Source organism: Heloderma suspectum, chromosome 6 (assembly GCF_057233095.1).
Source record: "Heloderma suspectum isolate Gila_16-S chromosome 6, 16-S_ref, whole genome shotgun sequence".
Classification (NCBI taxonomy): Eukaryota; Metazoa; Chordata; class Lepidosauria; order Squamata; family Helodermatidae; genus Heloderma; species Heloderma suspectum.
In genome coordinates, this window is record NC_139463.1 from 114586413 (window position 1) to 114658501 (window position 72089).

A 72089-nucleotide genomic window follows, 5' to 3' on the forward strand; every position below is an offset into this window, starting at 1 on the left:
AGGCAGGAATTCAACAGGTTATGCTTCTTTTGTTTTCTGCAAGAGCCTGGAGATCCACCAGCTAGAGCCAATCATAAAATGGTGGCTTGAGAGCACAGCCAGACACAACATTTGCTTATGTTGATTTATGTGTATTACTAGAAGAGGCAAGGCAATTTGTTCCAATAAATCACATCACCTCTTAGTTCACTTTAAATTAATTTATTCCCCCACATATTATATCCAGTTGTCCAGCTCACTCATCCAACTCCTACATCCTACCACAGATCAGTCCTCCTTCAATAACCCCTTACTCTACTAAAAACATAGGAAGCTGCCTTATACTGAGTCAGACTATGGGTCCATCTAGCCTAGCATTGTCGACACTGAGGGCTTCATCACACAGAGAGTTTTATCCTGCGGTTGCGATGGCTCCTTCACAGAAGTTTGTGGGCTCTTTACATGATGCCGTGACTCTGCCGTGACCCTCCTGTACTAAATGCCCTTTGTTCCCTTTTTAAATAAATCACAGATAATGCACTATCAAATTACCCTGTTGTGTTCCACTTCAGTTTCCTCCGTGAGAAGATTTAAAGCGGAAAGAAGAGGAGCGAGATCATTGAAAGATATGAAGACTCAGATATGGGGAGAAGGGGAGGGGGGAAGAAGCACATGTAAAGGGAGTCAGTGGTGATCCTGCATTTAAAACAGAAGCAGAAAGCCCCGTTTTGCATGAAGGATTTTAGTAGGGGTGTACGGATCCCCTACCTTTCCAGTTTGGGTGGGGGCGATCCATCCCTCCCCCCCTGAATCTGTCCAGGCCAGCTCTGCTCCACGGGGATCGTGCGGAGCCAGCCGCCTGGTCCGCATCACTGGTGATACGGCCGGCCGCCATTGCCATGCCATATCGCTTCACTGGGCTAACTCCAGACACAAATGGCATCCACTACACCATTTGCAGCCGTAAAGATGGTAAATTAGCCTAAATGCAGCAGTAAATGGCTGCATTTAGGCTAATCTACCAGCTTTATGGCTGTAAATGACGTAGCGGACGCCATTTGCGTCCAGAGTTAGTTAGCCCAGTGAAGCGATACGGCACGGCAATGGCAGGCGGCCATATCGCCAGCGATGCGGACCTGGTGGCCAGCTCCTCAGGATCGACGCACGGAGGGGAGCCAGGCTGGCCGGATTCTAGGGCAGGCGGAGGTGAGTGCTCCGTTCTGCCACGGGCCCCAAAGGGGCCGGATTCTTGGAATCTGGCCTCATTGGGTTCCATGGTGGAATTCTCTGCCATTCCGAGATTTCAGGCTGGTGTAGAAATGCCCTGACCAGCAGTGTCTCTCTAGGTTTTCAGGTAGGAGCTTTTTCTTGCCCTACCTGGAGAAGCCAGGGATCAGACCTGAGACCTTCTGCAGGCAAAGCAGGGGCTCTACTACCACTGAGCTATGGTCCCAGGGGCCATACTCATTTCCTTTGTGCCCCCAGCTTCAAAGGAAAGGGGGAGACCCAATGTTTATCTCATTTGCCCCTACCAAAAAGTGCAGCATGGCCACCCACCCACACAGTCCATACAAACTCTGAGAAGAAAAAGAAGACTTGGAGGCAGTGAAAGCACTTTCCACTCACGCAGCTGAACACAGGAGTAAGAATTCGCCAGTACACACACAAGCGCATGCACACACACACACACAAGCATACACATGCACACCATATCAGTAGAGACTGATAAATGGACATAAAGGAAACATGATTGTGGGGATAGGATAGGATAGGATAGGATAGGATAGGATAGGATAGGATAGGATGGGGTCTCCAACCTTTTTGGACCCATGAGCACATTTGACATTTTGATAGGGATGGCGGAGAATTCCACCACAGACTCCAATGAGGCCAGATTCTTAGAATCTGCCCCCCCCCATATCTACCAATCAAGTGCAGTGGATCACAGATCCTTCCATCTCCATCAGAGCCAGTCAGCACTAGGGGTGTACGAAACCCCCTTACCTGGAGTCCGCTGGGGATTCTGTGGGGGGGAGGTGATCCAGTCCTCCCCCCCCCAAGAATCCTCCCTGGCTGGCTCCGCTCTGTGGCAACTTTCCGGAGCCACCGACCACGGCCAGCAGCAGCCAGACTTCCAGCCATGGCCAGTCTTCGAACATAAATGGCGTCCTGCCTCATGGAAGACATTTGCATCCCTTCCCGTGATACACTACATAAATCTTTGCGTAGCCTATCATGGTAAAGACCAGGGATGCAAATGCCATGCACTACGCCACTTGCATCCCTCCCCCTTCCCGTGATAGGCTACATAAAGATTTACGTAGCCTATCACGGGAAGGAAAAGGGATGCGAATGGCGTTCGCTAGGCAGGATGCCATTCACATCCAAAGACCGGCCGTGGATGGACCCAGCCGGACCCGGACCCGGCGGTGCCAGGTAGGAACCGGCCAGGTCAGACTCTGTGGGGTGGCAGTGTGGGGTGGTCGATTCCACCACGGACTCCAGGGGGGTGGATTCTAAGAATCTGCCCGCCCCCCCTGCAGTCCGTGGCGGAATTCTTCACCATTCCTAGTCAGCACAGTGAGACTAAGGTTCCTGTGGTCTCCATTCAAGCCATACCAAGGGGAGAGGAAACAGAAAGTATACAAAAGTATCCCAGATAAGAAGAGACAAGTCGTAATAGCAGGTGAAATGGCCCTTGTATGTGTCCAGACCATGTTTTCATATTGATCAAAGACAGAAGCAGATCCCAAACCACATATTTTACCTCAGAGATGGTGACAACTTTTGGGCACAAAGGCTGAATTAATTCCAGGCAAAGACATCAGAGGCCATCCTCATTAGTGGGATGGCATCTCATATCCATTACTTTTCCACCCTTGTTTTATACATCAGACATCCTTCTCAGGAGAGGATTCACTTTCCATTGCAAAGAATTCTCCCCCAACCCAACCCCAAAATGATCTTCTTCTTTTTTAGTGATTCTTTATATTTGCACAACTGACAGCAAAGTACGTATGGTCTTGGTAAATAACTAGAGTAGATCTTTGTAGAGAAAGTCACTGTGGAACATCCTGAATGAACCTACTTATGTGAACTACACACACACACACACACACGAAGTACTGCAGATTTCCTGCATTGCATGGGCTGGACTAGAGGACCTTTGAGGTCGCCTTCCAGCTCTATGATTCTACCTGCTATTCCTTCCTTGACATTCGAGAGCAGCAGAATGGAGCAGGGAGATCAGACAAACATGTTTGTTTCAGCACATCTGCTACGGATGGTGCATCACGGAGTCCAAAAACATTGCAGAAGTGTTGATCTGCCCTGTAATTATCAAAATTGCTATAATTGATTTACCTGCTCAAAGAGCTTTCTGGAGGGAAAAAAGCATCAAGCAAGTCTGAAATATTTATACGTCCCCCAGTGGGCCACGGACTGCTAAAAATCATGAAAAGAGAGAACCAGGGCTCCGTCATTTCGATCCCGTTCCCTCTTCCATTGTGCACCTCAACCTTCAGATGGTGACTCTCAGTTGGCACCCAAGGCTTGCATCTGTTACCCTGTTGAGCTTACAGATACAGAGGACACCTGTCTCTTCTCTAAGTTGCCTTTTCAGCATCAGCTGCCATGCACCTTGTTCAGGTCAGACTGGTGACGGTAATGATGTTGATGTAGAGAGAGACACAGGAGACCGGACATGTACCAGAGAATTTGCCTTGAGGATGGTGCTGCTTCTGCTGTTGCCAAATGCGGTGTGGAAAGTGCATGCTGTTGAGTGCAGAAGAGATGAGCCTCCAGATATTCCACACGAGTGGTACCAGCCAGGTGACCTCCTCATTGGTGGGATGGCATCTCATATCCATTACATTCCCCCGGACGTTTTATTCATCAGTCATCCTTCTCAGGAGCAGATTAACATGCCCATGTAAGGAATTCGCCCCCCACACCCACCCCAAAATGATATTTAGTGTTATTTTAGTGATGCTCTATATTTGTATGACTGACCGCAAAGTACTTACAGTCTTGGTAAATGAGGACAGTTGATCTTTTTAAAGAAATGGAAGGATGGGGCGGCGTTGGATGGGCTGCCTCCTCCACAGGGTGATGTGACAAGTTGAAACCTGCATCATTCCTTCCTAAATGAAATGAAGGAATGTGAAAATAGGTCCGCGGGATGGGACTTTATGAAATTTGATGTTCACAGTGGTGGAGCAAGGAAATTTTACACCCTGGGCCTAATGATCTTATGGGGGAGCCCTAGAGATGTTCACCTGTACTACTTCCCTTGTGAAGAACATAAATAACATTTCTCTGCTTTCCAGATGGGTGGCCGGGTGAGTCTGCTGCAGCAAAAAAAGAAACATGCGATTCTTGTAGCACCTTCAAACTGAACATATTTATTTTGGCATTAGCCAAAAAAAGAAACATGAGATTCTTGTAGCACCTTCAAACTGAACATATTTATTTTGGCATTAGCCAAAAAAAGAAACATGAGATTCTTGTAGCACCTTCAAACTGAACATATTTATTTTGGCATTAGCTTTCATGGACACTGTCCACTTTATCACATCCATGGAGGGTTAACCCCAAATTGGCAAATCTATATACACATGTGGGGGCAGGGGGTGAGATGTGAGCTGTGTTGTCAGACAGAACTGTGTTGCAAAACAGGACAGTCATGATTTCCTGAACAGGTACCATTCAAAAAAAGTTATTGGGTCATAAAACAGGCATCATTGCAATCACTGCCATATGTCTATCAACCAACTGTCTATTTTCCTCCCTATGGTCAGTCATCCATGTGTTTCAGGCTATGCAAAGATAGTTGCTGGAGGCTCAAACAGATCTTGTCGTGTGTGAAGGAGATGCAGTTTCAAGAGCACTCAGAAAGTGGCAATATAGCAAAATGCTGAAGCACAGTGGATGTTAGGAGCTGAAAATGTATAATAAAGAACAAAATGGATAGAAATATTGAAGGTGAATACAGTGAAATACAAGAAAATGTTTGATCTATTCTACATTGATGTGTCCATAAAAGATGTGCTAGTTATGCTATCTTCTTATGCTCAGACAGCTGAATCTTTCAGATGTAGAGTGGACCAGTGCTGTGATAAAATCACTTCCTGCACTGTTCAACTCTCCCATGAGACAGCATGTCACTTCTTTTTCAGAGTGGCAACAAAGTTCTACCAGCACGTCCTGGCTTTGGTGTTTGCCATTGATGAGATCAATGAGAATCCCAACCTCTTGCCCAATGTCACTCTTGGGTTCCACATCTATGACAGCTACACTGATTCAAAGATGATCTACCTCACCACATTGGACTTGTTCTTTAATTCACATCAGTTTCTCCCCAACTATAAATGTGGCTTTCAGCAAAATGTCATAGGAGTCATCGGTGGACTTGGCTCTGATACCTCCTCACGCATGGCAGACATCTTAAGTCTTTACAAGGTTCCACAGGTAGGATCAGTACATGATGATTCCCCCAACCTCCCCTGTAATACACTCTTCTTCTGTCTTTCCAGTAGCGGTCTGATGATTTGTCAGGGGATGGAGTGGTACAGAGGGACGGGGGAAGACAGGGAGTTGAAATATGTGAAGTTGCATTTGGAATACCCCTTGGCTATCCAGATCTTTGTTTGAGAAGTCGGAGGTTCTAACCCTTATGGGTTTGATCTAGATTTCGTCATGCCTGGAGCAAACCCATTGATTTCAGTGGGCCTCCTTCGACTAAATCTCAACTGACACTGTGTGTTTAATATGTGTAGAGAAGGATTGTTCCAGTGGTGACAGGACTGAATATCTAGAGGAATCATTGACCAAGTGTGCATCTCTGTGTCTGTTTGGATGTGTAAAATGTGGAGGATGTGCTTCTACAAAGAAGTAAGCTGGGGATGGGCATAAGAGACAAAATACACACCTTAATATTTCAAACACGCACACTACCACGGGAGGACAAGGGCAGGAAAATGCCAAACAAGAAGATGGTCTTCCAGCCTTCCCCAGTCTTAGCTGGAAGAGGACCATGGCAGGGAGAAATTCACATCCATTCTGTTTCTTTTAGCTATTGGCTAGAACTCCTCATTAATAGAGGGATGTCCTCCTCAACTTTCAGTGCAAGTTTGACACCCCTTATTCACCTTTTCTACTTTTTCCTGTTTGCCCACCACTAACTCCCTTTATTTCTCTGAACTGGAATATCTTGTGTTCAGAGTTTCCTTCTGTCTCCACTTGCTTTGAGAGATATTCAAGGAGAGTGCCCTTTTTTGTTGCTTATACAAAAATTCATGGGAAAAACCCACGGACTTTCATTTTTAGAAACACCTAGAGGGTACTGTCATGGGCCCAAATCTTCATCCTCCCAATCTGGATTTGGGACTGAAAGATCCAGGAAAAGTGTGGGTGCATGGAGGGTGAGTTGTAAACAAGCACAATTTGTGACATTGCACAACATCATGACTGATCACGGGACACGTCAGATAAGGCATCAGCCTTAGCTTCCAATTTCCTGGCTTCGTGGAGTTTGGACCAGTGTGTCCAGGGAGGGAAAATTAATTCAGGTAGAAAGTGAAGACAGTGTTTTAAACTGAAAAGTGTTCTGAAGCCCATGCTTCACCAGTGAGCGAAACAAAATAGCAGGCAAAAAGTACACCAGTCTGCTCAGGCACCAGGTGCCTGGCTCAGAGAAACTGGCTTGGGGAAAGATAGCACAAAATAGTCTCCAAGCCAAGGGAAAACATGTTCAAAAAGCTTGTGAGGATTGCTTGTCTGAATACAGACACACAAAGGTCCCAGAAACTCAGTGAGCTGCTTCTTCTTTTTTCTTCACACGGCAGTTATTCCACACACACACCCCTCAAGTGCTGCCTTATGAAATCTCATAGGGATTTATTATACCAATAAAAATTATTTTAAAAAATAAGTAAATTGATTTTTTTTAAAGAAATTAAATCCCACCAACTACAATAGAAAGGGAATAGGAAAGCATATGGTTTTCATAAATAGCCCCCAGCCCCTTGGCATATGATGGGCACAAATGGTTGCCAAGACATGTTTTCAGTGCCAACACTGTATGACCAAGTTTTTATTTTTTCTGTTAACTACCCTTTTTCTCTCTCAGTCTTTAACCAAACTTCCCACATGTGATTTTCAGGAAGATTGGTAAAACGCTTTCGACTTTATTAAGGTTACAATAACCCACCCCCCTGATTTTCATTTTACATGGCGGAACCCTTTTTTGACCGATCACTTTATCTACTGGAGGCACAGCTGTGCCTCGAATAATAACCATAACTGTGTCATACAACTTGGTTTTCTTTCTTTTTTCTTGAATCATTTTATTCTACTTTTATCTTTATAAATGAAATAAAGAACACCAACAACATAATCATCTTCTACAGTTTCCAACATCAGAATATACTTAAGAGGAGCCATCAATAATAAAATAGAGAAAAAGAGAGAGAGAGAGAGAGAGAGAGAGAAGGAAAAGAGAGAGCAAGGAAGCCTTCTTTTCTCTAATAGCTTCCTTGACCCTGCTCATGAGCTCTGTCAAATGTTCCAACATATACGGACTGCAGAAGCAATTGTAACCCATGGAATGGTTCTTCGAGGGGGAAGAGAATTGTTAGCTGTATTGTGTCATAGATTACCTAATACACGTAGCCATCTAAAGGGGGGTGGGATAAGACCATTTCATTCAGGGTCTACAATGATCTACCTGCACCACTGCATTTATTTATGGTTCCAATTTATATACCATTTTCCACAAAAGTATCAAAGCAGTGAACATAAAATACAATGGAATAAAAGCTACAATAAATATTTTTGCTTTTATTCCAGGGAGGTAGTGGGCTCTCTGGAGGTGGTGGGCTCTCCCACACTGGAGGCATTCAAGACGAGCCTGGACAGCCATCTGTCGGGGAATGCTCTGACTTGGATTCCTGCATTGAGCAGGGGGTTGGACTCGATGGCCTTGTAGGCCCATTCCAACGCTACTATTCTATGATTCTATGATATAACAATAAAACACAATACAATTAATCAGCAATCAAACCACACACTCTGCTGTGTGCTACAAACCATAACTGGCTAGATCACACTTCAGAAAAGCCTGTGTGAAGGGATGAATTTTACACAGACGTCTAACTGTCATAACCATGGGGTTGTCCTGCTTTGACTGGACCACACTCTAACTATAGTGAAGTCAGCAACCCTTCATGCCCACAGGTGGTTATCCAATGGGGCTCAGGCTACAACAGTGGTGGTCGAAATCCAGGCAGAGGTCAGACAAAGAGGATCAGGCAAAAGCAGAAGTGGTCCAAATAACAAGCAAGAGGTGAAACACAGTCAATCAGTCAGGTACATTACACTAGGGGTGTACGAACCCCACTCACCAGTCAGCCTGGGGGTCCACAGCGGTGGGGGAGGTGATCTGTTCAAGCCCCCGGAATTCTCCCCGGCTGGCTCCACTACGCGCTGAGTCCACAGAGCTGCCGGCCAGGTCCGTCCACAGCTGGACGTCCGCCTGCTGCTGGTCTGCGGACACAAATGGCATCCGGCGTAGCGGACGCCATTTGCATCCCTGATCTTTTTGTGACAGGCTACGTGAACCTTGTGATGTCACATTCCATAATAAAAGGGAATCGGCCTTGTACGGAGAAGCCTTGTCTAAGAGAATTCCTCTCAAAAGCCTGGTGAACTTGCAGCATTCTAGCTTCAGAGTAAAACTGATCATCTCCAGCATAATTTTGCCAGTAGTTACTGCTAGAGGCTTTCATGGGGCAAACAAACCTTAGTAAGTTTAACCCACTGCTCAGAACTTCACCAAACCAATGAAAGACACACCTACTTAACAAGCTTTAATACCATACACCAGTAGTTTTCACCAAAGTTTGAAAGGAAGAAATTACATGCCACGCTTAGGGATGGCGGAGAAATCTGCTGTGGACCCCAATGAGGCCGGATTCTTTGGAACAGTGGAATGGAGCGCTTACCTCCGCCTCCCATGGGAATCTGCGTGATCCAGCTCCTCTCCGCAACGATTCTGCGGAGCCACACGCTGGCTCCGTATAGCTGGAGATATGGTAATGGTGGCCACCATTACTGTTTTGCTGGAATGTATACAACCAAAAAAGGACACCATTTGCGGCCATAAAGCCCTTAGTTTAACCTAATTGCAGCTAGTGATGATAGAGAAATCCCCCGTGGATTCAAATGAGGCTGGATTCTTTGGAATCTGGCCTCAAGAATCAGTGGCGGATTGGTCCCACTTAACTCCTTTCTTGGAGGATTCCGTGCAGGACAGCATGGCTGCTTGTTGCACTGGGAGCCCTTTGCCTCCAGGCCAATCGCCATTAAAAAAAAAAAAAGGCAATCGGCATGATGTCCCCTAGACTTATATGCAAAATAGACCCATGAATCTTGTGTATAAGTCTATGTGCCCATAGACTTATGTGCAAGATTCATGGCTCTATTTTGCGTATAAGGCTATGGGGACATCCTGGCAATCTCCTTTTAAAAAAAAAAAAGGGCAATCACCCTGGAGGCGAAGGGCTTCGGTTGATTCAAGTAAGCAGCCCTGAGCTCTGCGGAATCCTTGCAGAATGGAGGCACTCCACGAGGATTTCGGGGGGGGGAGGAACAGATCGCCTCCCCCGCGTGGATTCCCACCCGGAATGGATGGTGGGGAATCCATGCACCCCTAATTGCAGCCATTTACGGCTACAATTAGGTTAAAATAAGGGCTTTACAGCTGCAAATGGCATCTGCTACACCATTTGCAGCTGTATACATTAAAGCAATAGGGAGCCAGTGTGTAGCTCCGCGGAATCGCCACAGACCACAGCCAGCTCACGCAGATTTAGGGGTGGACGAAAGTCACTTACCTGTCGTCGAAGCTTGTTCGCGGTGGGGGGGAGGCGCTTTGCTGCTCCCCCCGTGAAGTTCAGGCCGGGGGGGAGGCTTCCCGCCTCTCGCCCCAGCCAAAATTCAGGCCGGGGGGAGGCTCCACCCCTCGCCCCAGCCGAAATTCAGGCTGGGGAGGAGGCTTCCCGCCTCGCCCGGCCGCGAACTCGAAAGTTGTTTAAAAAAAAAAAAACGCCCCCGTGATAGGCTACGTGACAATTAACGTAGCCTATCATGGCTAGATCTGCAAAGTCAGCCGTGATAGGCTACGTAAATCATCACGTAGCCTATCACGGGTGACTTTAAAAAAAAAAAAAGCACGTACGCTAATGGCGGCCCCCATAGGGAGCTGCCATTTGCGTTTCTTATTTGGTCGCTGTAGTCTACGTAAATCTTTACGTAGACTACAGCGACCAAATAAGGAACGGGAATGGCGGCTCCCTATGGGGGCCGCCATTATCCGTACGCGCTTTTTTTTTTTTAAAGTCACCCGTGATAGGCTACGTGACGATTTACGTAGCCTATCACGGCTGACTTTGCAAATCTAGCCGTGATAGGCTACGTTAATCATCACGTAGCCTATCACGGGGGCATTTTTTTTTCTTTTATTGGAATGGCAGCAGCGGCAGCCGGTCGAAAGACCGGCTGCCGCTCCCGCCCCGCACCAACACCCGCCGAACTGCCGGCCGGACCCGCCGCCGGGAGGGACATTCGGCAAAGGTAAGTCCCGTCCCGGGGGGGGTGCGGGGGGGTGTGGAGAATTTCTCCCCGAAACTTGTTCGGGGGGCCGAACACGTTGGCGCTCGGCCCCCGAAGTTTCAGGGAGAAATTCTCCGCCATCGCTACGCAGATTCCACGGGGAGGGACAGATCGCCTCCCCTTGCAGGTGGATTCCCCACAGTCCAGTAGGTAGGGAATCTGCTCATCCCTAGCCAAGCTGTAGCTCGGAGCAAAAAGGTAAAATGTGTTAATTTCTAGTACTTTTGAACTTGCTACTTATTAGATTGCTATCGCACAATTGTACACCTCATCAGCTTGATCATGGATGTCAAGTTTCAAGTTATTAGCTCAATAACAACAAGTGTCATTTTAATAAGCAGTTGTGAGACTCATAATGGCTAAACAGTTTGTTTTGTGACCCACCCACCCTTCACTTTAATGAGTGAAGAGGACATCAAATACTTGTGTTCCCATTCTGAAATGTCTGGCCCTTTTTTCTTTCTTTTTTTAAAGATTTCATATGGATCATTTGAGCTGACAGTGAAGGATGGAACCAATTTCCCTTCCTTTTACTGCATTGTCCCTAATGAAGCCCTTCAGTACCAAGGGCTTGTCCAGTTACTTCTGCATTTCAGATGGAAATGGGTTGGACTTATGGCTATGGATGATGATGGTGGAGATCATTTCTTGAAGACCATGGAGCTTCTGTTTTTGCAGAACGGAATCTGTTCAGAATTCACAGAAAGGGTTGGAAAAAATATGTATATATATGATATACATCAAATGCTCTTTGACAAATTGAGTATGTTGCAAACTTTCGTGGAGAGCAAAGCCAATGCAGTTGTAATACATGGAGAATCTCCCGCCGTTACATGGTTGCAATTTCTTATACTCGGAAGCAGAGTAATTCATCAAATATTTCCTAAGTATAAGGAGAAATTCTCTGCAGCAAAAGTATGGATAACGACAGCCCAAATTGATTTCCTATTAAATATCTTTGGAAAGATTACAGGATTTGATATACAAAGACTCCATGGTGCTATCTCCTTTACAATTCCATCAAAGGAGCCTCAAGACTTCACAGGCTTTCTTCAGCTTGTCAATCCTTCCCAGGCAAATGAGGATGGTTTTATTAATGATTTCTGGGAGCAAGCATTTGGTTGTTCACTTTCAAACTCAATTGTGAGTTTAATAGGTGGACCATGTACCGGGGAGGAGAAGCTAGAGAGCCTTCCTGCATCCCTTTTTGAAATGAGCATGACCGGCCACAGCTACAGTATCTATAATGCAGTCTATGCTGTGGCACATGCCTTACACACCTTGTACTCCGGAAGAATCAAGCACAGAATAATGGAGAGCAGAGGCAGACTGTCTCCTCAGAATGTTGAACCCTGGCAGGTAACCTCTTCTCATGGACAGAAGTCAATTGTCATGACCTAGTTACTGGACAGTGGTGTGACATGCAGTAGTCAGTATCCTAAACTCTAACATAGGTTGTGTTAGTGCTACAGCTAGCATCTATGACTTTCCCTTTTTTATCTTTGTGGTGGGGGTCTTATATATATTGGGACTCCCTTTGCAGGAATGGTATTTTGAATACTTCCCAGGCCATGAGTTTACCAGTCATCTCTATCTGCACCACCCACATCCACACCCACACCACAGCTATGGGACATAGGAAAAAAAGTAATTGTGCCAATGGGGTGTTTTTCTTCCATATTCCATAATAACAAGGGCAGGGAACCTGCAGCTGGAGAGAGAAGTAGTAAACATCTTGCATTGAGCAGGGGGTTGGACTCTGTGGTCTTATAGGCCACTTCCAACCCTACTATTCTATGGTTCTATGGTTCTATGATTCCTTCCCCTTGTGGTGGTTCTAATACGAACAAAATGGACACCCTACCCAGACATATTGTTTGGCTCTACATCTCTGCAAAGCACCCAAAGATTGTCTTGCTCATCTTTTCAATACCCTTCCCCCCATTCCCAAATGTGACTAGCAGACAGGCAGAGGGTTGGATCCAGACTAGAGATATGACATTCCAGAAACAACCCAGAAAAAATGCAGGGTGAAAACAGTTGTTTTTTTTTCCTTCCTGTTGTTGTTTAAAGGGCCATTTTCTTTTCTTTTTTTTCTGAAGAAGTGAACAGGTTTGAATATGGAAAAGAAATCTCTTTGAATGATGAATAAAATCTATAAGACTAAGGGTTTATATTTTGCTACCCAGCCTTTATTCCTTCCCCACCCCTAATTTCTGAAAACTATGTAATACAACTTTTCTCGAAAGACTAGAGAAGTAAAACTTCTGGAAATAAGGAAGCCATCAGGGGGCAGAAATGATTTTTTTAATCCTCTCTGTAAGATGCCCAGCATCGTTAGTTCCTCCATTCCTTATTAAAATTATTGATCTAATGTATCTTTTACTGACACATACATTTTGGGATGCCCCAAGTGATGCTCAGTTTCCCAGCATGTGAGCTGCCTCAGCTATCAAACCTTTAACTGCTGCCACTAAAATAACTCCTCTCTGTCTCAAAGAAACTCAGAAGCTTGATTTCTTTTAACAAGAACAAATGAGAACAGGGTCAGGAGTTTCCATAAAACTACTTACAAACAGGAACAGATGCTGTAATCCTAGACATCGGCATGGGATTGACACCACTAGATAACCTTTCCAAATGAATGAAAAATAATATGGAATAATAATAACGAAATTTATTTACAACTTAAAATAAAATGTCACTCTTCAAATAATAAGTTGAGATTGCTTAAAGGTTCTTAAATGAAATATGATTTCTTATCATTCCTAAAAGATGAGAGAATATTTCCCAACTAAATAGAATCTCAAAAGCTTTTCCTTCATATCCAATTTCTCTAAGTCCACCCAACAAACTAGAACATGTTCAGGAATTTCCATAAACTTACTTACAAACTGGAGCAGATGCTGTAAACCAGACTTCCTCTGCCTCCAGTTCTTCCTGCTGCTTCTATCTTCTAGGATGATTCAGATGTTTCAGGATTTATTTGCTGAAGTTCTCTTTGGTCAGACATAAAATAGGAAGCTGAAATATATTATAAATACCTTGCCTTGCTCATAAAATTATCATGTTCGGTATAATAATTTTTAAAGTATACTGTATTCAGACAACAATTACAAATCTACCGAGTTTACTTTTGAATAGGGATGTACAAAATCCCTACCTGGCTCCGTGCCGGTCAATCCACAGAGGGGCAGAGGCGCTCCGTCCCTCCCCCCAAAATCCTGCCTGGCCAGCTGCGCTCCGCAGCAAGTCCCTGCCTTTTGCCATGATAGGCTATGTACGTTTCGCCGGGGCCAGCTGCAGCCGGAGTTCCAGCCGCTGCCGGGCCCAGGCTGCTGCAGCCGCAAATAGCGGCCGTCATAGCGGCCTCCATTTGCATCCTTGCAGTAAGCAGTGATAGGCTACCTAAGTATTTATGCAGCCTATCACAGCAAAAGGCAGCCACGCAAATGGCGGCCGCTACGCCATTTGCGTGGCTGTCTTGTGCCGTGATAGGCTATGTAAATACTTACGTAGACTATCACAGCTTACTGCAAGGATGCAAATGGCGTAGCAACCACATATTTGCTGCCGCAGCAGCCCAGCAGCAGCCAGGAAACCAGCTGGAGCCGCCGCCGCCACTGGAGCTGCCAGAGCCACAGGATCAGCTGCCAGGTATGTTCCGTCCCGGGGGGATTCCATGGGGTGGCAGGGGAGAGGCCATTCTGCCACGGATTCCAGGGGACTGGATTCTAAAGAATCCGGCCTCACTGGAGTCCGAGGAGGAATTCTCTGTCAACCTTACTTTTGAAATGTTTTAATTTTCATAATAATTGGATGAGCTAACAAAGTTATACATAACATATTTTATGTTCCTAAAGCAGCTTTCCTCCAGACATTTGGGGCTATGCTTCCTAGCATTCCTGACCATTGGCCATAATAACTGGGGCTGATGGGAGCTGACAAGTTCACAAGTTTTGCTACAAAAGAACTTGTCCCCCTCCCCCCATGGCTTCAAAATTTCCAGATATTTTACATCTCTAATCCAAACCTAGTCATACTTGGAGCAGACCCATTGAAATCACAACTAACTTAAGTACCATTAATTTCAATAGATCTCCTCTAAGAATGACAAAACCTGGCTCCAACTGCATTTGTCTATAGTCTTATTTCCTCTTCACAGATATTTTTGGAAGCTCTCTTGCCAACACCTTCACCTGTTGGATATACAGCAATTCATGACTTGCCACTCTTTCCCTATATATGCTACATAAAGGGGGATAGTCCCCTTTTGTGGAAAGCTATTTGAATAATCTTAATGAGAATATTGCAACACTTTATTGACAGTTGGATTCTCCTCCTCTCTCCACCTAGCTCCACTCATGGATTCAGACGATCTCATTCAACAACAGTGCCGGAGATACAATTACATTTAATGAACATGGAGAATTAGAAGGGGGATTTGATATTACAAACTTGGTCACTTTCCCAAATAAGTCCTATGTCAGGGTCAAAGTAGGAAGGATCAGTCCTCGTCCAGGCAAAAGATTCACCATCAATGAGGACAGAATCAAATGGCACAGAAACCTGATCCAGGTGGGGAAACAACTGCATTCTTTAGATGATGCATAATTAATTTGACATTTACTGGAATATTGCATTGAGGAAGAGGAGAAATGATTTTTTGGAAGAAGTAAATGGATATATGGAGGGTGGGTATTCCGGATGAGAAAATCCATAACAAAATGCAACATCGAGAGATGACTTTTTCTGATTAAGATGGACTGGTGGCTAACAGAGGATAGATAATGTTGCCAATCATTACTTCCATGTGAATTCTGAGACAGGTATCTAGTTAATGGTGTTAAATGGGATGCTAAGCTAGTTGTATCATTGATCAGACTAGGAATGGAAATTCTAATCTTCTAGACTTCATCTAATGCTTAGTGCAACAGGCACTCCTCCTACTTTATGTGCCATCTATTCCATATCATTGGCCTTCATGTTTACTAGTGAATTATCTGATGTGAAATGATTTCCTCAAACATTTTCTTAATGCTAAGCTTTTCCAGTATCCTTGAATAGGTGCCACCTCTTTCTCAGTGTACTGACAGCTGCCATCCTGGTTACAGCATGAAAAAGAAGGAGGGGAAGAAATTTTGCTGCTATGACTGTGCTCCATGTCCTGATGGGATGTTCTCCAACCAGAAGGGTAGGACATATTATATCCACAGATGCATTTTCTTTCAGGAAAATGCAAGCAACACTTCTCCAGGTTCTGTGCTCAATTACATTCTGGAATCTTTAAAAAAATCATTTATTTATTATGTATTGCTCTCAATTTTAGTAGATTAACTTTACATATGTATAATTTTGACATTTGCTCTTGGCCATCTTGAGGGAAACGGTTTTAGAAAGCTCTTATTGTGGTTGTTATTATTTATTACATTTCTATACTGCCCCATAGCCAAAGCTCTCTGGGTGGTTTACAGAAGTTAAAACATTAAAATACAATATACAAATTTTAAAAACCATTTACATAAAAACACACAGATGATATACACAAACAGCACAGAATTAAAAACAACTTTGAACAGTCAGTCATAACTAAAGACATATCCAGGAATGATTAAAAGTCTGGGAGAAGAGACAGGTCTTCTCCCAAATGCCTGGGAGAAGAGACAGGTCTTGACCTGGCACCAAAAAGATAACAATGTTGACACCAGGTGGACCTCATCGGGGAACTCATTCCCCATATGGAACATATGGGGGTCTACCACTGAGAAAGCCTTCTTCCTCATTGCCCCCTTCCAAGCTTCCCTCGGAGGAAGCACCTGGAAGAGGACCCTAGATGCTAGGGATGTCCTGAACGGTCATTTCCAGCTTGGTGTTTGACGATTGTCTCCCCGTTCTGCCTCCCGAACTGGAGTTCGCGAACCCTCCCTCACCCACCTCTGCTCTGTTCTAGTCTAAAGTTTTCCTCAAAGCTTCAGGGGCTATGGCAATCCTGTTCGCCAGCCCCCCCCCCCAGCTTTCGGTGATTGTTTGCTCTGCGAACGGCTCCAGCGGCGATTTTGCGCATTTGCCCTTCATTTTTGTGCATTTGCCCCCCCGATGTGCACATCAATAGATGTGCATTTAGGGGGGGATGCACAGCTGCCAGGGGCAGGGCCCTTTTGATTTTGCACATCAATTAATTGAGCATTGAACTGCCACACACCTGTGAATTTAGAGTGCAAAAAGAGTTCTAAAAGAGTTCATTCATAAATCAGATGAGGGCGGTCAATTCATTCATTGTTTTACTGTGTGCTTGGATGTAACTTTTGTGAATGGAAGGAGTCATCATGCTTACAGAAAGAAAAAGGGTCGGATTCATTCACGACATGGAAAGGTCATTATTGAATGGGAAACACGGGACCCTGCCAGCTTTTTCTTTTTGCTGGGTGTGTGCGTGTGTGTCTGTGTCAGAAGGGCAGGCTAAAGCACATGGCAAGAACAGTTCAACAGCCCTCGTGTTCCCTCCTCCCTAAAGTCATCGCAATGCAATGGCCAATGGACGATTGAGCAACACTGAACTGAAATGTTGCGCAGATGTAGTTGGAAGTGTGCATTTTGGGGATTTAAAAGTGTGCAAATTCGAGGCTTTGTGTGTGAATGTGCCCCTGTTTGTGCATATGGGTTCCCAAATGAAAAAAAGCAACAGCGAAGCCACGAACAGTTCAAGGGACGATCGACAGCCATCACCGATCGCTTGCATGCTTCGACGAGAGGGAGGTGAAGCGAACAGCAGGGAGTTCTCACATCCCTATTAGATGCTGACTGTAGAGTACAGGTAGGTTCATTTTTGGAGAGTTGTGCCATCAGGTATTGTGGTCCCAAGCCATATAGGGCTTTATAGGTTAAAACCAGCACCTTGAATTGAGCTCGGAAACCTTCTAGTCCAAGTTATCAGTCTGGCTGTTGCATTTAGCACAAGCTGCAATTTCTGAACCATCTTGAAAGGCAGCCCAACGCAGAGCACAGGGCAGTAATCTAATGTGGAGGTTACCACAGCATGGACAACTGAAGCCAGGTTATCCCTGTCCAGATGGGGCATAGCTGGGCCACCCACCATAGTTGGTAGAAGACAGTCTGTGCCACAGAGACCACCTGAGCCTCAAGTGACAAAGGTGGTTCCAGGAGGACCCCCAAGCTATGGACCTGCTCCTTCAGGGGGACTGCAGCCCCATCCTGACAGGTTCAACACCCTCCATCCAGTCAGCAGAACCACCCACCAACAGCATCTCAGTCTTGTTGGGATTGAGCTTCAGTTTATTAGCCCTCATCCAGTCCATTGTCTCAACCAGGCACTGATTCAGCACATCCACAGCCTCACCTGAAGAAGATGAAAAGGAGAAATAGAGCTGCGTGTCATCAGCATGCTGATGACGGCACACTCTAAAACTCCGAATGACCACACTCAACAGTTTCATGTAGATGTCGTACAACATACGGGACAAAACTGACCCCTGTGGAACCCCATAGGGGAGAATCCACTGGGCCAAGCAAAGTTCCCCAAGCACCACCTTCTGGAGCCAACCCTCCAAGTAGGAATAAAACCATTGCAATGCAGTGTCTCCCGCTCCCAACTCTGAGTGTCATCCCAGAAGGTATCCTGGTGGATGGCATCAAAAGCCACTGAGAGATCAAGGAGATTCAACAGGATCACACTCCCTCTGTCTTTCTCTTGATATAGGTCATCAAAGAGGGTGACCAAGGCTGTTTCTGTGCCAAAATCCAGCCTGAACCCCAACTGAAATGGATCCAGAAATGGTCTCATTCAGGAATATCTGGAGCTCTTCCCAATTGTGGTTGGGGACACCATTTTGCATGATTGTTTGTTATTTCCCATGGGGGCAAAAAGTTTTTCAGGCCTAGCTAAAGTCCCCTTTTCTGATCTGCCCCAATTTGCACATAGATAGCAATGGTAATTTGCTAGCAGCTTAACTATGTTTGGTGCATAATAAAGCTTATTATGAGATTTTATAGGGAAAAAGGCTTAACTTCCCATGTAGGGCCTCATGGATGGAAGTAGACATGTATGAACCCCCCACTGTTTGGTCGGGGGGGGGGTCCACTGTGGGCAGTTTGGCTACTTGGGGCCCCATGGATCCTCCAGAGCCTTGCCACATCCTCTGAAGTTGGCAGAGTGGCTCTCTGGCTTCCTAAAAAACGTGATACGCTAAGGGTGGCTGCCATTATCCTATTGCAGAAAAATTACAGCTCTGAATGGCATGTTTTATGCCATTTGTGGCAGTAAAGCACTTCCTTTTACCTAAATTGCAGCTGTTTGCAGATAGACAGACGCACACAATGTGGATCTACATTGCTGCTAGCTGATGTGTCCCCATATTTAGCTGAGTTGCAGGAAAGTTACAGCTGTAAGTGGCATGTTTTATGCCATTTGTGGCCGTCAAGCACTTACAGCTGCATTTAGGAAAAAGTAAGGGCTTTATGGCCACAATTGCTGTACAATTAGGGATGTCAGAGAATTCCGCGACAGATCTTGGTGAGGCCGAATGCCAGTGCATTTGGCCCCCCGAAATCCATCACGGAATGGCCTGCCCCCCACAGATCCCCTCCAGGACTAGACTTACCTGGGGTGGATGTTCCGGACGGCAGCGGCTCCAGCAGCGGCTTCAGCAGCGGGGGCTGGTCTTCCGAACGGCTGCCGCCACCATTGAGGATTCCGGGGGAAGGGACGGAACGCCTCCCCCCCCCATGAACAGAATCCGTGAAAAGGTAAGTCACTTTCATACATCCCTATGTACAGTACACAATTTACGGCTGTAAATTTCCTGTGATAGGCTAATGGCAGCCGCCATTAGGGATGTACAAAAGTCACTTACCTTTTGCAGATTATGTTGATGGTGGGGGGGGAGGCGCTCCGTCCCTCCCCCCGTAATCCTGGCCTGCCAGCTGTGTTCCGCAGGGATTCTGCAGAGCCTCCAGCCAGCTCCGCCAGCAGCCGGACATCCGGCCACTGGCTAGCAGGGACGCAAATGGCAGCGGCCGTAGCCGCTGCCATTTGCATCCCTGCAGTCAGCCATGATAGGCTACATAAATGTTTACATAGCCTATTACATCTGACTTAAAAAAAAAACAATGCGTATGCACATTTGCGTATGCGTGTTGTTGTTGTTTTTTTTAAGTCAGAAGTGATAGGCCACATAAACATTTACGTAGCCTATGACGGGGTTTTTTTTTTAAACCTAGCCATGATAGGCTACGAAAATGTTTACGTAGCCTATCACGTCTTTTTTTTTTTTAACTAGAAATTGCGGCAGCGGCAGCCAGTTGGAAGACCGGCAGCCACAGCTGCCGCTGCCAAACCACCACCAGACCCGCCGCCGCCAGGAAGATCCACCCCAGGTAAGTCTCATCCCGGGGTGGGGGCTGGGGGGGCAGACCTTTCTGCCACCAATTTCAGGGGGCCAAATGTGCTGGCATTCAGCCTCCCCGAGATCTGTGGCGGAATTCTCTCACATCCCTAGCCGCCATGAATGTATCACATTTCTTAGGAAGCCGGAAATCCACCACACGGGAAATCCTCTGGAGCAGGAGGTAAGTGTTGCCAGTCTGCCTGGACTCCAGAGGCCAGATTCTTTGGAGTCTGGCCTTATTTGAGTTCACAGCAGATTTCCGCAGCATCCCTAGATGGAAGTTACTGTTGCCCTTTAAGGTATAGGCCCGTGGAGTTTTTCTAGTGCATAGGCTATGGTAGATTTTTCTCTCTTTTTTTGAGTGTGAAAATTTGAAAAAAAGGATGAAAAGGTGTGACCAACTGACTGTTGTGTGAAATATGGATGGAAAGCCACTGTGGATGGAGAGCCAGTGTGATGTAGTGGTCACAATAATGGACTGAGCATCGGGAGATTGGGGTTCTAGTCCCCATTTGGCCATGAAGCTCACTGGGTGACTTTGAGCCAGTCACAGACTCTCAGCCCAACCTACCTCACAGGGTTGTTGTTGTAAGGATAAAATGAAGAAGAGGAGGATTATGCTGCCCTGCATTCCTTAAGGAGGGAAAGGGGTGGGATATAAATGTAATAAATAAATAAAATAAAATAAATTTGCCAGGCTGGGAGAGAAGGGGCCAACTAGCAGTGAGGTTGATATCCAGCAAGATCGGTCAAGGATTGGGGGAGATATGAGCTCCCCCCCAAAAAAAGCCTATTTGTTTGTATTGAGGGAAGTCAGCTGGAGGCTTCAGAATGTTTGCGCTGAGCTGTGGCATGTGGCCATAAAAGGATTTAAAGGGGCCTCTGGAGCCCATGGAAGAGAAGCTTGGTCCAAGTCAGTCAATCAAGGTTTAAGGCAGGGGGAGGGAACTAAAGAGGCTGTGTCCTGCTCCTGCAGAAGGGTGGTTGATTCACATTTTTGGTTTACCGAAGTCAGTGCATTTATAAAAAGTCTGCAATGGAAAGCACAGGAGGTGCAGAAGTCAGGGGGCTCATGCCAGTGTGGGGAGTGTGCAGGATGGGCATGGGGGGGTTCATTCCTGGGCCTGCAGGCTGGGGTCTCAGGAGGAGGCGCCTGTGGAGTGGGCACAGGGGTGGGAGTTGTGAATGTGGTGGGATCTTGAGTGTGATGGTGGGGGTCATATTGGGTGTGGATGTCTGGACGTTGGTGTCTGAGCTGGACATTGGAGGTGGAAGTGTGTGCTGGGGGTGAGTGTCTACAGGTGAGGGCTCAGGGTGGGGGCTCCAGGTTGGGGGGGTTGGAGAGCAGTTGGGGGAGCTTGTGCCTGGGTCTGCATGGTGAGCGTTCAGCTGGGTGATGCCTGGGGGCGGGACCCGGGGGTCAGAAGCCAGGCACGCCCCCCACAAAACCCCATGAACTATCACCCTTATACTTCAGCACCTGCCCCATGCCCCCGAGCCCTTCACTATCTCTCTTTTTTAAATCTATTTTTATTTGATCTTTATAAATGAAATAAACACTACCAACAACATAATCAAATCTTCAGTTTTCAACATTACAGTATTCTGAGGAAAACAAAAACAAAAAAGGGAGGATAGCAAAAGAAGGAAAAGAAAAAAAAGAGGATTATATTAAACTTCAATAAGAACAAACCAAATATCTAAATATAAATCCAATTGCAGATTATACCTATACACCATTCTTCCAAACATTGCAAGTATTATTAAATCTTCAATCCACTATGCCACAAACGGTAAACCTTATCTTTCAGGATTATAACCTCAGTCTTATAGCAAAGGAATGGGAGCAAGCAATCCATACCATTCAGTTTACACGTATTAATAAACATTAAAGGGTTAGCCAACAAGAAATAGTAATAATAATAATCCAATAATAATAATAATAATGATAATAATAATAAAGATTAAGAAACAGATAAAAAAGAAAAAAGAAAATCAAATCTTTTCTATATTTTAAGTAATATCATATCTAAAAATATATGTATATGTGTACACACACATACGCACACAAATAGGCATTTTACAATATAACATAAAAAAGGAGGGGGAAAAACCAGAAATATGCAAACATTTACTCTGGCAAACTGCCTGGACATCTTATCAGCTATAGCCCAAACAGCACTTCAAAAGAACAGTAAAGATGGCTACGTTCCAGCTCCAGAGGCTGAGAGTGTTGGTTCCCTTGTTTTAATTTTAATACCAATTAAAAATGATTCTGCAGCATCAGGATCCAAAAATGTTTTCATCTGGCCTTCAAAAAGAATGCACAATGTAGCCAGATATTTAATATGATATTGCAGGTTAATTTGCTTTGCCAAACTTCTCGCCTTGGTGAGTTGCCTTCTTCTGTCAGTAGGGATGGCGGAGAATTTCTCCCCGAAACTTCGGGGGGCCGAGCGCCAACGTGTTCGGCCCCCCGAACAAGTTTCGGGGAGAAATCCTCCGCCCCCCCGCCCCCCGCCCCCCCCGGGACGGGACTTATCTTCCCTGAATGTCCCTCCCGGCGGCGGGTCCGGCTGGCGGTTCGTCCGGTGTTCGAGCGGGGCGGGAGCGGCAGCCGGTCCTTCGACCGGCTGCCGCCCCCGCCATTGCAATGAAAGAAAAAAAAAAAAAACACGTCCCCTGATAGGCTACGTGACGATTCACGTAGCCTATCATGGCTAGATTTGCAAAGTCAGCCATAGGTCACGTAGCCTATCACGGGTGACTTTAAAAAAAAAAAAAAGTGAGTACAGATAATGGCGGCCCCCATAGGGAGACGTCATTCCCCTTCCTTATTTGGTTGCTGTAGTCTACGTCAATGTTTACATAGACTACGGCAAAAATAAGGGCATATTTGCGTTGCCCTTATTTTCGCCGTAGTCTACGTAAACATTGACGTAGACTACAGCAACAAAATAAGGAACACGAATGGTGGCTCCCTATGGGGGCCGCCATTCGCGTACGCGCTTTTTTTTTTTTAAAGTCACCCGTGATAGGCTACGTGACGATTCACGTAGCCTATCATGGCTGACTTTCCAGATCTAGCCGTGATAGGCTACGTGAATCGTCACGTAGCCTATCAGGGGACGTTTTTGTTTTTTTTTGTTACTTTCGTGTTCGCGGCCGGGCGAGGCGGGAAGCCTCCTCCCCGGCCTGAATTTCGGCCGGGCGAGGTGGGAAGCCTCCCCCCCCGGCCTGAATTTCGGCCGGGCGAGGCGGGAAGCCTCCCCCCCCGGCCTGAACTTCGCGGGGGGAGCAGCGAAGCGCTCCCCCCCACCGCAAAAAAGCTGCGAGAAAAGGTAAGTGACTTTCGTTCACCCCTATCTGTCAGCGATTTCTTTAGTGTAATCAGGAAAGAGCATAATCTTGTCATTTGCTTGTCCCCGCCGAACCTCACCTCGTTCTCTTGCCGGACGCATAAGATAATTTTTTGTAGAGACTCATGAAACTTGAACAATAACAGTCCCAAAAGTCCCTTTAGTGCCACGTATTGAACCAGGAACACAATATGCATGCTCAATATCAAGTAATAAATCAGATGGTAAAGCAAATAGCTCATGCAAAAATGTATCCATAAATTCAACCAAACCTATATCAGTAGCCACGTGTTTAATACCAAGGATACATAGATTCACTCTACATGTGAAGGCCTCCAATTGAGATATTCGAGCAAACAAAATATTATGTTACACCTCCATGGCCATTTCATGAACAATAACCTGATCTTTGAGAGCATTAACCTTCGATTTCCATCTTTTGAAAAGAGATATTTATTAAATCCACAGCCCCCTGAAGGGCAATAATGGAGTCCTGAATTTTTTCACGTTCCTTTGACTGCTCTGGTAGCTGAGAAGACATAGTTTTTATCAAAGTGAGCAACTCCTCTTCATCTCTGGCATTGCTAGAAACCTTTGCCAGGGGAGCAATTGGGGGGGTAGGTGACATTCTTAAGCCTTTCTTTTTTTCCTTTGGTACTGCCATCCTCCACTTTCAAAAGCACAACAAGCAAGTATAATTGCAGAAACAAACAAACAAAAACACTTATGCAAGTCCTCAGATATTGCTGGTAGTTTAAATTCAGAAGTACTATTTGGAGCCGTTTGTCCGTATGTCTCCTAATTGCTTAGGAGTTTCAGACAGTGTTCAGTAGATGACACTCCAGCATCTAATCTTAGATTTTAGCCCCTTTGTTTCTCCACAGAAGCAGTTGTTCTTCCAAGATTTCATCTGGATGGTACTGTAAGGTTCCCCCTTTAATTCCAAGGCAAGATAAAAAGGTTTCTCAACCTTTTCAGAGCTGTTTGAGATAAGCAACCTGCAGAGTTCCGCAAGTCACTGCAGGATGCCATGGCTCCAACTGGAGATATCCCCTGAGCCCTTTTCAATATATCACCCCCCCTGGAGGCCCCATCTCAGACATCACCCCCACCTCAAACAACACCCCCCTGAGCCCCCACTGTTAAGATCCAGGCATGAGATCCTAATCCAGAGACCTAGGTACAAAGCCCCCCAAACCATCCCTCCAACTGTCCCCCCCAGCCTGCAGCCCTCAACCAAGCTTCTTTGCAGACCCCCAGACGCAGCACAAGGCTCCACCTATGATATCCCCTCTGACATGAACCCCAACTCCAGGCACCCATCCCTAGCATGAGCCCCACCCAGCAGACTGAGGCATGAGGTCCTCTCCAAACCAATCTCCCTAGCCTGATGCCCTCACCTCCAGACCCCCACCCCAGGCACAAGCCCTCAGCCCAGGCATCCACCCCCAGCATTAACTAGGTCTTCGAGGGGGAATCTACTGTGATTACAGTATACTTCTGAGCAAACCCATTGGTATGAGGCGGGCGGAGGGGCTGGTGTATTCCCATTCATATAATTCTCCCCCTTTAAAAGAAACCTGTCCCTTTTTAAGAAGCCACTGAGGTCAACTTTCAAATTGGGTTGGGTAACAGTGAACAGTAATACTCAGTGTAGCAGCTTCCAAAGATGGAGTTTTGGTGGGGTTGTATGAGGTTAAAGGTCAGATGGATCGTTGGAGCTTGTTTACTGGGTTGACGTATTTTATTCCTTCCTTCCTTCCTTCCTTCCTTCCTTCATTCCATTTCTGCACTGCCCAGTAGCCAAAGTTCTCTGGGAAGTTCACAAAAATTAAAACCATGAAGTACAGCATAATACAATATAAAATATGAAAGCTTAAAAACACAATATAAAAGGACAACCAGAATTAAACCTAGCAGCAATTAGGGATGGAAGAGAATTCCACCACAGATTTCAGTGTGGATGAATGCACTGGACTTTGGCCCCCTTAAACCCATGGCAGAACGGCCACCCACCCCCCGCCACCCCGCAGAATCCCCCCGGGACGAAGCTTACCTGGGGCGGAGGCGGAGGTGGTGGCGGCAGCTCTGGCGGCGGCTCCAGCGGCAGTGGCTGGTGTCTTGGCTGGATGTGGCGGCCGCGAATGGTGGGTGTCATAGCAGCCGCCTTTTGCGTCCTTCCTAAGGATGTACAAAAGTCACTTACCTTTTATGAAATTTGATTCACGGTGAGGGGGAGGCGCTCCATCCCTCCCTCTGAAATTCTGGCCAGGGTGGGAGGCACCCCGTCCCTCCCCCCCCAAAATTCTGGCTGGGGAGGGAGGCACCCCGTCCCTCCCCCCCCCGAAATTCTGGCCGGGGAGGAGGCGCCCCGTCCCTCCCGCCGCGAATCCTGGCCGGCCGGGTCTGAAATGGTGGCGGCCATAGCCACCGCCGTTTGCGTCCCTGCAGTCAGCCGTGATAGGCTACATAAATGTTTACATAGCCTATCACGGCTGGGTAAAAAAAAAAAAAACACCACGCATATGCAAATGGTGGCGCCCATGGGCGCTGCCATTTGCATTCCTTATTTTGGCACGTCTAGTCTATGTAAACATTTACGTAGACTACGGCGAAAATAAGGGGAACGCAAATAGCATAGACGCTATGCTATTTGCGTTCCCCTTATTTTCGCCGTAGTCTACGTAAATGTTTATGTAGACTAGACATGCCAAAATAAGGAACGCAAATGGCAGCGCCCATGGGTGCCGCCATTTGCGTACACACGGGTTTGTTTTTTACTCAGCTGTGATAGGCTACATAAACATTTACGTAGCCTATCTCGGTATTTTTTAAAAATCTAGCCATGATAGGCTACATAAATCTTTACGTAGCCTATCACGTTTTTTTTGTTTTTTAGGGTTTTTTTTACTGAAAATGGCGGCGGCGGCAGCTGGTCGGAAGAACAGCCGCCGCAGCTGCTGCCGCTGAAGTGCCGCCAAACCGCCGCCGCCGCCGCCAGGGAGATGCGCCCAATGTAAGTCCCATCCCGGGGGGGGCAGAGGGGGCAGACCGTTTCGCCACCGATTTTGGGGGATTCGTGGTGAAATCTCTGACATCCCTAGTCCTTCCAGGATTCCGTGATAGGCTATGTAATTATTTACCTACCCTATCACGGCAAAGAGCCGCCGTTTGCGCCCCTGCAAGGGATGGAGGAGTATTTCTACCCGAATCTTTGGGGGGCCGAGCACCAACGCATTCGGCCCCCCGAAATCGGCAGTGAAATTCTCCGCCACCCCCCTCCCGGGATGGGACTTAACTGTGGCAAATGTCCCTCCCGGCGGCGGGTTCCGGCGGCAATTCGACGGCGGTTCAGCACAGGCGGGGGCGGCGGCCAGTGTCCTGACCGGCTGCCGCCGCCGCCATTGCAAAAAAAAAAAACTAAAAAAACACCCGTGATAGGCTACGTAACGATTTACGTAGCCTATCACGGCTAGATTTCCAAAGTCAGCCGTGATAGGCTACGTAAATCGTCACGTAGCCTATCACGGGTGACTTTGGAAAAAAAAAAGCATGTAGGCAAATGGTGGCTCCCATGGGGACCGCCATTTGCGTTCCTTATTTTGGCACGTCTAGTCTACGTAAAGATTTACGTAGACTACGGCGAAAATAAGGGAACGCTATTTGCATTGCCCTTATTTTCGCCGTGGTCTACGTAAATCTTTATGTAGACTAGACGTGCCAAACTAAGGAACGCAAATGGCGGCACCCTATGGGTGCCACCATTTGCGTATGCGCTTTTTTTTTTTCTAAAGTCACCCGTGATAGGCTACGTGACGATTTACGTAGCCTATCACGGCTGACTTTGGAAATCTAGCCATGATAGGCTACGTAAATCGTCACGTAGCCTATCACGGGGTTTTGTTGTTGTTTTTTTTACTTTTTGTTTCGCGGCTGGGGAGATGGGGCGCTTCTCCCCGGCCTGAATTTCAGCCGGGCAAGGCGGGAAGCCTCCCCCCCGCCGGCCTGAATTTCGGCTGAGTGAGGCGGGAAGCCTCCCCCCCTCACCTGAACTTCGGGGGGGAAGCAAAGCGCCTCCCCCCCACCGCAAAGCCAAGCTGCGAAAAGGTAAGTGACTTTCGTACATCCCTAGCCCCTGCTCTTTGCCATGATAGGCTACATAAATACTTACATAGCCTATCATGGCAGCCTGGAAGGACACAAATGGTGGCTGCTGCGAGTGCCGCCCTTTGCGGCCGCAGCCACCTGGCCGCAGCCGGAACTGCAGCTGCAGATGGCCCTGGCTGGCGGCTCCGTGGAGCTTGCCAGGGAGGATTCAGGGGGAGGGACGGAGTGCCTTCCCCCCACCGCAGATCCCCCACTGTGGAGCCAGGTAAGGGATTTGTACATCCCTATCAGCAATGCAAAGATCTAAAATACACATTTAAAACAGCAGAGTGAAAAGTCTAGAAAGAGAAAATGCTAAAATTCCTGGGAGAATAAAAAGGTCTTCACCTGGCACCAAAAGGAGTACAACATAGGCGCCAGGCGAACCTCTCAAGGGAGCTCACTCCACAGCTGGCATTTCCCCACAATATCTGCAACTGCATATGGCCATTTGTATCAGCCAGCATTATTGGGGGACAGACAGACAGTCTGACGGAGGCACACAATGTGGATCTACGTTGCTGCCAGCTGATGTGTCCCCATATTTAGCTGAGTTGCTGTGTCACTTCAGTGCAAGAATGCGTTCCCATAAGCAGCTTTAACAGCAACAAACTGCCTCTTTAGATCCTCTCTCCAAATGGATGGCATTAGGTTCTTGCCATATTAAAATGGATAGGGTTGCCAGATGGGTCAGCAACACTCAGACTGTTGCTTGATGGGTCCCAGAGCCCTGTGGTTCAACAGTCACGTGTGCATCCCAATGGGCTCCTGCCCTTCATCACTATAGCTGGTCCTGTGAGATCAGGAAGACATAGAATCACCTTCCAATAATGGTGTTAATATTCCTGGCCATTTTGAAGAAGGGTTTAAAGAAGGTGTTTGCACCTGCACCCCAAATGAAGAGAGAAGACTCAGTAATTCGGGAGTTTCAGATATGCAACACTTTTTTTCTGGAGCACAGTAGGGATGTTGGAGAATTCTGCCATGGCCTCCAGTGAGGAGTCCATGGTGGAACAGACTACCGCCCTGCCACCCCCCAAAATCCCCCTCGGACTGGACCTACCTGGCAGCGGAGGCTGCTCCAGTGGCGGCCCCAGTGGCAGCTCCAGCAGCAGTTCCGGTGGTGGCTCTTGGTCATCTTCTGGCCACTGCTGGGCTGCAGCCACAAATGGCAGCTGCTATGCCAGCTGCCATTTGCGTTCCTGCCAAGCCGTGATAGGCTACATAAGTATCTACACAGCCTATCACGGCAAAAGGCGGGGACTTGCCACCGAGCGGAGCAAGCAGGGGAGGATTCCGGGGGGGAGGGACGGATCGCCTCCCCCGCCACCACGGACTCCCGGCGGGAACGGGGTAAGTGTTTCACACACCCCTAGAGCACAGCAATGGTATAAAACTAAACATAACAAGAAAATCCCTTCCTCCAATGTTAGTGTTATATCCGACTGAAGTAGTGAAGTTTTGTCCTCCTATTTTTTAAAACTAATTTTATATTGTAAATTTCAACCAAAGCAAAACAAAGAAAAGAAAAGACATTTCTAAAGGTTTGAATATATTATTTCCAATTAATACATATGAAATGTATTAATTACCATAGATAATACAAGAAATTATACATAAACTTCAACAAAGGCAGACCAAATATAGATATCATTCATGAGTGGCACCTATATACCACCCATTTAAATGCTGAAACCATTGTGAGGTCCTCATAGGGATGACAGAGAATTCCGCCACAGATCTCGGTGAGGCCGAATGCCAGTGCATTCGGCCCCCCGAAATCTGTGGTGGAAAGGCCTGCCACCCCCCCACCGCCCCGCGGATCCCCCCCGGGATGAGACATACCTGGGGCAGATCTTCCGGGTGGCAGCGGCTCTGGTGGAGGCTTTGGCAGCGGCAGCTACGGCAGCTGGTCTTCCAACCGGCTGCTGCTGCTGCCATTTGCAGTCTTGTTGGGTTTTGTGTTTTTTTTTTTACAAGACGTGATAGGCTACGTAAAGACTTACATAGCCTATCACGTCTGGCTTAAAAAAAAAAAAACACGTATGCAAATGGCGGTGGCTATGGCTGCCGCCATATGTGTTCCTTATTTTTGGCCGTCTTAGTCTACGTAAATATTTATGTAGACTAAGATGGCCAAAAATAAGGAATGCAAATGGCGGCGGCCGTAGCCACCGCCATTTGCGTACGCACATTTTTGGGGTTTTTTTTAAGTCAGACGTGATAGGCTACCTAAGTCTTTATGTAGGCTATCACAGCTGACTACAGGGACGCAAATGCATCCCTGCTAGCCAGTGGCCAGATGTCCAGCTGCTGGCGGAGTCAGCCGGCGGCTCCGTGGAATCCCGCGAGGATTCCGGGGGGAGGGATGGAGTGCCTCCTCCCCAGCGGAACCCGGCGGAGCCAGGTAAGGGGATTTTCATACATCCCTAGGTCCTCAATCCATCGCATTATAGGGGGTGAGCATTTCTCCTTCCAATGTTGTATTATCAGTCAAAAGAGAATGGAGAATCCATTTACACTGACCATGTGTTAATTTCCAGGAAGCAGGGAGATATTTAAGAGAACATGTACATCAATAAATATTAAAGAGTGTTCCAGTACAAAGTTTGTCAATATAATAAACTCCTCCCCCAAAGATGCAACAATTGGGCATTGCCGAAACATATGATGAAGAGAAGCATTCACAGTATTACACTTCCAGCAATTAGCTAATTCAGACAAACCTTCATTAAAGAGAGGTTGTGGAACCCAGTAGCCACAGAAAAAGAGGCTTTGCTGAATAAGATGTAACCTGAGATTCAAAGATATAGATGCTACAGCGGCAATCCATTGATGAGGAAAATTCAGGCAATCCAGTTGCCTTTTCCAAGGTGGCCGTATGGCTAGCGCGCCAGAGCAGGCCGGCCGGGAGGATCCGGACAGCGAGGATTCCTCCTGGAGGCGCGTGTAGGAGATCTAATCCTCCACTGACTTTGGGGGGCCGGATTCAATAGAATCCAGCCTCACTGGGGTCTGTGTAGGATTTCTCCAACATCCCTACAGAATTGGCTTTTTTTTTTTTAAGCAACTTGGGATGAGATATTCAGAAATGTCCATGGGAAAAGATACTTGGGGAGGTGAACTCCTGCTAAAGCAAGACTTCACTTTGGGAACAATTTTGTTGTTGTTCAAAGTTCTTTCTATGTTTGTTTTTCAGATGTGGAATCTTGTGTCAATTGTCCAGAAGGTCACTATCCAAACAAATGCCAGGATGAATGCAGTCCTAAGATTCCACACTTCTTAGCTTTGGAAGAAACATTGGCCATCATTTCAGTTTCTTCAGTACTTGTATTGTCTCTGATCACAGCTTTGGTGCTTGGCATTTTCATTAGGCACCGGGACACTGCCATAGTCAAAGCAAACAACCGAAGCCTCACCTACATTCTCCTCATCTCCCTCCTCTTGTGTTTCCTCTGTTCCTCCCTATTCATTGGAAAGCCTCATAAGATGACCTGCCTTCTTCGACAAACTGCTTTTGGCATCGTCTTCTCTGTGTCCCTCTCAACCATCTTGGCCAAAACTGTATCTGTGGTGTTGGCATTCATGGCTACCAAACCAGGATCCCAGATGAGGAAATGGGTGGGGAAAAGATTGGCATATTCCATTGTCCTCTCCTGTGCCGGTATTCAAGCAGAGATCTGCATTTTGTGGCTGGCAACATCTCCTCCATTCCCAGATCTTGACATGCATTCAATGACTGAAGAAATTGTCCTGTTTTGCAACGAAGGGTCAGTTTTCATGTTCTCTTGCGTCTTGGGCTACATGGGCCTCTTGGCCGCTGTCAGCTTCACTGTGGCCTTCCTGGCCAGGAAGTTGCCTGACAGTTTTAATGAAGCCAAGTTCATCACCTTCAGCATGCTGGTCTTTTGCAGTGTGTGGGTGTCATTTGTTCCAACCTATGTGAGTACAAGTGGAAAGTATATGGTAGCTGTTGAGATCTTCTCCATCTTGGCCTCTAGTGCTGTGTTACTCTGTTGCATTTTTCTTCCAAAATGCTACATCATTGTGGTGAGACCTGATTTAAACAACAGAGAGCAGCTAATGCGAAGAAAGATATAAATAACAGAAGAGTTTGTGGTTTCATTGTTGTTCTTGGTATATTTTTGGGAAACAGAAAAGTAAGGCAAATGAATGTGACCAAAGTAGCCTATCTAGATTTGTGTCTCTGGGATTTGCCAAATCAATCATTCCCCTTGCTTATGGAAATAAATTAATACTGATCATTCCATAAGGCTGGCAGTTCTGTCAAAACAGAATAGAATCTATATTGGTTTGATGGTTTTTATCCTATGTATTGACAGACGATTGAACTTTTAATCACCTCAAATTTTTTTCCATGTCTGGGGAATATGTCCCTCATGAGCAATGAATGATTCTGGGAATAGGAAACGTTCTAAGAAAACTGCTCCCCTCTTTGGACCCTCACTCTATTCTTTTCAGAAGACAGGCTGCTGTCAGTCTGGTGGATCAGGCCCAGAAACTATACTGTCTTAATTCAGTGGTCTAATCACAGTTCAGATTTGCACCTTTGCAAATCACAGTAAAGAATGACAAGTCTAAAAGACCACGGACACAAGATTTCAACGGAAACAAATGGATTAGTTTATTGATACACCAGGCCTAAAAAGTATATTATTTTCGTATAAAACATCATATTAACTTGCAGACAGATATAATAACATTATTATTGAGAAAGTATTATAAATGCTCAGAGAAGATTATAGTAAAGCACTCAACACACCAACAAAACAATATCAATGGTTTACGAGTAGCATAAGAACAGTACCAGAACGTCATTAACAAATCAGTGAAAGGAAATTGATTGGTTTGATTGCTAGGTGTCGCCTAATCCTAGACCTACATCTACCTCCAGCCCATATGTTGCCTATTATTTGACTAATCCACTATGACAGGCCAAATTCATATCTACCAATCAAGTGCAGTGGATCACAGAGCCTTCCATCTCCATCAGAGCCAGTCAGCACAGTGAGACTACGATTCATGTGGTCTCCATTCAAGTCATACCAAGGGGAGAGGAAACAGAAAGTATCCAAAAGTATCCCAGATCAGAAGAGACAAGTCGTAATAACAGGCGAAATGGCCTTCGTATGTGTCCAGACCATGTTTTCATATTGATCAGAGACAGAAGCAGATCCCAAACCTATGGGTGTACAAAGCCCACATACCATTCCACTGCTGGGCTGCGGCCGCAAATGGCATCCAGCGTAGGGGACGCCATTTGCATCCTTGCCCTTGGCTGCGATTGGCTACGTAAATATTTACATAGCCTATCATGGCAAAGAGCAGGGATGCAAATGGCGTAGCTGGTGCCATTTATGTCCCTGTTCTTTGCTGTAATAGGCTACGTAAATATTTATGTAGCCAATCACGGCCAGGGGCAGGGACGCAAATGTAAGGATGTCAGAGAATTCCGCCATGGATCTCGGTGAGGCTGAATGCCAGTGCATTCAGCCTCCCGAACTCTGTGGCAGAACGGCCTGCCACCACCACCCCCACGCCCCTGCAGATCTCCCCAGGACGAGACTTACCTGGGGTGGATCTTCTGGGCGGCAGCGGCTCTCAGAAGTCCATGGGTTCTGGACTCATATGGCAGGATCGGTGGTGCCTCGGGCAATGGCCAGAGAGTTGGGCTGCTGCTGGGATTTGCCAGGATCTTACTTCCTGGAGTTCTTCCCTATTTATGTAGCTGTGCACATCTGGGCCGACCTCATGGCCAATGCAGTAGCCCTCTTTTGGCGCGACAACATGGCCACCATGCATTAGGGATGTACGAAAGTCACTTACCTTTTCACAGGAGTGATTCGCGGTGGGGGGGAGGCGCTTTGCTTCTCCCCCCGAAGTTCAGGCGAGGGGGGGAGGCGCCCCGCCTCACCTGGCCGAAATTGAGGCCGGGGAGAAGCGCCCCGTCGCCCCGGCCGCGAAAGAAAAAGTGAAAAAAAAAACACAAAACCCAGTGATAGGCTACGTAACGATTAATGTAGCCTATCACGGCTAGATTTCCAAAGTCAGCCATGATAGGCTACGTTAATCGTCACGTAGCCTATCACAGGTGACTTTGGGGGGGAAGAAAAGCGTGTACGCAAATGGCGGCGGCCCATGGGCACCGCCATTTGCGTTCCTTATTTTGGCACGTCTAGTCTACGTAAAGATTTACGTAGACTATGGCGAAAATAAGGGAACACTATTTGCGTTACCCTTATTTTCGCTGTAGTCTACATAAATCTTTACGTAGACTAGATGTGCCAAAATAAGGAACGCAAATGACGGCGCCCATGGGCTGCCGCCATTTGTGTACGCGCTTTTTTTTTTCCAAAGTCACCCGTGATAGGCTACGTGACGATTTACGTTGCCTATCACGGCTGACTTTGGAAATCTAGCCGTGATAGGCTACGTAAATCATCACGTAGCCTATCATGGGTGTGTGTGTTGTTGTTTTTTTAACTTTTTCATTTGGTAATGGGGGTGGCAGCAGCCGGTCAGGAGGCCGGCCGCCGCCCCCGCCGAACCACCACCGAACCGCCGCTGGGACCCGCCGCCGACAGGGACATTCGGCCACTGTAAGTCCCATCCTGGGGGGGCGGGGGTCCGGCGGAGAATTTCCCCAACACTTTCAGGGGGCCGAATGCGTCAGCGCTCGGCCTCCCGAAGATTTGTGGAGAAATTCTCCGCCATCCCTACCATGCATGTGATTAATTCACCATCTTCCAGGAACCGTAGGGTCATGACGCTGGTCAGAGCATTTACGCTCCATTGCCTGCGTCACAATGTTTGGTTCTGAGCCCCCCATGTGCTGGGTTTGAGGAACCCAATTGCCGATGCTTTGTCGCAAAACCAGATCGACCGGTTCCAGGTATTAGCCCCATGGGCGCATCCGTTACCAGACCCCATTCCTCCACGACTATGGGAGATGGACGTTCTGAAGCCGAACATGCCATCCTGAATTCAATAACTCCCAGCACTACAGCTGCCTATGACAGAGCAGGTAGGGATTTCCTTATAGGGATGGACGAAAGTCACTTACCTGGGCCCGCAGCTTGCTTCGTGGTGGGGGGGAGGCGCTCCGTCCCTCCCCCCAAAATTCTGGGCAGGGGGGGAGGTGCAACGTCCCTCCCCGCTGAAATTCTGGCCAGGGGGGAGCACCCCGCCTCTCCGGCCGCGAAAGTTCTTCTCCTGCCGGGACGCAAATGGCGGCGGCCATAGCCACCGCGGTTTGCATCCCTGGCCTGCAGTCAGCCGTGATAGGCTACATAAATCTTTATGTAGCCTATCATGGCTGACTTTGAAGAAAAAAAAAAAGTGCGTACGCAAATGGCGGCGCCCATGGGCGCCGCCATTTGCGTTTCTTATTTTGGCCCGGGTAGTCTACGTAAATATTTACGTAGACTATGGTGAAAATAAGGGCACCGCAAATGGTGTTGCCCTTATTTTCACTGTAATCTACATAAATATTTACGTAGACTACCCGGGCCATAATAAGGAATGCAAATGGCGGCACCCATGGGTGCCACCATTTGTGTATGTGCTTTTTTTTTTTTTCAAAGTCAGCCCGCTGAAACGCTGTCAAAATGCTGCCGGGACCCGCCGCCGAGAGGGATATTCGACAGAGGTAAGTCCCATCCCGAGCGGGTGGCGGGGGGATGGCAGAGAATTTCACCACCAATTTCAGGGGGCCGAATACATTGGCATTCGGCCTCCCAGAGATTCGTGGAGAAATTCTCCGCCATCCCTACTCTTCTTTGAACCATCTCCGCAATAACGGTAGTAATGCTGTTGATATAGAAAGCAACCCAGGAGAAGTGACATGTACAGGAGAATTTGCCATGATGATGGTGCTGCCTCTGCTGCTGCTGCTGCCAAATCTGGTATGGAAAGTGCATGCTATTAAGTGCAGCGGAAATGAGCCTCCAATCATTCCACCTGAGTGGTACCAGCCAGGTGACCTCCTCATTAGTGGGATGGCATCTCATATCCATTACATTTCCCCCCTGGTTTTATTCATCAGACATCCTTCTCAGGAGAGGATTCACTTTCCATTGCAAAGAATTCTCCCCCAACCCAACCCCAAAATGATCTTCATTTTTTTTTTAGTGATTCTTTATTTTTGCACAACTGACAGCAAAGTACGTATGGTCTTGGTAAATAACTAGAGTAGATCTTTGTAGAGAAAGTCACTGTGGAACATCCTGAATGAACCTACGTATGTGAACTACACACACACACACACACACAAAGTACTGCAGATTTCCTGCATTGCATGGGCTGGACTAGAGGACCTTTGAGGTCGCCTTCCAGCTCTATGATTCTACCTGCTATTCCTTCCTTGACATTCGAGAGCAGCAGAATGGAGCAGGGAGATCAGACAAACATGTTTGTTTCAGCACATCTGCTACGGATGGTGCATCACGGAGTCCAAAAACATTGCAGAAGTGTTGATCTGCCCTGTAATTGTCAAAATTGCTATAATTGATTTACCTGCTCAAAGAGCTTTCTGGAGGGAAAAAAGCATCAAGCAAGTCTGAAATATTTATACGTCCCCCAATGGGCCACTGACTGCTAAAAATCATGAAAAGAGAGAACCAGGGCTCCGTCATTTCGATCCCTTTCCCTCTTCCATTGTGCACCTCAACCTTCAGATGGTGACTCTCAGTTGGCACCCAAGGCTTGCATCTGTTACCCTGTTGAGCTTAGAGAAGAGACAGAGGACACCTGTCTCTTCTCTAAGTTGCCTTTTCAGCATCAGCTGCCATGCACCTTGTTCAGGTCAGACTGGTGACGGTAATGATGTTGATGTAGAGAGAGACACAGGAGACCCGACGTGTACCAGAGAATTTGCCATGAGGATGGTGCTGCCGCTGCTGCTGCTGCTACTGCCAAATGCGGTGTGGAAAGTGCATGCTGTTGAGTGCAGTGAAAATGAGCCTCCAGATATTCCACACGAGTGGTACCAGCCGGGTGACCTCCTCATTGGTGGGATGGCATCTCATATCCATTACATTCCCCCAGACGTTTTATTCATCAGTCATCCTTCTCAGGAGCAGATTAACATGCCCATGTAAGGAATTCGCCCCCCACACCCACCCCAAAATGATATTTAGTGTTATTTTAGTGATGCTCTATATTTGTATGACTGACCACAAAGTACTTACAGTCTTGGTAAATGAGGACAGTTGATCTTTTTAAAGAAATGGAAGGATGGGGCGGCGTTGGATGGGCTGCCTCCTCCACAGGGTGATGTGACAAGTTGAAACCTGCATCATTCCTTCCTAAATGAAATGAAGGAATGTGAAAATAGGTCCGCGGGACGGGACTTTATGAAATTTGATGTTCACAGTGCTGGAGCGAGGAAATTTTACACCCTGGACCTAATGATCTTATGGGGGAGCCCTAGAGACGTCCACCTGTATTACTTCCCTTGTGAAGCACATAAATAACATTTCTCTGCTTTCCAGATGGGTGGCCGGGTGAGTCTGCTGCAGCAAAAAAAGAAACATGCGATTCTTGTAGCACCTTCAAACTGAACATATTTATTTTGGCATTAGCTTTCATGGACACTCTCCACTTTATCACATCCATGGAGGGTTAACGTCAAATTGGCAAATCTATATACACATGTGTGGGCAGGGGGTGAGATGTGAGCTGTGTTGTCAGACAGAACTGTGTTGCAAAACAGGACAGTCATGATTTCCTGAACAGGTGCCATTCAAAAAATGTTGCTGGATCATAAAACAGGCATCATTGCAATCACTGCCATATGTCTGTCAACCAACTGCCTAGTTTCCTTCTTATAGTCAGTCATCCATGGGCTTCAAGCTATGCAAAGATAGTTGCTGGAGGCTCAAACAGTTCTTGTCGTGTTTCAAGGAGATGCAGTTTCAAGAGCACTCAGAAAGTGGCAGTGTAGCAAAATGCTGAAGCACAGTGGATGTTAGGAGCTGAAAATGTACAATAAAGAACAAAATGGATAGAAATATTGAAGGTGAATACAGTGAAATACAAGAAAATGCTTGATCTATTCTACATTGATGTGTCCATAAAAGATTTGCTGGTTATGCTATCTTCTTATGCTCAGACAGCTGAATCTTTCAGATGTAGAGTGGACCAGTGCTGTGATAAAATCACTTCCTGCACTGTTCAACTCTCCCATGAGACAGCATGTCACTTCTTTTGCAGGGTGGCGACAAAGTTCTACCAGCACATCCTGGCTTTGGTGTTTGCCATTGATGAGATCAATGAGAATCCCAACCTCTTGCCCAATGTCACTCTCGGGTTCCACATCTATGACAGCTACACTGATTCAAAGATGATCTACCTCACCACATTGGACTTGTTCTTTAATTCACATCAGTTTCTCCCCAACTATAAATGTGGCTTTCAGCAAAATGTCATAGGAGTCATCGGTGGACTTAGCTCTGATTCCTCCTCACGCATGGCAGATATCTTAAGTCTTTACAAGGTTCCACAGGTAGGATCAGCACATGGTGATTCCCCCAACCTCCCCTGTAATACACTCTTCTTCTCTCTTTCCAGTAGTGGTCTGATGATTTGTCAGGGGATGGAGTGGTACAGAGGGACGGGGGAAGACAGGGAGTTGAAAGATGTGTAGTTGCATTTGAAATACCCACAGCTATCCAGATCCTTGTTTGAGAAGTCGGAGGTTCTAACTCTTGTGGGTTTGATCTAGATTTAGTCATGCCTGGAGCAGACCCATTGATTTCAGTGGGTCTCCTTCAACTATATCTCAACTGACACTGTGTGTTTAATATGCGTAGAGAAGGATTGTTCCAGTGGTGATAGGACTGAATATCTAGAGGAATCATTGACCAAGTGTGCATCTCTGTGTCTGTCTGTATGTGTGAAATGTGGGGGATGTGCTTCTACAAAGAAGTAAGCTGGGGATGGGCATAAGAGACAAAATACACACCTTAATATTTCTAACACGCACACTACCACAGGAGACTTAGCTGGAAAAGGACCATGGCAGAGAGAAATTCACATCCATTCTGTTTCTTTTAGCTATTGGCTAGAACTCCTCATTGATAGAGGGATGTCCTCCGCAACTTTCAGTGTAAGTTTGACACTCCTTATTCGCCTTTTCTACTTTTTCCTGTTTTCCCCAACCCTAACTCCCTTTCTTTCTCTGAATTGGAATATCTTGTGTTCAGAGTTTCCTTCTGTCTCCACTTGTTTTGTGATACATTCAAGGAGAGTGCCCTTTCTTGTTGTTTATACAAAAATTCAGAAAAAAATGGACTTTCATTTTTAGAAACACCTAGAGAATACTGTGCGGGTTCATGGAGGGTGAGTTGTAAGCAAGCACAATTTGTGACATTGTACAACATTGTGACTGATCAGGGGGAATGTCATATAAGGCATCAGCCTTTGCTTCCAATTTCCTGACTTCATGGAGTTTGGACCAATGTGAGATAGCCTTATTGTCTGGTCTTTTAAACTGGCAGGTTTTCTGATGACTGAATTTCCTTGGTTTTTGAACAGCAAATATCTCCCCAAGATGTACACACACACACACACATACACACACACACAGAGCGCACCACTCTGTCTGTCTGTCACTCTCTCTCTTTGCATTCAAAGGTATACTCCCTCTGAACACTGAGGTTCTTTCTCTAATATGAACCTATGAAGAGCCATGCTGGATAAGACCAAGGGTCCACCTAGTCCAGCATTCTGTTCACACAGTGACTGACCAGCTGCCCAGCCCATGGGAAACTCACAAGCATGACATGAGTGCAACAGCACCCTCCTGCCCATGTTCCCCAGCAACTGGTGTAAATAGGCAAACTGCTTCTGAGCCTGAAGATAGCTATAGCCATCATGAGTAGTAGCCCTTGATACCTTTATCCTCCTTGAATTTGCTCAATCCCCCTGGCAATCTGCCCTGGCAGAGCCAGGGGGTCAGGAGAGGTGAAGCCAAGGGGATCAGTGGATGAGGAGTCGTCTTTGAATTCCCAGCCTGTACCACAGAATGAGAAAACTGAGGCACAAGACATGCAAAGGGGGGGGTCACATAACCACATAAAAGTACTCCTTTGCACCCACATTCTCCTGTTTCAGCGATAACTTCCATTTCACGGAGAATCAGGTGACTTTAAAATAATGAATGCAGAGAATCCACGCAGCCATAATCACAATGATAATTAAAATAATTAAAATAAGATGTGATCCTCTCAGAACCACAAGTTCTGAAAGCCTCCCAACATCCACGCTTTTGTTCTAAAAGCATCAAAAATCCATCCCAATGCATCCACCACAACAGGCCTACTCGAGCAGCACAGTGCAAAATCCCAGATTATGCATATCTTACTTGTAAGAAGTTAGGACTGGACTGCTCAGGAGAAAGTATAGGCATCCTTTGGCATGTAATGATAAGGATCATTATATCCCTTGGAAGCCAGCAGGAACCCTTTGCAACACCCCCCCCCCACACTTTTCACACACATAAACCGTAACATCAATGATGATGATGATAACTAAAATAACATGTGATATTCTCAGAATCACACAAAAAAGCAGCCTTTGGAATACAGGAACAAGTTCACACCCCTGCCTCACCAATCCATGGCGCACAATACTTTGCCAACCCGGATTAAAAAATAAGTACTTTGAGCATGTATAGTTTTACACTTTAAACTCACTTAAATTATATTGCGACTATGACTGCAGAAATAACATGCTTCTGCTGTCCTGATGCTGAACACATTTACTTCAGAATCAGCACCATTTTCTTGTAGAAAGAAAAGGATCATCTATTTCAAAAATGAAATGTTCATTAAAAAAAAAGTCTATTTGTATAGTTTTGTATGTTTTTATCCTGTGAATTGTACCCTTATAAGGTCAACCCTTAAAGGCAGTCTAAAAATTCCATTTCAGCAGGCTGTGCTGAGGGAGATCAGAGGGAGAAGGAGCGCTATTCCTACTGAAAGGCTAGCTGGGGAACTGGGAGTTGTAGAACTTATTTCTGCCTAAAAGTGCCTAGGGTTGCATCCTATTCCCCCCCCCCATTCTTTTTTTCCTTATGTGTCATGTTTGGTTGTGTGTTTTTTAGATTGCAAGCCTGTAGGCAGGAATTGTCTTCACCTACTGTTTATTTGGGTTCAACATGCATGTGGTTTGTTGGGTTGTAAACTCTACTTGTCCAAAGCCTTTACAGCGTGTTTGATTTGATGATCCTCCTTTTGCACTGTGTTCTTGCATGCACCATGCAATGTGTGATGAGAAGCAGCTATGCCACATGGCTTCTCCATCTTGGCTCTATGTTTCCTCCTCCCTCCCAGTCCCTTTTCCTTTTGTGTTAAGCCTGGGGACAGGGGCTGTTTTATTCCCTATCTTTGTAAGTTACCTTGGGAGACTTTTGAGCTAAAAGGCAAAATAAAATGCAATAAATAAATGAATAGTCTTGCATACAATTTCAATCCATATCTCTCATTCAAAAGTGGTTTTGAAAATGTGACTGGCAGCGTGGAAGCTTCTGTGATAAAAATTAATGAAAAATTCTGAGTGCATGATACGGCATACTTCTGATTCTGTTGTACAAAGACTCCTCTGTACCTGTGAAGTTTGCACTTTTCTTTTTGTTTGAATCTGCAGAGAAATTGCCCTTAGATGTGAAATTACTGTCTTTATACAGTATCTGCCTGACTTGAACCAGGAAGTCATGGATCAGGAGGGGGACGGGGGGCTTCAAGAGTATGTTGAAACATCAGTGCCTTGCAGCATTTTCCCATCCTCTCAGCTAAGTCGATTCCTTTCCTAATTATCCTTTGGAATACATGGAATATGCCTTTATTTCACAGCAGCTGCATACTGGGCTGACATTGTCATCCAACTGTCAACCATAAGCCCAAGAGCTCTGTCTTGGTCAGTTGCAAGCCTACAAGTGAAGCTGGGATTTTCCCCCCCAATATGCATCACTTTGCTTACATAGAACTGCATTTGCCATTTCGATGTCCATTTTTTCTCTATGGAGTGATCCTTTTGGAGCTCTTTGCAACCTCTCTGTGTTTGCCCTAAATAATGTGGTGTAATCAGTAAACTTGGCCACATTGCTGCTTAGCCCTAGTTCTACTACTATTATTACTACTACTACCATTACATTTGTTATTATTACAATTATATCCTGCCCTTTTTCCTCTTGCAAGTATCCCAAGGCAGCTTCCATGGCCATCCTCCTCCTCCATTTCGTCCTCACAACAACCTTGTGAGGTAGGTTAAGCTCAGGGTCCATGAGTGGCCCAAAGGCACCCAGTGAGCTTCATGGCCGAGTGAGGATGAGAACCCAGATCTCCCAGGTTCCAGTCCAACACTCTAACCACTACACCACACTGTCTTTATGAACAACTTGAAAAGCATTGGTCCCAATACAGATCCCTGCAATGTGAAAAGCTATCTAAAAGTTCAGTAGGTTTTAAAATATATTTTAAAACTTAAGCAGGAAAACAGTGAATACCCTTTTAAGTGAGGCGAGTGGCTACTAGGAAGAGGGCTTTTTCTACTGTGGCACCCTGGCTGTGGGATGAGCTCCCTAGGGAGGTTCGCCTGGCACGTACATTGTATTCTTTCCGGTGCCCAGTGAAGACCTTTTTATTTTCCCAGGCATTTTAGCATTTTTGCCCTTTAGACTTTTAGCTTTGCTGTTTTAAATCTCTATTTTAAATCCCTGCACTGCTGCTAGGTTTTATTCTAGTTTTATTCTGGTTGTATTGTTTACTGTGGTTTTAATGTTTTATGTATTTTGTATTGTTTTATAGTGTGCTCTTTGGTTTCAATTTTTGTTAACCGCCCAGAGAGCTTCGGCTATTGGGCAGTATAGAAATGAAATGAAATGAAATAAATAAATAAGTTGTTACACAAATGAAATCATGCCACACGAGAAGTCTTAAGATATGAATGGCTTATAGGGAAAAGTAAATGCAGAAGAACATCACATACAGAAGTAAAATGTGACACATACAATGATTACAAAGAAAATGCCTGTGTACACTGTGCAAAATACACTACAGTTTAACTCTTGCAGGCCTATTGAAAAAAGCAATGTGAGTAGGCCCCAAACAATGTTAATAGGCACAGCAGTAGTTTCAATTGTACTTAGCTGTATTTAAACTTCCACCAGCCTAAACTAGTTAAATGCAGTGCTTGAAGCTTTCAGCTATATAGCAGTATGGTCCAAACTTTTAGAGAAAAGGAAGAGAGTGAAGTGGTGGGGATTAAAAGGAAGGTATAGCTACCTATTCCAAGCAGAGATCTGAAGACCAGCCTTTTGTGGACCCAGAGGAAGGTTGAAAGACCTCTCCTAGAATCAAGATGTGTAGAACTCAGCAAAGTTCAGGGAGGGAAAATTAATCCAGGTAGAAAGTGAATACAATGCTTTAAATGGAAAAGTGTTCTGAAGCCCATGCTTCACCAGTGAGCGAAACAAAATAGCAGGCAAAAATGACACCAATGTGCTCAGGCACCAGGTGCCCGGCTCAGAGAAACCGGCTTGGGGAAAGATAGCCCCAAATAGTCTCAAAGCCATTACTTCATCAATAATTTAGTCGTGCAACTTGGTTTTCCCATTGCCGTTTCTATGGTTCAGAATGGAAGGCAAGGGCTCAAAAGATCCCTGATTTAAGCCATTGCAGAATTCGTTATTGTTGGTCCTGATGTTGTTCACAATATGCTCCTCAAAATTATTTTTTGCATCTCCTAGTGTCTGCTTGGATCTTCTTGGTGCGAGCTTGTACTCCCTTTTCTTGTCCTCATTTGGGCAAGACATATTCTGAAGGAAGCCTTCCTTTCTCTAATAGCTTCCTTGACCCTGCTCATGACCTCTGTCAAATGTTCCACTGTATATGGACTGCAGAAGCAGTTGTAACCCATGGAATGGTTCTTGGAGGGGGAAGAGAATTGTTAGCTGTATTGCATCATAAGTTGCGTAACACACGCAGCCATCTAAAGGGGGGTGCGGATAAGACCATTACATTCAGGGTCTACAATGATCTAGCTGCACCACTGCAATTATTTATTGTTCAAATTTATATAGCATTTTCCACAAAAGTATCAAAACAGTGAACATAAAATACAATGGAATAAAAGCAACAATAAATATTGTTGCTTTTATTCCAGGGAGGTAGTGGGCTGTCTGGAGGTGGTGGGCTCTCCCACACTGGAGGCATTCAAGACAAGGCTGGACAGCCATCTGTCAGGGATGCTCTGACTTGGATTTCTGCATTGAGCAGGAGGTTGTTGGGACTCGATGGCTTGTAGGCCCCTTCCAACCCTACTATTCTATGATTCTATGATATAACAATAAAACACAATACAATTAATCAGCAGTAAAACCACACACTCTCCTGTGTGCTCCAAACCAAAACTGGCTAGATCACACCTCAGAAAAGCCTGTGAAAAGAGATGAATTTTACACAGACATCTAACTGTCATAACCATGGGGGTGTCCTGCTTTGACTGGAGCAAATTTAAACTACAGTGAAGTCAGCCTCAGTGAAGTCAGTCCCTAACTTCACGCCCACAGGGGCTCAGGCTACAACAGAGGTGGTCAAAATCCAGGCAGAGGTCCGACAAAGAGGATCAGGCAACAGCAGAAGTGGTCCATATAACAAGCAAGAGGTGAAGTACAGTCAATCAGTCAGGGACATTACACAGTCCAGAAGCAGGGTCATGAGGCAGTCCCAGAAGGTCAGAAAACAGAACATCAATTACAGAGCACAGTTCAGGAGGGAAGTTGCACAGAAGTTGGAGAGACAATGTTATTGCAATACTGGTTGTGTTTTCAGTGAAGTCTTTTAAGCCCAAAGCCTGCTGGACTCTACCCAGAGTTCAAATGAGGTAATCAAAGCTCCCTTTCCAGAGCCTTACTCCTGAGGAGTCATATTCTCCCGAGATGACCTTTTTCTGGAGGAGAGCACTCCTTCACACAGGGGAACCCTACTAACCTGTCGCTTGAGGCGATGATGCTCCAGGGGGTCAGGGGGTGGCTCAGCCTCTGTCTCAGAAGCAGAGTCCCTTTCTCCTGACAGGAATTGCCCTGCAACCATCTCCCATGAGGACTCAGGCTCCTGTAGGTCTTGTGGTAGTCCTTAGTCTGGGGTGCCCTGGGTTTCTGAGGCCTCCAGCTCTTCCTCTGAGGAGGACTCCTCCAGTGAGGGCAGGACAAGGGCCATGTCAATTCATAAAGCGTTCCAGAGGGTGGGCGCTGCAACACACAATGCTCTACTAAAAGTGCTCCTGAAGCAAACCTCCAGACCATGTGGCACTCTCATGAGTGCTCCCTCTGATTAAGTGGGAGTCCGTCTACATGCATTCATACCTGAACTGTACATAGGTTCTACAATCCTACTTAACCAGGGGTACAGATGCTGTGTCCAGCTCAGCCTGGGTTGAATGAATAGACAAATGCAAGTGTAACTGGATGAGCACATGTAAACACACAGAAGGAACAGGGCCTCACACTGTATTTCTGCCTTCAGAAAGGTGGGGTAAGGTCCTGTCCTTCCTGTTTCCTGATCTGTGCATTCCATTCCCCCCTCCCAAATTCCCCGAGGGTCAAATTACTTTAAAGGGTAAAGTAAACCTTCCTTGTGCTAGGTTTCCAGTCCATGTACTTACATGTAGTCTAACCTTGTGATGTCACATTCCATAATAAAAGGGAATCCGCCTTGTACGGAGAAGCCTTGTCTAATAGAATTCCTCTCAAAAGCCTGGTGAATTTGCAGCATTCTAGCTTCAGAGTAAAACTGATCATCTCCAGCTAGGGATGTACGAAAGTCACTTACCTGGCCTCGCAGCTTGCTTCGCGGTGGGGGGGAGGCGCTTTGCTTCTCCCCCCGAAGTTCAGGCCGGGGAGAAGCGCCCCGTCTCCCCGGCCGCGAACTTCAAAAGAAAAAAAAAAAAGCCCCGTGATAGGCTACGTAACGATTTACGTAGCCTATCACGGCTTTTACGTAGACTAAATCTTTATGTAGATTTTTACGTAGACTAAATCTTTACGTAGACTACAGGGACCAAATAAGGAACGCGAATGGCAGCTCCCTATGGGGGCCGCCATTAGCGTACGCGCTTTTTTTTTTTAAGTCACCCATGATAGGCTACGTGACGATTAACGTAGCCTATCATGGCTGACTTTGCAAATCTAGCCGTGATAGGCTATGTTAATCGTTACATAGCCTATCACAGGGGCGTTTTTTGTGTTTTTTTACTTTTCTTGCAATGGCGGCGGCGGCAGCCGGTCGAAAGACTGGCTGCCGCCCCCGCCCCTGATGAAGACCTGCCGAACCGCCGCCGGGACCCGCCGCCAGGAGGGACATTCATGAAAGGTAAGTCCCGTCCCGCGGGGGGCGGGGGGTGGGGGGGCGGAGAATTTCTCCCCGAACCTTCGGAGGTTGCCGAAGGCAATCGGCAGGATGTCCCCATAGCCATATGCACAAAATAGAGCCGTGAATCTTGCATATAAGTCTATGTGTCTCATGGCTCTATTTTGCATATAAGGCTATGGGGACATCCTGCTGATCTCCTTTAAAGAAAAAAAATGGCAATCGCTGCAGAGGCAAAGGGCTCCTGTTGACTCAGGTAAGTGGCCTGCAGCTCTGTGGAATCCTTGCGGAGCAGAGCCACTCCATGAGGATTCCAGGGGAGAGGAATGGATTACCTCCCCCTCCCACAGATTCCCCACCAAAACGGACAGTGGGGAATCGATACACCCCTAATTTCAAGCATTTACAGCTGCATTTAGGTTAAAGTAAGCGCTTTACAGCTGCAAGTGGCGTCCACTACGCCATTCGCATCTGTGGTTTTTCCCGCAGTAGGATAGCCTATCTGCTATGCCATTTGCGGCTGTATACATTCCAGTGATATGGAGCCAGCATGTGGCTCCGCGAAATCGCCGCAGACCAGAGCCGGTTCACGCAGATTCCAGGGACAGATCGCCTCACCCCACGGGCAGATTCCCCACGGTCTGGTAGGTAGGGAATCCGCTCATCCCTAGCCAAGCTGCAGCTTGGAGGAAAAAGGTCAAATGTGTTAATTTTTAGCACTTTTGAACTTGCTACTTATTAGATCGCTATTGCACATTTGTACATAGATGTCAAGTTTCAAGTTATTAGCTCAACAAGTGTCATTTTAATAAGCAGTAGAAATGTGAGGCTCATAATGGCTAAACAGTTTGTTTTGTGACCCCCGCCCCCTTTTAATGAGTGAAGAGGACATCAAATACTTGTGTTCCCCTTCTGAAATGTCTGGCCCTTTTTTCTTTCTTTTTTTTTTTAGATTTCATATGGATCATTTGAGCTGACAGTGAAGGATGGAACCAATTTCCCTTCCTTTTACTGCATTGTCCCTAATGAAGCCCTTCAGTACCAAGGGCTTGTCCAGTTACTTCTGCATTTCAGATGGAAATGGGTTGGACTTATGGCTATGGATGATGATGGTGGAGATCATTTCTTGAAGACCATGGAGCTTCTGTTTTTGCAGAACGGAATCTGTTCAGAATTCACAGAAAGGGTTGGAAAAAATATGTATATATATGATATACATCAAATGCTCTTTGACAAATTGAGTATGTTGCAAACTTTTGTGGAGAGCAAAGCCAATGCAGTTGTAATAAATGGAGAATCTTCAGCCTTTACATGGTTGGCATTTCTTATAGTTGGAAGCAGAGTAATTCAGCAAATATTTCCTAAGTATAAGGAGAAATTCTCTGCAGCAAAAGTATGGATAACGACAGCCCAAATTGATTTCCTATCAAATATCTTTGGAAAGGTTACAGGATTTGATATACAAAGACTCCATGGTGCTATCTCCTTTACCATTCCATCAAAGGAGCCTCAAGACTTCACAGGCTTTCTTCAGCTTGTCAATCCTTCCCAGGCAAATGAGGATGGTTTTATTAATGATTTCTGGGAGCAAGCATTTGGTTGTTCACTTTCAAACTCAATTGTGAGTTTAATAGGTGGACCATGTACCGGGGAGGAGAAGCTAGAGAGCCTTCCTGCATCCCTTTTTGAAATGAGCATGACCGGCCACAGCTACAGTATCTATAATGCAGTCTATGCTGTGGCACATGCCTTACACACCTTGTACTCCGGAAGAATCAAGCACAGAATAATGGAGAGCAGAGGCAGACTGTCTCCTCAGAATGTCGAACCCTGGCAGGTAACCTCTTCTCATGGACAGAAGTCAATTGTCATGACCTAGTTACTGGACAGTGGTGTGACATGCAGTAGTCAGTATCCTAAACTCTAACATAGGTTGTGTTAGTGGTACAGCTAGCATCTATGACTTTTCCTTTTTTATCTTTGGGGTGAAGTTTTATATTTACTGGGACTCCCTTTGCAGGAATGGTATTTTGAATACTTCCCAGGCCATGAGTTTACCAGTCATCTCTATCTGTACCACCCACATCCACACCCACACCACAGCTATGGAACATAGGAAAAAAAGTAATTGTGCCAATGGGGTGTTTCTTTCCATATTCCATAATAACAAGGGCAGTGAACCTGCCTGCAGCTGGAGAAAGAAGTAGTAAACATCTTGCACTGAGCAGGAGGTTGGACTCTATGGTCTTATAGGCCCCTTCCAACCCTACTATTCTATGGTTCTATGATTCCTTCCCCTTGTGGTGGTTCTAATACGAACAAAATGGACACCCTACCCAGACATATTGTTTGGCTCTACATCTCTGCAAAGCACCCAAACAATGTCTTGCTTATCTTTTCAATATCCTTCCCCCCCTTCCCAAATGTGACTGGCACACGGGCAGAGGGTTGGATCCAGACGAGAGATATGACATCCCAGAAACAACCCAGAAAATATGCAGGGAGGAAACATTTTTTTTTCTTCCTGTTGTTGTTGTTTAAAGGGCCATTTTCATTTTTTTTCTGAATAAGTGAACAGGTTTGAATATGGAAAAGAAATCTTTAATGAGCTTCCACCATGCATTAAAAATGTGGTTGTTCAGGCAGGCATTTGCGGTGGGCTAGGGTATTTTAGAAAATGTTTTTATTGTAGAATTTTATTGTTTTAAACTGTTTTATTATATGTTGTACATTGCCCAGAGTGGCTGGGTGACCAGCCAGAGGGGCGATTAATAAATTTAATAAAAAATAAAAAATAAATTTTTGAATGATGAATAAAATCTATAAGACTAAGGGTTTATATTTTGCTACCCAGCCTTTATTCCTTCCCCACCCCTAATTTCTGAAAACTATGTAATACAACTTTTCAAGAGAGACTAGAGAAGTAAAACTTCTGGAAATAAGGAAACCATCAGGGGGCAGAAATGATTTTTTTAATCCTCTCTGTAAGATGCCCAGCATCGTTAGTTCCTCCATTCCTTATTAAAAATTATTGATCTAATATATCTTTTACTGATGCCCCAAATGATGCTCAGTTTCCCAGCATGTGAGCAGAATCCCCACATCATAATATGGAAGAAAATGTACATTCTTGACAGTTTAGGTTTATGTGTTCCTTGGCTTGTTCTGGTTAGATGCTGGGGCAGTCAATTAAATTATTTCTAATCTAAATCCCTCATGTGAAAGAAACACTCTTGGTTATCCCACCACTGCCAGCAGATGCAATAGAACAGCATGTGGATTCTCCCAGCAGTGCTTCCTTGAAGGAGAGGAAAAAAAAAAAAACATTTGAAGCTGCCTGTGTGGAACTCTCTGCCACAGTTTTTAATAAAGTCCCCAATTAGACCTCATCATTTGAGAATGCTGCCTCAGCTATCAAACCTTTGACTGCTACCACTAAAATAAATCCTCTCTATCTAAAAGAAACTCAGCAGCCGGAGTTTCTTTTAAAAAGAACAAACGAGAACAGGGTTAGGAGTTTCCATAAACCTACTTACAAACAGGAACAGATGCTGTAATCCTAGACATCGGCATGGGATTGACACCACTAGATAACCTTTCCAAATGAATGAAAACTAATATGGAATAATAATAATGAAATTTATTTACAACTGAGAATAAAATGTCACTCTTCAAATAATAAGTTGAGATCGCTTAAAGGTTCTTAAATTAAATAGGATTCCTTATCATTCCTAACAGATGAGAGAATATTTCCCAACTAAATAAAATCTCAATAGCTTTTCCTTCACATCCAATTTCTCTAAGTCCTCCCAACAAACTAGAACACGTTCAGGAATTTCCATAAACTTACTTACAAACTGGAACAGATGCTGTAAACAAGTCTTCCTCTGCCTCCAGTTCTTCCTGCTGCTTCTATCTTCTAGGATCATTCAGATGTTTCAGGATTTATTTGCTGAAGTTCTCTTTGGTCAGACATAGAATAGATTATATGTACCTTGCTTTGCTCATAAAAGTATCATGTTTGGCATAATAATTTTAAAAGTATTTTTAAAGTAATTTTTAAAGATGTTTTGGGCTATGCTTCCTAACATCCCTGACCATTGGCCATAATAACTGGGGCTGATGGGAGCTGAAGTCCCAAACATCTGGAGGGTACCAGCTTGGGTATGGCTGTCCTAAAGCAACAGGGTGACTTTAGATCTGTAAAGAGCACTAAAAGAAGAAGTATGATTTTTTTTTTCATTTCCCCAAAAATTTCCATTTTTTTGTGACAAAAAAACTTGTCCCCCTCCCCCCATGGCTTCAAAATGTCCAGATATTTTACCTCTCTAATCCAGACTTAGTCATACTTGGAGCAGACCCATTGAAATCACAACTAACTTAAGTACCATTAATTTCAATAGATCTCCTCTAAGAATGACAAAACCTGGCTCCAACTGCATTTGTCTATAGTCTTATTTCCTCTTCACAGATATTTTTGGAAGCTCTCTTGCCAACACCTTCACCTGTTGGATATACAGCAATTCATGACTTGCCACTCTTTCCCTATATATGCTACATAAAGGGGGATAGTCCCCTTTTGTGGAAAGCTATTTGAATAATCTTAATGAGAATATTGCAACACTTTATTGACAGTTGGATTCTCCTCCTCTCTCCACCTAGCTCCACTCATGGATTCAGACGATCTCATTCAACAACAGTGCCGGAGATACAATTACATTTAATGAACATGGAGAATTAGAAGGGGGATTTGATATTACAAACTTGGTCACTTTCCCAAATAAGTCCTATGTCAGGGTCAAAGTAGGAAGGATCAGTCCTCGTCCAGGCAAAAGATTCACCATCAATGAGGACAGAATCAAATGGCACAGAAACCTGATCCAGGTGGGGAAACAACTGCATTCTTTAGATGATGCATAATTAATTTGACATTTACTGGAATACTGCATTGAGGAAGAGGAGAAATGACTTTTTAAAAGGAGTAAATGGATATATGGAGGGTGGGTTTTCCGGATGAGAAAATCCATAACAAAATGCAACATCGAGAGATGATTTTTTCTGACTAAGGTGGGCTAGTGGCTAACAGAGGATAGATAATGTTGCCCATCATTTCAAAGGATGTTGGAGAAATCCACCACAGACTCCAGTGAGGCCGGATTCTTTGGAATCCAGCCCCCCAAAGTCTGTGGTGGAACAGCCTCTCCCACCACCACCCCAAATCCCCCCGGGACGGACCTACCTGGCAGCGGATTCGGTGGCAGCGGCTGGGCAGATGCGGTGGCAGCTCCAGCTCGTCTTCCAGCCTCTGCCAGGCTGCTGCAGCTGCAAATGGCAGCCGCCATTTGCGTGCCTGCATTAGGCCATGATAGGCTACGTAAATACTATGTAGATACCTTGCCATGGAGAGGAGCCAGCTGGGGAGGATTCCAGGGGGAGGAATGGATCGCCTCCCCCCCACCGCGGATGCCCCAGACCGGAACAAGGTAAGGGATTCGTACATCCCTAATCATTACTTTCATGTGAATTCTGAGACAGGTATCTAGTTAATGGTGTTAAATGGGATGCTAAGCTGGTTGTATCATTGATCAGACTAGGAATGGAAATTCTAATCTTCTAGAGTTCATCTAATGCTTAGTGCAACAGGCACTCCTCCTACTTTATGTGCCATCTATTCCATATCATTGGCCTTCGTGTTTACTAGTGAATTATCTGATGTGAAATGATTTCCTCAAACATTTTCTTAATGCTAAGCTTTTCCAGTATCCTTGAATAGGTGCCACCTCTTTCTCAGTGTACTGACAGCTGCCATCCTGGTTACAGCATGAAAAAGAAGGAGGGGAAGAAATTTTGCTGCTATGATTGTGCTCCATGTCCTGATGGGATGTTCTCCAACCAGAAGGGTAGGACATATTATATCCACAGATGCATTTTCTTTCAGGAAAATGCAAGCAACACTTCTCCAGATTCTATGCTCAATCAATTACATTCTGGAATCTTAAAAAGACTATTTTTTATTACGTATTGCTCTCAATTTTAGTAGATTAACTTTATATTTGTATAATTTTGACATTTGCTCTTGGCCATCTTGAGGGAAATGCTTTTATTGTGGTTTTTATTAATTATTACATTTCTATACTGCCCTGTAGCTGAAGCTGTCTGGGTGGTTTACAGAAGTTAAAACATTAAAATACAATATACAAATTTTAAAAGCCATTTACATAAAAACACACAGATGATATACACAAACAACATACAATGAAAAACAACTTTGAACAGTCAGTCATAACTAAAGACATATCCAGGAATGAATAAAAGTCATCATGTACTGCCAAATGTCTGGGGAAAGAGACAGGTCTTAACCTGGCACCAAAACGATAACAATGTTGATACCAGGTGGATCTCATTGGGGAACTCATTCCACATATGGGGGTCCACCGCTGAGAAAGTCTTCTTCCTCATTGTCCCCTTCCAAACTTCCCTCGGAGGAAGCACCTGGAAGAGGACCTTAGATGCTAGGGATGTCGCGAATGTTCATTTCCAGCCTCGTGTTCAACTATTGTCTCCCCGTTCGGCCTCCCGAACTGGAGTTCACGAACCCTCCCTTGCCCATCTCTGCTCTGTTCCAGTCGAAAGATTTCCTTGAAGCTTTGGGGTCTATGGCAATCCTGTTCACCAGGACCCCCCCCCCCCAGCTTTCAACGATAGTTTGCTCTGCGAACGGCTCCAGCGACGATTTTGCGCATTTGCCCTTCATTTTTGTGCAATAGATGGGCATTTTTCTCAATAGATGTGCATTTGGGGGGGGGGATGCACAGCTGCCAGGGCCAGGGGCAGGACCCTTTTGATTTTGCGCATTCAATTAATTGAGCATTGAACTGCCACACACCAGTGAATTTAGAGTTCATTCTAGAGTTCAAAAAGAGTTCATTCATAAATCAGATGAGGGCAGTTGTTTCATTCATTGTTTTACTGTTTGCTTGGGTGTCACTTTTGTGAATGGAAGGAGTCATCATGCTAATGACTTACAGAAAAAAAAAGGGTTGGATTAATTCACTCACTACATGGAAAGGTCATTATTCAGTGGGAAGGCACAATTACAAACAATTCCAACAAGAAGAAAAGGTGGAAGACAACAGAAGAAGCCAATGTGGCTTCACAAAAAGCTTAGAGATGACCTGAAAACAAAAAAGGACACATATAGGAAGTGGGAAGAAGGCCAAGCAACAAAGGAAGAGAAGAGGCAGGTAGCACAGAATTGCGGGGATGGCTTCAGGAAGGCTAAAGCTGAGAATGAGCTGAGGTTAGCGAGGGATGCTAAAAACAACAAAAAGCCTTTCTTCAACTACGTGTATAGTAAAAGGCAGAGGAAAGAAATGGTTGTTCAGCTATTCATTAAGGATGGGAAAACGATAACAGATGACAAAGAAAAGGCAGAAGTGCTCAATTCCTACTTTGGCTCAGTCTTCTCCCAAAAGAGGGTCTATGATCCCCCTGGCAAAGGCGAAGTGCAGGCTGAAGGGCCAGGATTGCAGCTTGAGATCAATAGGCATACAGTCAAGGAACACCTAATTCCTTTGAATGAGTTCAGATCTCCAGGGCCAGATGAACTGCATCCTAGAGTCATAAAGGAACTGGAAGAAGAACTCTCAGAACCACTGTCTATTCTCTTTGAGAAATCATGGAGTATGGGTGAAGTGCCAGATGACTGAATGAGGGCTAATGTTGTCCCTATCTTCAAAAAGGGTAAAAAGGAGGAACCTGGGAACTACAGACCAGTCAGTCTGACATCCATCCCTGGGAAAATTCTGGAGTAGATGATAAAGCAATCCATCTGTAAGCACCTTGAAAACCATGCAGTGATTACTCAAAGCCAACATGGATTTGTCAAGAACAAGTCCTACCAGATGAATCTGATCTCATTTTTTGATCAAGTAACCTCCCTTGTGGACTGTGGGAATGCTGTAGACATAATATACCTTGACTTCAGCAAAGCTTTCGACGAAGTGCCCCATGATATCCTGATGAGCAAACTAGCTCAAAGAGGGCTAGATGAAACAACAATCTGATGGATCCACAGTTGGCTACAGAATTGGACTCAAAGAGTGCTTATCAATGGGACCTTCTCAAACTGGGCAGAGGTAACGAGTGGGGTACCGCAGGGCTCAATCCTGGGCCCAGTGGTCTTCAACATTTTTATTAATGACTTGGAGGAGGAGGTGCAGGGAATGCTGATCAAATTTGCAGGTGACACCAAATTGGGCAGGAGAGCTAATACTTTGGAAGACAGAAAGAAAATTCAAAGTGATCTGGATAGACTGGAGTGCTGGGCAGAAAACAACAGAATAACATTTAATAGGGATAAATGCCAAGTTCTGCACCAAGGAAAAAGAAACCAAATGTACAGTTACAAGATGGGGGATACGTGGCTCAACAACACTACTAGCTAGAAGGATCTTGGAATTGTTGTCGATCACAAGCTGAATATGAGCCAACCATGTGATGTGGCTGCAAAAAAGGCAAATGCTGTTTTGGGCTGCATTAATAGAAGCATAGCTTCCAAATGCTGAGAAGTACTAGTTCCCTCTACTCAGCACTGGTTAGGCCTCATCTGGAGCACTGTGTCCAGTTCTGGGCACCGCACTTTAAAAAGGATGCAGACAAACAGGAGAGGGTTCAGAGGAGGGCAACAAAGCTGATCAGGGGACAGGAAACAAAGCCCTATGAAGAGAGACTGAAAGACCTGGGCATGTTTAGCCTTGAGAAGAGAAGACTGATGGGAGATACGATAGCACTCTTCAAGTACTTGAAAGGTTGTCACAGAGAAGAAGGCCAGGATCTCTTCTCAATCATCCCAGAGTGCAGGACACGGAATAATGGGCTCAAGTGACAGGAAGCCAGATTCCGGCTGAACATCAGGAAAAACGTCCTGACTGTTAGAGCAATACGACAATGGAACCAATGACCTAGGGTGGTAGTAGGCTCTCCCACACTGGAGGCATTCAAGACGAGGCTGGACAGCCATCTGTCAGGGATGCCCCGACTTGGATTCCTGCATTGAGCAGGGGGTTGGACTTGATGGCCGTGTAGGCCCCTTCCAATCCTACTAGTCTATGATTCTATCATTCTATGAACTTTTCATCTGGCCTTCAAAAAGAATGCACAATGTAGCCAGATATTTAATATGATATTGCAGGCTAATTTGCTTTGCCAAACTTCTCGCCTTGGTGAATTGCCTTCTTCTGTCAGTGATTTCTTTAGTATATCAGGAAAGAGCATAATCTTGTCATTTGCTGGTCCCCACCGAACCTCACCTCATTCTCTTGCCAGATGCATAAGATACTTTTTGTAGAGACTCATGAAACTTGAACAATAACAGTCCCAAAAGTCCCTTTAGTGCCACGTATTGATCCAGGAACACAATATGCATGCTCAATATCAAGTAACAAATCAGATGGTAAAGCAAATAGCTCATGCAAAAATGTATCCATAAATTCAACCAAACCTATATCAGTAGCCACGTCTTTAATACCGAGGATACGTAGATTCACTCTATGTGTGAAGGCCTCCAGTTGAGATATTCGAGCAGACAAAATATTATGGGACACTTCCATGGCCATTTCATGAGCAAAAATTTGATATTCGAGAGCATTAACCTTCGATTCCATCTTTTGAAAAGAGATATTAATTAAATCCACAGCCCCCTGAAGGGCAATAATGGAGTCCTGAATTGTTTCAAGTTTCTTTGACTACTCTGGTAGCTGAGAAGACATAGTTTTTATCAAAGTGAGCAACTCCTCTTCATCTATGTCATTGCTAGAAACCTTTGCCAGGGGAGCAATTGGGGGGGGTAGGTGACATTCTCAAGCCTTTCTTTTTTTCCTTTAGTACTGCCATCCTCCACTTTCAAAAGCACAACAAGCAAGTATAATTGCAGAAACAAACCAACAAACAAACACTTATGCAGATTTGATTACAAGTCCTCAGATATTGTTGGTAGTTTAAATTCAGAAATACTATTTGGAGCCGTTTGTCTGTATGTCTCCTAATTGCTTAGGAGTTTCAGACAGCATTCAGTAGATGACACTCCAGCATCTAATCTTAGATTTCAGGCCCTTTGTTTCTCTGCAGAAGCAGCTGTTCTTCCAAGATTTCATCCGGATGGTACTGTAAGAGTCCCCCTTTAATTCTAGGGGAAGATAAAGAAGTTTCTCAACCTTTTCAGAGCTGTTTGAGATAAGCAACCTGCAGAGTTACGCAAGTCACTGCAGGATGTCATGGCTCCAACTGGAGATATCTCCTGAGCCCTTCTCAATATATCACACACACCCCGGAGGACCCACCTCAGACAGCACCCCCACCTCAGACAGCACCCCCCTGACCCCCTTACTGTCAAGATTCAGGCATGAGATCCTAATCCAGAGACCTAGGTACAAAGCCCCCCAAACCATCCCTCCAACTGTCCCCCCCAGCCTGCAGCCCCCAACCAAGCTTCTCCCCAGTCCCTCAGACCCCGCACAAGCCTCCACCTATGATACCCCCTCTGACATGAACCCCAACCCCAGACCCAGACACCCGTCCCTAGCATGAGCCCCATCCAGGAGACTGAGGCATGAGGTCCTCTCCAAACCAATCTCCCTAGCCTGATGCCCTCACCTCCAGACCCCCACCCCAGGCATGAGCCCTCACCACCAGGTACCCACCCCCAGCATGAACTAGGTCTTAGAGGAGGAATCTACTGTGATTACAGTATTCTTCTGAGCACACCTATTGGTGTGTAGTGGGTGGAGGGGATGGTGTGTCCCCATTCATATAATTCTCCCCCTTTAAGAGAAACCTGTCCCTTTTTAAGAAGGCACTGAGGTCAGCTTTCAAATTAGGTTGGGTAACAGTGACCAGTAATACTCAATGTAACCCTTCCAAAGATGGAGTTTTGGTGGGGTTGTATGAGGTTAAAGGTCAGATGGCTTGTTGGAGCTTGTTTACTGGGTTCACCTATTTTATTTATTTATTTATTCACTCATTCATTCATTTATTCATTTCATTTCTGCACTGCCGAATAGCCAAAGTTCTCTGGGAAGTTCACAAAAATTAAAACCACAAAGTACAGCATAAAACTATATAAAATATGAATGCAACAAAAATACAATATAAAAGGACAACCAGAATAAAACCTAGCAGCAATGCAGAGAATTAAAATACACATTTAAAACAGCAGAGCGAAAAGTCTAGAAGGAGAAAATGCTAAAATTCCTGGGAGAATAAAAAGGTCTTCACCTGGCACCAAAGGCACCAGGCAAACCTCTCAAGGGAGCTCACTCCACAGCTGGCATTTCCCCACAATATCTGCAACTGCATATGGCCATTTGTATCAGCCAGCATCTTTGGGTGACAGACAGACAGACTGATGGAGGCACACAATGTGGATCTACATTGCTGCCAGCTGATGTGTCCCCATATTTAGCTGAGTTGCTGTGTCACTTCAGTGCAAGAATGTGTTCCCATAAGCAGCTTTAACAGCAACAAACTGCCTCTTTAGATCCTCTCTCTCAAATGGATGGCATTAGGTTCTTGCCATATTAAAATGGATAGGGTTGCCAGATGGGTCAGCAACACTCAGACTGTTGCTTGATGGGTCCCAGAGCCCTGTGGTTCAACAGTCACGTGTGCATCCCAATGGGCTCCTGCCCTTCATCACTATAGCTGGTCCTGGGAGATCAGGAAGACATAGAATCATCTTCCATTAATGGTGTTAATATTCCTGGCCATTTTGAAGAAGGGTTTAAAGAAGATGTTTGCACATGCACCCCAAATGAAGAGAGAAGACTCAGTAATTTGGGAGTTTCAGATATGCAACAGTTTTTTCTGGAGCACAGCAATGGTATAAAACAAAACATAACAAGAAAATCCCTTCTTCCAATGTGAGTGTTCTGTCAGACTGAAGTAGTGAAGCTTTGTCCTCCTATTTTTTAAAACTAATTTTATATTGCAAATTTCAACAAAACAAAGCAAAACAAAGAAAAGAAGTTTCAACAGGTTTGAATATATTATTTTCAATTAATACACATGAAATGTATTAATGACAATAGATAATACAAGAAATTATACATAAACTTCAACAACGGCAGAACAAATATAGATATCATTCATGAGTGGCACCTATATACCACCTGTTTAATTGCTGAAACCATTGTTAGGTACTCGACCCATCGAATTATGGGTGTTGAGCATTTCTCCTTCCAATGTTGTATTATCAGTCAAAAGAGAATGGAGAATCCATTTACACTGACCATGTGTTAACTTCCAGGAAGCAGGGAGATAATTTAAGAGAACATGTACATCAATAAATATTAAAGAGTGTTCCAGTACAAAGTTTGTCCATATAATAAACTCCTCCCCCAAAGATACAACAATTGGGCATTGTCAAAACATATGATGAAGAGAAGCATTCACAGTATTACACTTCCAGCAATTAGCTAATTCAGACAAACCTTCATTAAAGAGAGGTTGTGGAATCCAGTAGCCACAGAAAAAGAATCTTTGCTGAATAAGATGTAACCTGAGATTCAAAGATATAGACACTAAAGCAGCAATCCATTGATGAGGAAAAATGGGACAATCTAGCTGCCTTTTCCATGGTGGCCATATGGCTGGCGCTCCGGAGCCGGCCGGCAGAGAGGATCTGGCCGGCAAGGATTCCTCCTGGATGTGCGGGTAGGAGATCCAATCCTCCGCAGACTTTGAGGGGCCAGATTCAATAGAATCCAGCCTCACTGGGGTCTGTGTAGGATTTCTCCAACATCCCTACAGAATTGGCATTTTTTTTTAATGCAACTTGGGATGAGATATTCAGAAATGTCCATGGGAAAAGATACTTGGGGAGGTGAACTCCTGCTAAAACAAGACTTCACTTTGGGAACAATTTTGTTATTGTTCAAAGTTCTTTCTATGTTTGTTTTTCAGATGTGGAATCTTGTGTCAATTGTCCAGAAGGTCACTATCCAAACAAATTCCAGGATGAATGCAGTCCTAAGATTCCACACTTCTTAGCTTTGGAAGAAACATTGGCCATCATTTCAGTTTCTTCAGTACTTGTATTGTCTCTGATCACAGCTCTGGTGCTTGGCATCTTCATTAGGCACCGGGACACTGCCATAGTCAAAGCAAACAACCGAAGCCTCACCTACATTCTCCTCATCTCCCTCCTCTTGTGTTTCCTCTGTTCCTCCCTATTCATTGGAAAGCCTCATAAGATGACCTGCCTTCTTCGACAAACTGCTTTTGGCATCGTCTTCTCTGTGTCCCTCTCAACCATCTTGGCCAAAACTGTATCTGTGGTGTTGGCATTCATGGCTACCAAACCAGGATCCCAGATGAGGAAATGGGTGGGGAAAAGATTGGCATTTTCCATTGTCCTCTCCTGTGCCGGTATTCAAGCAGAGATCTGCATTTTGTGGCTGGCAACATCTCCTCCATTCCCAGATTTGGACATGCATTCAATGATTGAAGAAATTGTCCTCTTTTGTAATGAAGGGTCAGTTTTCATGTTCTCTTGCGTCTTGGGCTACATGGGCCTCTTGGCCGCTGTCAGCTTCACCGTAGCCTTCCTGGCCAGGAAGTTGCCTGACAGTTTTAATGAAGCCAAGTTCATCACCTTCAGCATGCTGGTCTTTTGCAGTGTGTGGGTGTCCTTTGTTCCAACCTACCTGAGCACAAGAGGAAAGTATATGGTGGCTGTTGAGATCTTCTCCATCTTAGCCTCGAGTGCTGGGTTACTCTGTTGCATTTTTTCCCCAAAATGCTACATTATTGTGCTGAGACCTGATTTAAACAACAGAGAGCAGCTAATGCAGAGAAAGTTGTATAAATAACAGAAGAGTTTGTGGTTTCATTGCTGTTCTTGGTATACTTTTGGAAAACATAAAAGTAAACATAAAATGAATGTGACCAAAGTAGCCCATCTAGATTTGTGTCTCTGGGATTTGCCAAACCAATCATTCCCCTTGCTTATGGAAATAAATTAATACTGGTCATTCCATAAGGCTGGCAGTTCTGTCAAAATGGAATAGAATCTGTAGTGGTTTGATGGTTTTTAATCCTACCTATTGACAGACGATTGAACTTCTTAATCATCTCAAATTATTTCCCATGTCTGGGGAATATGTCTTTCATGAGCAATGAATGATTCTGGGAATAGGAAGCGTTCTAAGAAAACTGCTCCCCTCTTTGGACCCTCACTCTATTCTTTTCAGAAGACAGGCTGCTGTCAGTCTGGTGGATCAGGCCCAGAAACTATACTGTCTTAATTCAGTGGTCTAATCACAGTTCAGATTTGCACCTTTGCAAATCACAGTAAAGAATGACAAGTCTAAACGACCACGGACACAAGATTTCAATGGAAACAAATGGATTAGTTTATTGATACACCAGGCCTAAAAAGTATATTATTTTCATATAGAACATCATATTAACTTGCAGACAGACATAATAACATTATTATTGAGAAAGTATTATAAATACTCAGAGAAGGTTATAGGAAAGCACTCAACACAGCAACAAAACAATATCAATGGTTTACGAGTAGCATAAGAACAGTACCAGAACGTCATTAACAAACCAGTGAAAGGAAATTGATTGGTTTGATTGCTAGGTGTCACCTAATCCTAGACCTACATCTACCTCCAGCCCATATGTTGCCTATTATTTGACTAATCCACTATGACAGGCCAAATTCATATCTACCAATCAAGTGCAGTGGACCACAGAGCCTTCTATCTCCATCAAACCCAGTCAGCACAGTGAGACTAAGGTTCCTGTGGTCTCCATTCATGTCATACCAAGGGGAGAGAAAACAGAAAGTATCCAAAAGTATCCCAGATCAGAAAAGACAAGTCATAACAGCAGGGGAAATGGCCCTCGTATGTTTCCAGACCATGTTTTCATATTGATCAGAGACAGAAGCAGATCCCAAACCTACAGGTGTATGAAAGCCACTTACAGTTCTGTCCGGGCATCCATGAGGGGGAGGTGATCCATCTCTCCCCCTGGAATCCTGGCCGGCTGGCTCCGCTCCGCAGCAGCTCCGCAGAGCAGCAGGCCAGGGCCCTCTGCAGCCAGCTTCTCTCCACCCCTTCTCAGAGGAATCACTTTTCCACCCTTGTTTTATACATCAGACATCCTTCTCAGGAGAGGATTCACTTTCCATTGCAAAGAATTCTCCCCCAACCCAACCCCAAAATGATCTTCATTTTTTTTTTAGTGATTCTTTATTTTTGCACAACTGACAGCAAAGTACTTATAGTCTTAGTAAATAATTAGAGTAGATCTTTGTAGAGAAAGTCACTGTGGATCATCCTGAATGAACCTACGTATATGAACTACACACACAGTACTGCAGATTTCCTGCATTGCATGGGTTGGACTAGAGGACCTTTGAGGTCCCTTCCAGCTCTATGATTCTACCTGCTATTCCTTCCTTGCCGTTAGGGAGCAGCTAGGGATGTATGAAAGTCACTTACCTTTTCGATGGGGTGATTCACGATGGGGGGGAGGCGCTCCGCACCTCCCCTCAAAGTCCTAAACCGTCCGGCTCCGCTTTGCGATGGCTCTGCAGAGCTGCTGGTCAGGGCCGTCTGCAGTCAGAGTTCTGGTCGCGGACAGGCTGCTGCGGATGCAAATGGCGGCCACTGTAGCAGCTGCCATTTGTGTCCTGCAAAGCTGTCATGATAGGCTACGTAACTATTTATGTAGCCTATCATGGCAAGCCAAAAAAAAACACAGCGTACACAAATGATGGTGGCGGCTGCGGCGGCCACCATTTGCGTTCCCTATTTTGAGCCGGTTTAGCCTACGTAAATATTTACGTAGGCTATTATGGCGAAAAAAAACGAATGCAAATAGCGTAGTGGGTGCCATTTGCATCCTGCAAAGCTGCCGTGATAGGCTACGTAACTATTTATGTAGCCTATCACGGCAAGCCAAAAAAAAACAACAACAACAGCGTACGTAAATGGTGTTTACTAGTAGATTATCTGATGTGAAATGATTTTCTCAAACATTTTCTTAATGCTAAGCTTTTCCAGTATCCTTGAATAGGTGCCACCTCTTTCTCAGTGTACTGACAGCTGCCATCCTGGTTACAGCATGAAAAAGAAGGAGGGGAAGAAATTTTGCTGCTATGATTGTGCTCCATGTCCTGATGGGATTTTCTCCAACCAGAAGGGTAGGATATATTATATCCAAGGATGCATTTTCTTCTCCAGGTTCTGTTCTCTATTACATTCTGGAGACTTAAAAAAAACTATTTTTTATTATGTATTGCTCACAGTTTTAGTAGATTAACTTCATATATGTATAATTTTGAAATTTGCTCTTGGCCATCTTGGGAGAAATGGTTTTAGAACACTTTTATTGTGGTTCTTATTATTTATTACATTTCTATACTGCCCCGTAGCTGACGCTCTCTAGGTGGTTTACAGAAGTTAAAACATTAAAATACAATATACAAATTTTAAAAGCCATTTACATAAAAACACGCAGATGATATACACAAACAAACATATAATGAAAAGCAACTTTGAACAGTAAGTCATAGCTAAAGATATATCGAGGAATTATTAAAAGTCATCATGCGCTGTCAAATGTCCTAGAGAATAGACAGGTCTTAACCTGGCACCAAAAAGATAATAATATTGACCCAGGTGGACCTTATTGGGGAACTCATTCCACATATGCAGGTCCACCGATGAGAAAGCCTTCTTCCTCATTGCCCTCTTCCAAGCTTCCCTTGGAGGAAGCACCTGGAAGAGGACCTTAGATGCTAGGGATGTCGCGAGTGTTCATTTCCAGCTTCATTCATTTGCGTCCCAGCAGGACAACAGGATTCACGGCCGGAGAGATGGGGCGCTCCCCCCCAGCCAGAATTTTGGTGGGGAGGGATGGGGCACCTCCCCCCCAGCCAGAATTTTGGGGGGAGGGACGGAGTGCCTCTCCCCCACTGTGAGGCAAGCTTCAGGATCAGGTAAGTGCCTTTCGTCCATCCCTACTTAATCTACGTAAATATTTACGTAGACTATGATGGCGAAAATAAAGGGGAACGCAAATAGCGTAGCAGGCGCTATTTGCGTCCTCTTTTGATTTGCCGTTTTAGCCTACGTAAAGATTTACGTAGGCTAAAACGGTCAATGAAAAAGGGACGCAAAAAGTGCCTGCGATGCTATTTGCATTCCTTTATTTTCGCTGTCATAGTCTACGTAAATATTTACGTAGATTAAGACGGACAAAAAGAAGGAACGCAAATGACAGCGGCCGTAGCCGCCGCCATTTGCGTACGCAGTTGTTGTTGTTGTTTTACCCAGAGCCCTCTGCGGCCAGAAATCCGGCTGCAGACGGCTCTGGCCTGGCCAGGCCGGGCCTGGCTGGCTGCTCTGCAGAGCTGCCGCAGAGCACAGCTGGCTGTTCGAGGATTCCGGGGGGAGGAACGGAGCACCTCCCCCCCTGGCCAGGATTCTGGGGAGAGGGACAGAATGCCTCCCCCTCCACCATCAACATAATCTGTGAAAGGTAAGTCACTTTCGTACATCCCTAATACAAACAAATAGGCTTTTTTTTGGGGGGGGGAGCTCATATCTCCCCCAATCCTTGACTGATCTTGCTGGATATCAACCTCACTGCTAGTTGGCCCCTTCTCTCCCAGCCTGGCATATTTATTTATTTTCTTTAATTATTACATTGATATCCCACCCTTTTTCCTCCTTAAGGAACCCAAGGCGGTGTACATAATCCTCCTCTTCTCCATTTTATCCTTACAACAACAACCCTGTGAGGTAGGTTGGGCTGACAGTCTGCAACTGGCTCCAAGTCACCCAGTGAGCTTCATGGCCAAATAGGAAGTAGAACCCTGATCTCCCAATGCTCAGTCCAACACTGTGACCACTACATCACACTGGCTCTCCATCCATAGTGGCTTTCCATCCATATTTCACACAAAAGTCAATTGGTCACACCTTTTCACTCTTTTTCTCAAATTTTCACACTCAAAAAAAGAGAGAAAAAAATCTACCATAGCCTATTTTAAATAGTACCATTTCCGTACGCGCTTTTTTTTTTTTCAAAGTCAGCCGTGATAGGCTACGTAAACATTTGCGTAGCCTATCACGGTGTTTTTTGAAAATCTAGCCGTGATAGGCTACGTAAATCTTTACGTAGCCTATCACGTTTGTTGTTTTTGTTTTTGTTTCTTACTTGGAAATGGCGGCGGCAGCAGCCGGTCGGAAGACTGGCCACCGCCAAACCGCCTCCGGGAGCCACTGCCGCGAGGGACATTCACCAAAGGTAAGTCCCATCTGGGGGGGGCAGACCGTTTCTCCACCAATTTTGGGGGGCCGAATGCGTTGGCATTCGGCCTCCTGGAGATTCGTGGAGAAATTCTCCGACATCCCTAAGATTAAGATGGTAAAAAGAAGGAACACAAATGGCAGCAGCCATAGCAACCGCCATTTGCGTATGCGGTTTTTTTGTTTTTTAAAACCACCCAACCATGATAGGCTACGTAAAGATTTACGTAGCCTATCACGTCTTTTTTTTAAAAAAAACCTAGCCATGATAGGCTACATAAATCTTTACGTAGCCTATCACAGCTTTTTTTGCTTTTTTTTTACACAAGCCTGGAAATGGCAGCGGCAGCAGCTGGTTGGAAGACCGGCTGCCACCGCTGCCGCCGAAGCCACCAACAGAGCCGCCTCCGGAGCCACCCAGAAGATCCACCCCAGGTGAGTCTCATCCCGGGGGGGGATCCACAGGGGGGCGGGGGGTGGCAGGCCATTCCGCTACGGAGTTCGGGGGACCGAATGCCAGTGCATTCAAGATCCGTGGTGGAATTCTCTGACATCCCTAGTTTGTATTGAGAGAAGTCAGCTGGAGGCTTCAGAATGTTTGCGCTGAGCTGTGGCATGTGGCCATAAAAGGATTTAAAGGGGCCTCTGGAGCCCATGGAAGAGAAGCTTGGTCCAAGTCAATCAATCAAGGTTTAAGGCAGGGGGAGGGAACTAAAGTGGCTGTGTCCTGCTCCTGCAGAAGGGTGGTTGATTCACATTTTTGGTTTACTAAAGTCAATACATCTTTAAAAAGTCTGCAATGGAAAGCACAGGAGGTGCAGAAGTCAGGGGGCTCATGCCAGTGTGGGGCGTGTGCAAGATGGGCATGGGGGGTTCATTCCTGGGCCTGAAGGGTGGGGTCTCAGGAGGAGTTGCCTGTGGAGTGGGTACAGGGTTGGGGGTTGTGAAGATGGTGGGATCTTGAGTGTGATGGTGGGGTTCATATTGGGTGTGGGTGTCTGGACGTTGGTGTCTGAGCTGGACATTGGAGGTGGAAGCATGTGCTGGGGGTGAGTATCTACAGATGGGGGCTCAGGATGGGGGCTCGAGGTTGGGGGGGTTGGAGAGCAGTTGGGGGAGCTCGTGCCTAGGTCTGCATGGTGAGCATTCAGGTGGGTGATGCCCTGGGGTTAGGAACAGGGGGTCAGAAGCCAGGCACGCCCCCCCCAACAAAACCCCATGAACTATCACCCTTATACTTGAGCACCCGCCCCATGCCCCTGAGCTCTTCTCAATATATCACCCCCCGGAGGCCCCATCTCAGACATCATCCGAATCTCAGACATCACCCCTACCACAGACATCACCCCCCTGAGCCCCCACTGTGAAGATCCAGGCATGAGAGCCTAATCCAGAGACCTAGGTACAAAGCCCCCCAAACCATCCCTCCAACTGTCCCCCCCCAGGCTGGAGGCCCCAATCAAGCTTCTCCCCAGACCCCCAGACCCAGCACAAGCCCCCACCTATGATACCCCCTCTGGCATGAACCCCAACCCCAGACCCCCACCCCAGGCACGAGCCCTTACCCCCAGGCACCCACCCCCAGCATAAACTAGGTCTTGGAGGGGGAATCTACTGTGATTATGGTATTCTTCTGAGCAAACCCATTGTGTGGGTGGGCGGGGGGGCTGGTGTATCCCCATTTATATAATTCTCCCCCTTTAAGAGAAACCGGTCCCTTTATTAAGAAGCCAATGAGGTCAACTTTCAAATAGATTTGGGTAACAGTGAACAGTAATACTCAGTGTAGCCCTTCCAAAGATGGAGTTTTGGTGGGGTTGTATGAGGTTAAAGGTCAGATGACTTGTTGGAGCTTGTTTACTGGGTTCACCTATTTTATTCATTCATTCATTCATTTCATTTCTCTACTGCCCAACAGCCAAAGTTCTCTGGGTGGTTCATAAAAATTAAAACCACAAAATGCAGCATAAAGCAATATAAAATATGAATGCAAAAAAAATACAATATAAAAGGACGACCAGAATAAAACCTAGGAGCAATGCAGAGACTTAAAATACAGATTTAAAACAGCAGAGCTAAAAGACTAGAGTGCTAAAATGCAAAAATTCCTGGGAGAATAAAAAGGTATTCACCTGGCACCGAAAGGAGTACAACATAGGTGACAGGTAAACCTCTCAAGGGAGCTCACTCCACAGTAGGGATGGGGGAGAATTCCACCATGGACCCCAATGAAGCCGGATTCCAAGAATATTTGCGTAGCATATCGTGTGAAAAAACAGGGACGCAAATGGCGTAGTGGATGCTATTTGTGGCCATAAAGCTGGTAGATTAACCTAAATGCAGCCGTAAATGGCTGCATTTAGGCTAGTCTACCAACTTTATGGCCGCAAATGGTGCCCACTACTCCATTTGCATCCGGAGACTTAGCACAGCAATATGGCACGGCAATGCCTGCCAGCCATATCGCCATACGTCAGCGATGTGGAGCTGGTGGCTGGCTCCGCAGGATCAATGTAGAGCGGAGCCGGCCTGGATGGATTCTGGGGGGAGGGACGGATCACCTCCCCCCACCTGCAGACCCACCCCCAGCCGGAATGGGGTAAGTGATCCGCTCATCCCTACTCCACAGCTGGCATTTCCCCACAATATCTGCAACTGCATTTGGCCACTTGTATCAGGCAGCATCATTAGGGGACAGATAGACAGACAGACAGACAGACAGACACAATGTGGATCTACATTGCTGATAGCTGATGTGTCCCCATATCTAGCCAAGCTGCTATGTCACTTCAGCGCCAGAATTAGGGATGTACGAAAGTCACTTTCTGCAGATTATGTTGATGGTGGGGAGGAGGTGTTCCGTCCCTCCCCCCGGAATCCTCACCGGGGGGGAGGCGCTCCGTTCCTCCCCCCTGGAATCCTGGCCGTCCGGCTCCGCTCCGCAGAGATTCTGTGGAGCCACCAGCCAGCTCCGCCAGCAGCCAGACATCCGGCCGCTGGTAGCAGGGACGCAAATGGCGGCGGCTGTAGCCGCCGCCGTTTGCGTCCCTGCAGTCAGTCGTGATAGGCTACGTAAATGTTTACATAGCCTATCATGGCTGACTTTAAAAAAAACAACAACAATGCGCGTACGCAAATGGCAGCGGCCACAGCCGCCGCCATTTGCATTCCTTATTTTGGCACGTCTTAGTCTATGTCAAGATTTACGTAGACTAAGACAGCGAAAATAAGGGGAATGCAAATAGCGTAGCTATTCCCTTTATTTTCGCCATCTTAGTCTACATAAATCTTGACGTAGACTAAGACGTGCCAAAATAAGGAACACAAATTGCGGCGGCCATGGCTGCCACCATTTGCGTACGCGCGTTGTTGTTGTTGTTGTTTTTAAGTCAGACGTGATAGGCTACGTAAACATTTATGTAGCCTATCATGGTTTATTTTTTTAAAAACCTAGCCGTGCTAGGCTACGTAAATGTTTACATAGCCTATCATGTCTTTTTTCTTTTTTCTTTTTAACTGGAAATGGCGGTGGCGGCAGCCGGTCGGAAGACCGGCTGCCGCAGCCGCCGCCACAGCCGCTGCCACCTGGAAGATCCGCCCCAGGTAAGTCTCGTCCTGGAGGCGGGGTGGGGGGGTGGCAGGCCATTCCGCCACCGATTTCGGGGGTCCGAATGCACTGGCATTCGGCCTCCCGGAGATCCGTGGCGGAATTCTCTGACATCCCTAGCCAGAATGTGTTCCCATAAGCAGCTTTAACAGCAACAAGCTGTGCATTTGGAGACACTTTGTTTACCACACTGGCAGGAGTATTTCCTCTTGGGCAAACAGCTGCATCTGGTCACTATGTCAGCTAGCGCAAGGAGGTGGATGGATGCCGGGAGTGGATGCTGGTGACTCCAGTTCTGAAGGGGCTGTGGTTCCATTCAGGGTTTTAGCTGCCACCAGCCAAAACTCTAACGGTGCTATCCAAGGTGCTGGACCCATTTTGGGGATGGGGTTCAGCACCTTGGATAGCACTTTTCAGCGCCTTGGATGGCACTGTTAGTGTTTTGGCTGGTGGCAACTAAAACCTGGAATGGAATCACAACCCCTCCAGAACTGGAGTCACCAGCCACCCCTGGGTGCTGGCTAATGTGTAATGGCAACCACCTATCTGTACACAAGTGATTACCAACACATTTAAAAGAGGCATGGTTTCCATTTCTGGCTAAGAAATAAAAGACTGCTGTTGCATAGTGCTTGCCATGAAGAGGTGATGGGAAGAGCAACCAAGCAGGTTTTAAGCAGTATGATAATTTAATGATACTGGAGAACATACTAGTCATAGCCATGGCTTCTGAAAGATCTTCAGGTTGCTAATGACAGACGTTCTTCTTTGACCACCACTTGTGCCCAAGTTTCCTGCTCCAAGACTTCATAGGTTCTCTGGCCTTATGATTTGTGGCTGGTACCTGGTATTCCAGGGTGAGCCACAACAGATGTCATCCTGCCATTTCTGGTGTACTAGTAGCCAGACACTGGAAGGGGCTGGGAAGCTGTGAACTCCTCACACCCAGCTGTCACAGTCCACTCCTGCCCACCACAGGCTTCTTCTGACCACCACTTGTGCCCAACTCCCTGTCCCCAGACTTTCAGCCTGCCAGTTTTTGTAGCCACTGTACATTCAGATGACACATAAAATGTAGAAATAGTCTAAATGTGGGGAAATCTTCTCTTACAATTCCAATGTTCATAAACACCAGAGTCTCCATACCCCTTTGTGCTCTTATATCCATGGTGCCATACTTGGGGAGAGGCAGGAGTGAAGCACGATGGGGGAACCGAGGACATGACTTGAAAACGTCCTTAACAAAACCTGTGATGTCAGTGGCAAAATGTACAGTGCTCTGTGAGTTATGGTTGAACTGGATACACAACAGCTGGGAGATCATTTTTTTCAACCATAATGCCAGCCCTTTTTCAAACCACAAGGCGCCTTGGGGTGCATCTACACCCAGCTTTTACTCTGGGGCAGGTGTGAGTCAAGGTCCCTCGGCACAGACAATGCATTCGCCACTTCACAGTCTTCTGTGGTTTCCACCTGGAAAATGCAGATTTCCAAGGTGTGGCTTTCCTCCTAATTTTTCAGCTGCTGTGGCTTCACCACGCGGGGTGCGCTGTCTAACCATCCCTCAGGGTGGCATCACAGTTTGCGGTGTACGTGGGAAGGGCCGTTTTCAAGAAGAAGCAGCTATGGTGCAGGGTTTATTTCCAACTGTGTTTTTTTAAAATCTGTCGTTCTCTCTCTGTTTGTGTGTGATGGACTCAGGGTGAACGCTGTTTTTAAAAAGTCCAACACAATTCACCATGGTGCAAGTAGCAATAATCACCGCTGACAGCAACTACGCCCCTCTCTGCATGGTGCTCAGCTGAGAGGGATGTAGTTGCCTGTGGTGGTGACAGCGCTCGCCAGGCTCCTGCACTGCAGCAAAACTGCGCAGCAGCTCACCCTGTATATCTGGCTCATTGAGCATCCACAGGAGCTGCACAGCTCCAAAGATGAGATGGACAAGCCAGGCGCCATGTAGATGGGGCCTTGGGCAACAAGACCAGCACATATGTGCCAGGTGACGAAGAGCAGGAGCCCACTGGGATGCACACATGACTGTTGAAGCACAGGGCTCTGGGACCTATCAGTGAATAGCTTGAGTGCTTGGACCTGTGAGATATTATGCATGCCAAGTGAGGGTTCCTCCCTCCCCCCACATGCCTGAGGGAAAGCAGCTGAGGGAAAGTGGCAATACAGGGGCTAACAGTTTGGCAAACATAGCCTCCATCCCATATCCCACTTCCTATTTATCCTTCCAATGTTGTATTATCAGTCAAAAGAGAATGGAGAATCCATTTACACTGAAAAGGAAAGGTTCCCCCTGTGCAAGCACCGGGTCATTACTGACCCCTAGAGGGACGCCGCTTGCGCTGGCATTTTCATGGCAGACTGTAGCAGGGTGGTTTGCCATTGCCTTCGCCAGTCTTGACTACCTTTCCCCCAGCAAGCTGGGTATTCATTTTACCGACCTCGGAAGGGTGGAACGCTGAGTTGACCTGAGCCAGTTACCCGAGACCCGGCTTCTGCTGGGATCGAACTCAGGTTGTGGGGAGAGTTTCGGTTGCAATACTGCCGCCTACCACTCTGCACCACACGAGGCTCCATTTACACTGACCATGTGTTAACTTCCAGGAAGCAGGGAGATAATTTAAGAGAGCATGTACATCAATAAATATTAAAGAGTGTTCCAGTACAAAGTTTGTACATATAATAACCTCCTTCCCAAAAGATACAACAATTGGGCATTGCCAAAACTTGTGATTAAGAGAAGCATTCCCAGTATTACACTTCCAGCAGACAAACCTTCATTAAAGAGAGGTTGTGGAATCCAGTAGCCACAGAAAAAGAGTCTTTGCTGTATAAGATGTAACCTGAGATTCATAGATATAGACGCTAAAGCAGCAATCCATTGATGAGTAAAAATAAGACAATCCAGTTGCCTTTTCCATTCCTGCTTAAGACCCTGTGTATCATATTTATTTACTGACAATAAGTATGTATAAACATATTCATGGGCCGATATAGCTGAACAGCCTCAACAAATGTTGCAATTTCAAGTACTGCCATTCAGTCATAGCAAATAATATTTGGCACACAAAGCTAGGGGTGAACGAAAGTCACTTACCTTTTCTCGCAGCTTTTTCGCGGTGGGGGGGAGCGCTTCGCTGCTCCCCCCGCGAAGTTCAGGCTGGGGGGGGAGGCTTCCCACCTCGCCCAGCCGAAATTCAGGCCAGGGGGGGAGGCTTCCCGCCTCGCCCAGCCGAAATTCAGGCCGGGGAGGAGGCTTCCCGCCTCGCCTGGCCGCGAACACGAAAGTAACAAAAAAAAAAAACACGTCCCCTGATAGGCTACGTGACGATTCACGTAGCCTATCACGGCTAGATCTGGAAAGTCAGCCATGATAGGCTATGTGAATCGTCACGTAGCCTATCACGGGTGACTTTAAAAAAAAAAAAAAAAAAGCGCTTACGCGAATGGCGGCCCCCATAGGGAGCCGCCATTCGCGTTCCTTATTTAGTTGCTGTAGTCTACGTCAATGTTTACGTAGACTACGGCGAAAATAAGGGCAACGCAAATAGCGTTGCCCTTATTTTCGCCATAGTCTATGTAAACATTGACGTAGACTACAGCGACCAAATAAGGAAGGGGAATGGCGGCTCCCTATGGGGGCCGCCATTATCCGTACACACTTTTTTTTTTTTTTTTAAGTCACCCATGATAGGCTATGTGACGATTCACGTAGCCTATCACGGCTGACTTTGCAAATCTAGCCGTGATAGGCTACGTGAATCGTCACGTAGCCTATCAGGGGATGTGTTTTTTTTTTTCTTTCATTGCAATGGCGGGGGCGGCAGCCGGTCGAAAGACCAGCTGCCGCTCCCGCCCCGCTCGAACACCGGACGAACCGCCAGCCGGACCCGCCGCTGGGAGGGACATTCAGGGAAGGTAAGTCCCGTCCCGGGGGGGGGCGGGGGGCGGGGGGGCAGAGGATTTCTCCCCGAAACTTGTTCGGGGGGCCGAACACGTTGGCGCTCGGCCCCCCGAAGTTTCAGGGAGAAATTCTCCGCTATCCCTACACAAAGCCGAAAATGACTAGGGATGTCAGAGAATTCTGCCACAGGCTCCAGTGAGGCTGGATTCTTTAGAATCCAGGCCCTGGAATCCATGGCAGAATGGCCTCCCTCCCCGAATCCCCCCAGGATGGAGCTTAACTGGGGTGG

At 45.9% G+C, this 72089-nt stretch overlaps 2 protein-coding genes across 2 annotated transcripts; both read left to right on the plus strand.

Annotated features, from left to right (window-relative positions):
- The first annotated feature begins 5853 nt into the window (after positions 1-5853).
- On the plus strand, positions 5854-31660 carry LOC146342629 (vomeronasal type-2 receptor 26-like). Its single transcript, XM_084807945.1, has 5 exons — positions 5854-5871; positions 11125-12009; positions 15007-15228; positions 15718-15844; positions 30759-31660. Exons 1-5 carry the CDS (start codon positions 5854-5856, stop codon positions 31658-31660), a joined length of 2154 nt encoding a protein of 717 aa, XP_084664071.1.
- A 2862-nt stretch (positions 31661-34522) lies between these two features.
- LOC146342630 (vomeronasal type-2 receptor 26-like) lies at positions 34523-59816 on the plus strand. The gene is made up of 8 exons (XM_084807946.1): positions 34523-34604; positions 35402-35557; positions 36383-36674; positions 37793-38084; positions 46901-47785; positions 50611-50832; positions 51722-51848; positions 58909-59816. The coding sequence occupies exons 1-8, from the start codon at positions 34523-34525 to the stop codon at positions 59814-59816; spliced, it is 2964 nt and encodes a 987-aa protein (XP_084664072.1).
- The last annotated feature ends 12273 nt before the right edge of the window (positions 59817-72089 follow it).

Coding starts and splice junctions, on each gene's coding strand:
- LOC146342629 (XM_084807945.1), top strand. Junction 12,010..15,006: donor AGAATGTTGAACCCTGGCAG/GTAACCTCTTCT, acceptor CTCTCCACCTAG/CTCCACTCATGGATTCAGAC. Junction 15,229..15,717: donor GGCACAGAAACCTGATCCAG/GTGGGGAAACAA, acceptor ATCCTTGAATAG/GTGCCACCTCTTTCTCAGTG.
- LOC146342630 (XM_084807946.1), top strand. CDS start 34,523: ATGGGAGATGGACGTTCTGAAGCCGAACATGCCATCCTGAATTCAATA. Junction 35,558..36,382: donor ACCTGAGTGGTACCAGCCAG/GTGACCTCCTCA, acceptor CACCTTGTTCAG/GTCAGACTGGTGACGGTAAT. Junction 36,675..37,792: donor GAGCAGATTAACATGCCCAT/GTAAGGAATTCG, acceptor CTTCTTTTGCAG/GGTGGCGACAAAGTTCTACC.